Here is a 72,089-nt window from a genome sequence, read left to right as displayed (position 1 = left end):
CTAGATCTGTGCCTCTATTCTTTTTCTGAGATTTTGGATCATCTTTACTATCATTACTCTGAATTCTTTTTCAGGTAGATTGCCTATCTCCTCTTCATTTAGTTGTTCTTGTGGGTTTTTATCTTGTCCCTTCATTTGCAACATATTTCTCTGTTGTCTCACTTTGTCTAACTTTCTGTGTTTGTGGTCTCCTTTCCACAGGCTGCAGGATCTTAGTTCCTCTTGCTTTTGGTATCTGCCCCCTAATGGGTGAGTTTGGTCCAGGGACTTGTGCAGGCTTCATGGTAGGAGGGACTGGTTCCTGCCCTCTGGTTGGTGGAGCTGGTTCTTGTCACTCTGATGGGCAGGGCCATGTCAAGGGAAGTGTGTTTTGAGGCGGCTGTGAACTCAGTATGACTTTAGGCAGAATGTCTTCTGACTGTGTTCCTATCTTGGTAGTTAGTATTATTTTTATTCTTCTTGAAGTGTTTCCTGTTAATTTCAATTACCTCTGTAAAGGCCCTATCTTCAAATACAGTCACACTGGGGGTTAGTACTTCAACATGAATTTTAGGGGATCAGAATTTGGTTTATAACAAACTTACTTGTCTTTTATACCATCATTGCTTTCTTTTAAGACAAGGTATTCTTGGCTCTTCTTGTACATTTTCTAAACAAGACCTGGAATCAACTATTTCTATAAGTCCTTCCTTGTTCTTCTTTATTAGGGTTCTGTGTGTGTGTGTGTGTGTGTGTGTGTGTGTGTGTATAGTTTTGTGAATTTTGATAAAAGTATATATTTATGGAACTAACATCCCAATCAAGATAGAACATTTTCACTATCCCAGGAAGTTCTCTTCTGCCCCTTTCCAGTCAACCGTACATCCCTGCCCACCAAGAAGCAACCATTATATTGATTTCTACCACTATAAATTAATTTTGTTTGTGTTTGCTCTTCATATAATTGGAAGCACATATTATACACCTTTTTGTGTACATGCTGGCTTCTTTCACACCACATAATACTTTTTAGAATCATGTATAGTATTGCATGTATCAGTAATTCATGTTTTTATCCTTTCAATCACCAATAAATAAAACTCTGCCCCAGAGCTCCCCAAGTGCCTTGTCTCAATCATAACTCTCTCCCTCCCTCTAAAAGTTACTACTCTCCTGACTTTCTAGTTATTCCTTACATTTCTTTATGACTCTATCATTCAAATGTACATCCTTATACACTAAAGTTTAATCTTCCCCATTTTTCTTACTTGTCATCTAGTTCTTTAATCTACAGGTTTTTCCTCCATTCCTTTCTTTTCCCTATGATTTTTTAGTTGAAAAAGCAGGCCTATTTGACCTGTTGAGTTTCTCTTGGTCAGGATTTTGATCATGGTGCTTTTCAGCATATTCCTCTGTCCTCTGTATTTTCTGCACATTGGCACCTGGAGCCAGAGGCTTGATCAGACTGAGGTTTGATCCTTTCAGCAAGATCACAGCTAATGCATCTTTTCATCAGGAGGCACATAATATATCCTTGTGTTTCTTTTTGTGATGTTATCAACCATTGATGATCATCATCTAAATCCATTAATTTTTTAGGGGTATAAGGTGATGACATACTAATTGCATCATTTCATTCTCATGAAATGCTTCCCTTACATACTCTTTGATGATCCAGTCATACAGTTCACATATGAAAGGCAGAAATTATGTTGGATTCTTTCTTACTCTTTACTCACAGTTTTCATTATAATAAATTGATTTCCTGTCATTCTCAGAATATGACTGATTATATTTTTAAACATATCACTTGAACCTAAACATAATTTTATGTTCCAAGCTATATTTTTACTAAAGCTCAAATTACTTCATCTTTGGCCAGTGGAACCCTCTTCAAGATGGCTTCTGTCTTTTCGACATGTCGCTTTGAAGCTTCCTTGCTTTCTGGTATATAAGATGTTCCATTTCATGCCCCAGAAATGGAATTAGCCATTTTTCCAAAAAAACCTTAGTTTCTTTTAGTATGAAATGAAATTTCAAGATGACAGTATTGGTGCCAGGGATGCTTATTTTTACTGAGTTGTCAGTGTTTCTAGACTTATTTCATTGACTGCTGCATTACAAACTATCCCCAAATCTAATAGCTTAAAGCAACAATAATTGTTTATTTTCTCACAATTCTGCAATTTGGCTTGGTGTGGACAATGAATGTCTGTTCCACACCATGTCAGTTGGGACATCTCCACCAGGGCTGGTAGATCACTCACATGGATGGCAAGTTGGTGCTGTCAACTGGCAGCTCAACTGGGGCTGTCAGCCAAGGTCTTAGTTTTCTTCCTGCATGGCTTCTCCACATGTTAAGTAGAGCTGCTCACAGAATGGTAGCTGGGTTCTAACAGGGAGTAACCTAAAAGCTAGCATTTCAAGAGGATAAAACTCAGTATGCAAGCACTTATCAAGCGTCTGCTTGCATGTCATTTGCTCATGTCTCATTGACTGGTCATAGTGCCTAGCCCAGAGTCAGTGTGGGTGGTAACTACACAAAGGCAGGGAGGTGTGTTTTTTTTTTTTTTTTTTTTTGCAGTGGGGGACACAGCAGTAACAGTACAACCATAGCCCTTTTCAGTGAACAGAGCTTGTGTTCCTTCCAGTTTATTTCTAATGATTTTTCTTGTATTTCTACCTCTTCCTTGAATTCTATCACATTATTTCTGAGTTTTCCAATTCTACTATGTTCTTCTTTCATGGCCTTTATCATCTTCTTGATGTCTTTTAATTAATTTTAAAAATAGATTACAGTTTTGATCTGTTTTATGGTCACTTTCTGGCATGCTTTTCCTGTTTTTAAGAATGTTATTCAGTTTCTTATTCTCTTTGATTCTTATAATAACTTAATGTTAAATTTAACCTTGGTATTTTTCTTTTGCCCATTTTTATTAGTTTTTGTGTTTTACATGAAATTCCTTTTCCTCTTTTAGAGGGGAAGAAACACTTTTAGAAAGAGTCTAAGTTCACAGAGCTTTTTTTTTTTCTATTGTTTGCATAGTTTTGAAGCATTTGGAATGTAGAGAAACTACATCAATGATACATTGCTGGAGGGAAAATAAAATGACACAGCCATTCTGGGAAACACTTTGGCAGTTTTTTTAACCAAATAAACATGCAACTATAATACAATCCAGTTTTTGCATTCCAGGGCATTGATCCCAGAGAAATAAAGACTTATATTCACACAAAAACCTGTACATTAATGTTTATAGCAGCATCTTGATTTGTGAAAGCTAAAAACAGCCCAGATATCCTTTCACAGGTAAATGGTTAAACAAATTGAAGTACATTCATGCCATGGAATATTATGTAGTGATAAAAATAAGGAACTATTTGCACACATAACAACCTGGATGAATTTACAAGGAGTTATACTGAGTGAAGAAAGTCAATCACAAAAAGTTGTTGCTTACATTGTGTGACTCCATTTATATAATGAGTCCATTTATATGATGACCTTAAAATGGTAAAATCACAGAGATGGAGAATAGATCAATGGTTGCAAGGAAGGTATAGTGGTAAAGAGGGGGAGGTAGGAGAATGTGGTTATAAAAAGGTAACATGAGGGCTTCCCTGGTGGCACAGTGGTTGAGAATCTGCCTGCCGGTGCAGGGGACACGGGTTCGAGCCCTGGTCTGGGAGGATCCCACATGCCACAGAGCAACTAGGCCCGTGAGCCACAACTGCTGAGCCTGCGCGTCTGGAGCCTGTGCTCCGCAACAAGAGAGGCCGCGATAGTGAGAGGCCCGTGCACTGCGATGAAGAGTGGCCCCCACTTGCCGCAACTAGAGAAAGCCCTAGCACAGAAATGAAGACCCAACATAGCAATCAATCAATCAATCAATCAATCTTTAAAAAAAAAAAAAAGGGTAACATGAAAGATCCTTGTGGTGTTGGAACTGTTCAATATCATTGACTGCAGTGGTGGATACATCAACCTACACTTGTGATAAAATTGTATATAACTAACATTGGTGAAGCCACTATGGAAAACAGTAAGTTGTGCCCTTAAAAAACTAAAGATAGAGCTACCATATGATCCTGCAATCCCCTTCCTGGGTATATATCTGGAAAAAATAAAAACTCTAATTCAAAAAGATACGTGCACTCCAATGTTCACAGCAGCACTATTTACAACAGCCAAGACATGGAAACAACCCAAGTGCCCATCAACAGATGATTGGCTTAAGGAGTTGTGATATATTTATACATATATATAAGATAGAATATTACTCAGCCATAAAAAATGAAATATTGCTATTTGCAGTAACATGAATGAACCTAGAGAATATTATACTTAGTGAAGTAAGTCAGACAGAAAGACAAATATTATATGATATTGCTTATATGTGGAATCAAAAAAATAATACAAGTGAATCTATATACAAAACAGAATCAGAGTCACAGACATACAAAACAAACTTATGGTTACCAAAGGGGAAAGGGAGGGGGGGGAGAGATAAGTTAGGAGTATGGGATTAAGAGATACAAACTATTATACACAAGAGAGATAAGCAACAAGGATCTTCTCTGTAACACAGGGAACTATATTCTACATCTTGTAATAAACTATAATGGAAAAGAATCTGAAATATATATATATATATATATATATATATATATATATATATATATATATATATATGACTGAATTACTTTGCTGTATACCTGAAACTAACAGAATATTGTAAATCAATTATAATTCAATAAAAATTATATATAACTAAATATGCACACACCCACAAATGGTATAAGTAAAAGTGGGAAAATTAGGTCAGTGGATTGTATCCATGTCAGCATCTTGGTTCTGATATTATATTTTTGCATTAAGTTACCATTGGGGAAAACTAGGTAAAGTGCACACAGGATTCCTCTGTATTATTTCTTATAACTACATGTGCATCTACAATTATCTCAAAAAATCACACAAAATTTGGTTGCTTATTTCTAAGATTTTCTGGCTCTGATCTTCTCCCCCACTTTTATTTAGATGTTTCTTCCCCTTTTTTCTATTGTTCAGATCACTTTTGCTTCCACACTCAACAATTTTCCCTCATGGTGAGTTCCTATTTTGGAAGATAGCCCTACTGATCTGCTTCAAAAATTCATAGGGCTAAACTGTTCCAGCCCTGCAGACTTTACCATGAACTCCTTATCCTCACTTCTGTTGAAGAGGGCAATGCCTCTGCCTGGTTCAGTTGCTCTTCTCAAACTCATCAGCTGCACTCGCCTTGAATATTATTAGTTATTGTAGGGTCCTCCTATTACAAGTATCCTGAGTTTCCCCATTGTTTTCTCTCTATTTTTTTTTTTCTTTGCACACAGATGCTTACTTAGAATTCTCCTTATAATGAAATTCACAGGGTAGAAAAGAAGCAGGATATGGTTATTCACTCCAGGTCAGAAAGGAGAAGTAAAATCCCTTTTAAAGATAAAAAAAGAAATAGGGACTTCCCTGGTGGTCCAGTGGCTAAGACTCTACGCTCTCAATGCAGGGACCCCAGGTTCGATTCCCTGTCAAGGAACTAGATCTCACATGTCGCAACTAAGTGTTCGCATGCTGCAACTAAGGATCCCTCATGTCGCAACTTAAAAAAAGATCCTGCATGCCACAACTAAGACCCGGCACAGCCAAATAATGAATAAATAAATAAATGAAATAATTGAAAGAGACTCAGCCCCTCTGGTTTGGGCCTTGATCTGGAGTGGTGGAGAGAGGAACAAGAATTTCAGAATGATGTTCAGATGGGTTGAGACAAAAGTCAAAAACAAAGGAAACTGTGCCTCAATTCCTGTTAAGAATTCTGGGAGATGACTTTGTAGGTTGTCCCTGTACTAACATAGGATGGCTTAATAGAATAGTGTTAAGGAGGAAAACTTTTTCTCTACCCTCTTAGGTTTAGTAGCAGGGGTTCTGCCAATTCATTAAAAGATGGATTAACAGGAGAAATGAAACACAATTTTCATTAATATTTACATGCATGGGAGCTCACAGAAAAGAAGTTAAATTCAAAGAAGCAGTTAGACTGTGGGCTTTATAAACCCTTTTAACAAAGGAGAGATGGTTTGGACGTTAAGAGATGATAAACTGTGGGAAAGCGACTAGGAAATATAGAAAGAAACTAATGGAAGATAAAGTTATTTTACTAAAGTCTGTTTATGCAAACTCTTCTTGGTATCAACAGTCTATCTTTGATGAGTCACTCTTATCTCCTGGTCTGGGAGAGGAGGTGATTTTTCTCAAAAGGAAAGTTATTCTGTACTTTTAGGCAAGTAAGGGGAGGGTAAACAACTCTTGCACCTATTGCCTTCAGCTCAAAATAACCCTTATGCCAAAGTGGCATATTTTAGGGTGGCATATTCTGACCTCCAATAAATATAGTATGGTGGTCTCTTGATAAGAAAAAAGGCCAGAGCTAGAACTTGTACACCTCCTGTAGTTACACTGTTGTATGAAAGGTATTAAAAATTCTTTAGGTCTCAGGTGGGAACACAGAAGATAACTAAGAGTTTAAAGGCTGTGTATCTAACTTGGGGTCTCCAATGTGAGGGGACCTTTAGCAGAAACTTAGGGAGGGCAGCCTAGACCAGGAAGACACAGCTGAGACCCAGAGGATGAGCAGCAACTAGGAGAGTTAAGGTAAGGCTAATCCCCCAAAAGAGAATACCCATGACTGACAGTAGGAAGGATCATTGTTGTCAAACCCAAGTTCATGTGCATGATGCATAGTGAGGCCAAACCAACTGAAACATTGGAGTTCAAAGCAGAGAAAGATTTATTGCAATACCCAAGCAAGGAGTATAGGAGATTCATGCTCAAAATACCCAAACTCCCTGATGGTATTGGGAGAAGAGTTTTTAAAGGCAGAATTTGGGGTGAGGGCTGCAGTGTGTGTGACTTTCTTCTGATTGGTTGGTGGTGAGGTAAGAGGGCAGTGTTCCAGAAATCTTGTGCTCAGCCTGAAGTTACCATCCTCCACCTGGGTGGAGGCCTTAGATCCTGTAGAAGTGATCTCGGGTGACCTCAGCCTGCAGCAGCTTGAAGCAGGATTTCGGTTCACGGTCAGAAATTGAAGTTAAGCCACGGCAGTAAGAGCATTGAATCCTAGCCACCAGACTAGTGGCCAGTGACAAGGCCCCTGGCCCATCAGCTTTGTAGACGTGAATTCCCACAAAGAAACAGAAAGCAGTGAAACAAGTAAAGTGTTTATCAGGATGAAAAAGAGTACTTGTGAATAGGCACACATAGGCAGGCTCAGAGAGAGAGTCTCATGTTCATGGTAGCTTAAATCACTTATATGGGGCATTTCTTCTGAGTTTCCTTTGGCCAATCATCTTGCTTTGCCTGGTTCTGGGTATGTATTTGGTATATCTCAGGGTCCTCCCATGTGTGTGTACATCCCTTAGCCAAGATGGATTCCAGTGAAGAGGCCAATGGGTAGGTTGACATCACTCCCTTTTTCACCTCCAAGGAAAAGGAGCCCCTCTGCACATGTAGAGTTGGGAAGGTCTCCTTGACCTCGAGAATGAGACATATGTGGTCTCTATCTTTTATCTGGGCGGGGCTCAGCCTCTCCTATTATCCTCCTGCTATTATCTTCATCTTGGAGTATCTGTCCACAGGGGACAAATTCCAACTGCTCAGATGGGGGCCCATCTATCTCCTGCCTCAGAAGAACTCAAAGATATATATCAGATTGTTTTGTATATCCACTGAGGAGGAACTAGGACTCTGCTTTATCACTGCACTATTGTTTCTTGACTGCTTTTCCTTTGTTTCTGCATTCCCTTACTTCCCTAATTAGTAACTGTTTGAATCTGCCCTTTGGAACTCAGAGAAGGCCTACAAACAAGAAATTGGGGAAAGGAAAGGTTTTTGTACCTGTGAGGACCCCACAGGGTCCTGCTTGGATTCATCATGACTTACACCACTCGTGGACAATTTTTCAGCAGTAAATCCAGTAGGAACAGAGGCAAATGCCCAGAAGCCAGCTGATACATGTAAGGTGTTGGGAGGAAAACTCTCCCTCTTCCAAGTTAAGTCTGGTAGTTGGAGGAAACTGCAAATTAAGTGACAATAAATTAACAGAAGAAAAGATGGGCTTTATGCATACAGGTAGCAGCAAGAGTACTCAGTAATGAGTATGTCACTCAATAGCCACAGATAAGAGGTTTATAGACCAAACTTAACAAAAAAGGAGAAATGGGAAAGTGGGGAAGGTTCTACTGAGCTTTTGATGTTTAATGAAAATGGGCGGTCTGTCTCCATGGTAGCTGAATTTTCAGGAAACCACCTTGGATGGGGTTAATGGCAGCTGTATTTTCTGAATGTTTTGCTTTAGTCAGATAAAGGACAATCAAATAAGATTTTTTTCTTCATTATCTTTAGCTTAAATGTTTTCGCTTTAAAATAATCTTTATACCAACTCTAGGGGTCTGAGTGGGTCTCCACAAAGGTCAGCAGCAGCCATCAGGGAAAGCCAGCTCACAAGCCAGGCACACTCCCCCCACCACCCACCCAATTCCATGAGGATGAACATTCACACTGGGAAGGGGTGCAAAGCTTTGAAGGCTAAATCTACCCTGAGAAGGAGTTAGGAATTTTAATGGACTGGATTACCATTAACTGGCAAATTAACTTTTGTTTTTCTTTAGCTATTGGTAAAAATGGGAGCTTCAGAACAAGCAAGCAACCATGGAAAATAAAGGGATTTATACTTTTTCCTGCAGGGTAAGTGAAATCTTGCAGGTAGCTTCTACCCTCACCTACATCACAGATGTAGTAAACTAACATTGTGTTAGTTTATACTGTACAACAAAGTGAATCAGCTATACGTATTACTTTAACTCTTATATTGGCTATCTCTCCTGAAAACTGATCAAGTCACTTATTATAGACTCAGCATGAAAAATAGTGTTAAAAACAGTAAATTTCCAAGTTGGGGAAGGCTGGGGAATGTTACTTTCAGGCAAATTCGTTCTTGTAATTCCCCGTTGTGATTTGCATGTGACTACAGCTGGCTGTAAAGCAACATGTGGATTTGGCATTAGGGAGTTCCCTGTAGAATTATCTGGCTTATTTTGTTTTTTCACACACGCAAAAAAGGCAAAGAGACAGACAAGACCCCACCAAAATCAATAATTGATATCAGCTTAAGCATGTCCTATATGCTCTACAAAGACAATGAAATCAAGCAAGACCCTGTGGGGCTCTCCAGGGTACAAATCCTTTCCCTCATTTCTTGTTTGTAGAAAATAGGTTTCATTCAGTTTCCTTGACCTTCCCTGAGTTCCGAAGAGCAGCTTCAAAGAGTTTCTAATCAGGGAAGGGAAGGAAATGCAGAAACAAATGAGGAGCAGTCAAGAAACAATAGTGCAGTGATGGGGCAGGGTCCTGGATCCTCCTTAAGGAATATATATAACAATATATCTCTGAGCTTTTCTGTAGTAACTAAGGCCCCCACCCAGGTGAAGGATGGTAACTTCAGGCTAAGTATAAGAGTCCTGGAACACTGCCCTGTTACTTCACCACCAACCAATCAGAAGAAAACCTGCACACAGTGGAAGATAGCAAAGACTCTCACCCCCTCCCCAAATGATTAACTGTGATTAACCCCTCTTTTCTCCCTTTAAAAACTTTCATGATTGAGCAAAACTGTCAGAGTTGGTTCTTGGATACTGAGTCTGCCTTCTCCCCAGGGTGCCAGCCTCCTGAATAAAGCAACCTTTCCTTTCCAACCAACACTTGTCTCTCAAGTATCAGCGTTTGAGCAGCAAGCAGCTGAACCTGAGTTCAATAACAGCAGTCCTCTAACTTTATTGCATATCAGAATCAACTGGGGAGATTTGACAAATGTAAATACCCAGCCACACCCCATATGAACTACATCAAAATCTCTAAGATGAGAACCAGGCATCTGTATTTTTGAAAATTCCCCCAGGTGATTACCATGTGCAGCCAAATCTGAGAACTATTGTACTATGAGGGACCTCTAGGAATGAAGATACTGAATCAAAAACATGGGCTCCTGATGGAATTAAGGGATGGAATTAGAATTAAGGGGTGGAATGGCCTTCTTCCCCAGTTCAGAGAGAAACCACAAATGAGAGGGACAGGACCTTCAGCACAGATTACAACTCTAATTTTATTACTAGACATAGGTACTTATGAGTTGTAGACAATCACCCCCTCCTCCTCCAGGTGTAATTAGGAAGGTCAAAGATCTTTAGCTTCCTAGGCTGTTCCTAGGCTGTCATTCAGACAATCAATCAATAGTTACACAATCCAAGTGTGAAGGGATTATAGCCACAGGATGCTAACAGTTTTTGTTTCACTGAATGCAAAGATAGGAAATGCTCTTTGCCCTCTGGAAGGAGTTGATAAATTGATAAAGGACTTGAGATAAAGGGCTCTTGCAGAGAACTGAACAAACACCACAACTGCTCACTTGAGAAGTGACAGTCAGGGTTAAATGAGGTTAGAGAAGAGACAGGAGAAGTCACTGGGGGCTTTATGGGAAAGGGCCTGAGCTGAGTTGGCATACCTTGGGAAGCAAGGGGGTTTCCTGACCTGGGACTATTATTGATGCCTTGGCTTTCTGATGAGTGGTGGTTATAACCCAGATTATTTCAGCCAACATTTAGTGAACACCTCATATGTGCCAGGCATTGTTCAGGGGCCAGAGGACACAAAGTAAATAAAGCATACACCTCCTCTTTACCTTCAAGGATCTTAGAATCTGACTTCTCCCAATATCACTCTAACATCTTTGGTCTGAATTACTCAAATTATATTTACTCATATTATAGTCAAGTAACTACTCAAATTATCATCATTTTAAGCTAAAAATTAAGTAAAATAAAAAAAAAAGGGTGAATCCTTCCTGACTCTTCTTATATTTTAAACTCATACAGATTTAGGCAAGTTTGTTTAAATAAAGTTTATTTAAACTTTGAATTTCCAGTACTAATTTATAGACTCTTTATGCCCATTGCAAATCCTCCTTGGACAAATCATTTTGAGAGCCCATGTCCTTAATCAAGTCTTTGCCTTGCTGACACCTCTATTTTAGATAGGCAAGAGTCCTGCTTTCAGAAAATCCTCAGGGACTTAGATTAGTGAATAAATAAGAATGCTTTTAATTGACATATCAGGTTCATTTTTGGAAAATTGACCTGAAGAAGTTATAAGTATGGTACTTAGAAATACTTATCTTAGAGGACTACATAAATGGTTCAAACAACTTCCCTGAGATGCTAGTTAAAATCTGAAAAAACTTTTCTTTATATATTTAGATAAGGTACTTTGGCCCATGCCACACCTCTCTGTTGGAAGTGACAAAATCTCAAAACTAGGAAAGTTCAAATTAATGATCTTTTATAGTCCTTTCAATACATGGCTTACATCATACCTGGCATTTTTAAAGAAGCAAAATCGAATATGCCAAGAACTACATATGTTATTGACATTTAATAAATATCAAAGAGGATAAGATCATTTTTCACCAAAGAATGATTTAGATTACAACATTTTATAGAATTGCTCTCTTCCCAAAAGGAACTTATAAAAGTCCAAGATCTTTAGGAGAGCTTATCCTTAAAACTCTTTAAAAAACAAGAAATTCAAATTTTAGTTTATACAGTTTTTATACTTAAAAACAATGGATAAAAAAAACTTTATAAAAACGTGGTCCAAAAAATTAGTATGTCTTGAGCATTGACTATCTACAAAGTACTTTCTTAGGTTAGGCAGAGGGAGAAAGTGAGGCAGGTATGACTGAAACAGAGTTTCTAACTTTAAGAAGCTTGCAATCCACTAGAAGAGATGAGACATAAAGAAATATCCTTAACGCAAAGTAATTGTGATGTGTCAAAAGACAGGCAAAAACACACAGATATGACATTTCAGACATAGGTAATGGGAATGCAGCAGCAAACAAAACAAAATTCCTGTCTTCAGGGAGTTTGTATTCTACTGAGAGAGACGAGTTGTATTACAAATCCATAATCTATATCCACGTCCATATTCATACTTATCTGTAAGTGTACATGATGTCAGGTGCAGAGTAAGGAGAAGAGAGAAGAGTGACACTATTTTAGATACGGTGTTCTGAGAAGGCCTCTTTATGATACTGTGATATTTGAGAGTTGACAGAGGTAAGGAAATAAGCCAACAGAAACATCCTGGGGAGAAAAGCATTCTAGGCAGGTGGGAAACAAGTTCCAGAAGCACTTAAGTGTGGCTAGAGCTCTGTGTTCTGTGGGTGCTGGGAGGGGTCATGAGAGGGTTGGTTAAGAGATGTGGCTGGAAAGGTAGCTGGGACCAGATCATCACTCCCCAGTGCCAAGGGCTTTGAAGGTCCTTGAACAGACCTTGGCTTTTACTCTAAGATGGGAGTCACTGGAGAGCCTTGAGTAAAACAATGGCATGATCTGACTTGGGTTCCAAAAGGATTACTCTGATTGCTGTGGGGGACAAGTGCAGAGAAAGAAAACTCAACAGAGAGATGCATTCGTTTCCTAGGGTGGCATAACAAATTACTGTTACAGGAAGGGGAACCTATTCCAGGGCCCGAGAGTGGGCTCTTGTCTAACACTCAGAAATGAATTGTCCTGGGAGACACAGGTGCTGACAAAGCAAGAGACTTTATTGGGAAGGGGTGTCCGGGTGGAGAGCAGCAAGGTAATGGAACCCAGGAGAACTGCTCTGCCACGTGGCTCACAGTCTCCGGTTTTATGGTAATGGGGTTAGTTTCCGTGTTGTCTCTGGCCAATCATTCTGAATCAAGGTCTTCCTGGTGGTGTGCGCATGGCTCAGCCAAGATGGCTTCCAGTGAGAAGGGTTCTGGGAGGTTGGTAGGACATATGGACTAGCATCTCCTCTCTCCTTTTGACCGTTCCTGAATTCTTCCAGTTGGTGGTAGCTTGTTATTTCTGAGTTCCTTACAAGGACCTCCTGTTGTAAGATAACTCATGCAAGTGGTTACTATTGTGTCTGGCCAGGGCACATGGTTTTGGTCAGTGGTTCCCCTAACATTACCAGGAAAAGTACCAGGCAGCTTAAAACAAGAGAAATTCATTCTCACAGTCCGGGAGACTAGAAGTCTGAAATGAAGGTGACTATAGGGTTGGTTCCTTCTGGAGGTTCTGAGGAAGAATCCATTTCATGCTTTTCTTTTAGCTTACAGTGGTAGCCAGCAATCTTTGATGTTCCTTGGATTGTAGATATATTACTACAATCTCTGTCTCCCACTTCACATGGCCTTCCTCTCTTGTCTATGTCTATTTGTACTTTTCTCCTGTAAGAATACTTCACTCAATGACCAGCAAGCTACAGTGCTGGACAATCTATGCCAAACAACTAACAAGATAAGAACACAACACCACCCATTAGCAGAGACACTGCCTAGAATCATAATAGGGTCACAGTTACCCCAAAGCACACCAGCGGCTCTGGTCCTGCTGACCAGAAAGACAAGATCCAGCCTCACCCAACAGAACACAGGCACCATCCCCCTCCACCAGGAAGCCTACACAACCCACTGAACCAACCATAGCCACTGGGGGCAGACCACAAAAACAATGGGAACTACAAACATGCACCCTGAGAAAAGGAGATGCCAAACACAGTAAGTTAAGCAAAATGAGAAGACAGAGAAACACACAGCAGATGAAGGAGCAAGGTAAAAACCCACCAGGCCAAACAAATGAAGATGAAATAGGCAGTCTATCTGAAAAAGAATTCAGAGTAATGATAGTAAAGCTGGTCCAAAATCTTGGAAATAGAATGGAGAAAATACAAGAAGCGTTTAACAAGGACCTAGAAGAAATAAAGAGCAAACAATCAATGATGAACAACACAATAAATGAAATTAAAAATTCTCTAGAAGGAATCAATAGCAGAAGAACTGAGGCAAAAGAACGGATAAGTGACCTGGAAGATAAAATAGTGGAAATAGCTACTGCAGAGCAGAATAAAGAAAAAAGAATGAAAAGAATTGAGGACAGTCTTAGAGACTTCTGGGACAACATTAAATGCAACAACTTCTGAATTATAGAGGTCCGAGAAGAAGAAGAGAAAAGAAAGGGACTGAGAAGAGATTATAGTTGAAGATTTCCCCAATATGGGAAAGGAAATAGTCAGTCAAGCCCAGAAAGCACAGAGAGTCCCATACAGGATAAATCCAAGGAAAAACACACCAAGACACATTTTAATCAAACTACCAAAAATTAAATACAAAGAAAAAATATTAAAAGCAGTATGGGAAAAACAAAAAATAACATACAAGGGAATCCTCATAAGCTTAACAGCTGATCTTTCAGCAGAAACTCTGCAAGCCAGAAGAGAGTGGCAGGACATATTTAAAGTGATGAAAGGGAAAAACCTACAACCAAGATTAGTCTACCCAGCAAAGATCTCATTCAAATTCAATGGAGAAATTAAAATCTTTACAGGTAAGCAAAAGCTTAGAGAGTTCAGCACCGCCAAACCAGCTTTACAACAAACGCTAAAGGAACTTCTCTAGGTAGGAAACACAAGAGAAGAAAAAGACCTACAATAACAAACCCAAAACAAATAAAAAAATGGTAATAGGAACATACATATGGATAATTACCTTAAATGTAAATGGATTAAATGCTCCAACCAAAAGACATAGACTGGCTGAATGGATACAAAAACAAGACCCATATATATGTTGTCTACAAGAGACCAACTTCAGACCTAGGGACACATACAGACTGAAAGTGAGGAAATGGAAAAAGATATTTCATGCAAATGGAAATCAAAAGAAAGCTGGAGTAGCAATTCTCATATCAGATAAAATAGATTTTAAAATTAAGAATGTTACAAGAGACAAGGAAGGACACTACATAATGATCAAGGGATCAATCAAAGAAGAAGATATAACAATTGTAAATATATATGCACCCAACATAGGAGCATATCAATACATAAGGCAACCGCTAACAGCTATAAAAGAAGAAATCGAGAGTAAGACAATAATAGTGGGCAACTTTAACATATTACTTACACCAATGGACAGATCATTCAAACAGAAAATTAATAAGGAATCACAAGCTTTAAATGATGCAATAGACCAGATAGATTTAATTAATATTTATAGGACTTTCCATCCAAAAACAGCAGATTATACTTTCTTCTCAAGTGTACACAGAACATTCTCCAGGATAGATCACATCTTGGGTCACAAATCAAGCCTCAGTAAATTTAAGAAAATTGAAATCATATCAAGCATCTTTTCTGACCAGAACGTTATGAGATTAGAAATTAATTACTTGGAAAAGAAACGTGAAAATCACAAACTCATGTAGGCTAAACAATATGTTACTAAATAACGAAGAGATCACTGGAGAAATCAAAGAGGAAATCAAAAAATACCTAGAAACAAATGACAATGAAAACACAACAACCCAAAAAATATGTGATGCAGCAAAAGCAGTTCTAAGAGGTTTATAGCAATAAAATCCTACCTCAAGAAACAAGAAACATCTCAAAAAACAACCTAACATTACACCTAAAGCAATTAGAAAAAGAACAACAAAAAAACCCCAAAGTTAGCAGAAGGAAAGAAATCATAAAGATCAGATCAGAAATAAACGAAAAAGAAATGAAGGAAACAATAGCAAAGATCACTAAAATCTGATTCTTTTAGAAGATAAACAAAATTGATAAACCATTAACCAGACTCATCAAGGAAAAAAAAAGAGAAGACTCAAATCCATAGAATTAGATATGAAAAAGGAGAAGTAGCAACTGACACTGCAGAAATATAAAGGATTATGAGAGATTACTATGAGCAGCTATATGCCAATAAAATGGACAACCTGGAAGAAATGAACAAATTCTTAGAAAAATATAACTTTCCAAGACTGAACCAGGAAGAAATAGAAAATATAAACAGACCAATCACAAGCACTGAAATTGAGACTGTGATTAAAAATCTTCTAACAAAGAAAATCCCAGGACCAGATGGCTTCACAGGTGAATTCTATCAAACATTTAGAGAAGAGCTAACACCTATCTTTCTCAAGCTTTTCCAAAACATAGCAGAGAGAGGAACACTCCCAAACTCATTATACAAAGCCAACAGCAGCCTGATACCAAAACCAGACAAAGATGCCACAAAGAAAGAAAACTACAGACCAATATCACTGATAAACATAGATGCAAAAATGCTCAACCAAATACTAGCAAACAGAATCCAACAGCACATTAAAGGGATCGTACACCATGATCAAGTGGGGTTTATCCCAGGAATGCAAGGATTCTTCAATATACACAAATCAATCAATATGATAAGCTATTTTAACAAACTGAAGGAGAAAAATCATATGATCATCTCAATAGATGCAGAAAAAGCTTTTGAAAAAATTCAACACCCATTTATGATAAAAACCCTCCAGAAAGTAAGCATAGAGGGAACTTACCTCAACATAATAAAGGCCATATATGAAAAACCCACAGCCAACATCATTCTCAATCATGAAAAACTGAAACTATTTCCTCTGAGATCAGGAACAAGACAATGTTGTCCACTCTCAAGGTTATTATTCAACATAGTTTTGGAAGTTTTAGCCATGGATATCAGAGAAGAAAAAGAAATAAAAGGAATCTAAATCAGAAAAGAAGAGGTAAAGCTGTCACTGTTTGCAGATGACATGATACTGTACATAGAGAATCCTAATGGTGCTATTAGAAAACTACTAGAACTAATCAATGAATTTGGTAAAGTAGCAGGACACTAAATTAACGCACAGGAATATCTTGCATTCCTATACACTAGTGATGAAAAATCTGAAAGAGAAATTAAGGAAACAGTCCCATTTACCAATGCAAAAAAAAGAATAAAATACCTAGGAATAAACCTACCTAAGGAGACAAAAGACCTGTATGCAGAAAACTATAAGACACTGATGAAAGAAATTAAAGATGATACAAACAGATGGAGAGATATACCATGTTCTTGGATTGGAAGAATCAATATTGTGAAAATGACTATATTACCCGAAGCAATCTACAGATTTAATGCAATTCCTATCAAATTATCATTGGCACTTTTTACAGAACTAGAACAAAAAATCTTAAAATTGGTATGGGGACACAAAAAACCCTGAATAGCCAAAGCAATCTTGAGAAAGAAACATGGAGCTGGAGGAATCAGGCTCCCTGACTTCAGACTATACTACAAAGCTACAGTAATCTAGACAGTATGGTACTGGCGCAAAAACATAAATATAGATCAATGGAACAGGATAGAAAGTCTAGAGATAAACCCACACACATATGGTCACTTTATTTTTTATAAAGGAGGCAAGAATATACAAAGGAGAAAAGACAGCCTCTTCAATAAGTGGTGCTGGGAAAACTGGACAGCTACATGTAAAAAAATGAAATTAGAGCACTCCCTAACACCATACACAAAACTAAATTCTAAATGGATTAAAGACCTAAGTGTAAGGCCAGACACTATAAAACTCTTAAAGGAAAACATAGGCAGAACACTCTATGACATAAATCACAGCAAGATCCTTTTTGACCCAGCTCCTAGAGAAATGGAAATAAAAACAAAAGTAAACAAATGGGACCTAATGAAACTTAAAAGCTTTTGCACAGCAAAGGAAACCATAAACAAGATGAAAAGACAACCCCAAGAATGGGAGAAAATATTTGCAAATGAAGCAACTGACAAAGGATTAACCTCCAAAATTTACCAGCAGCTCATACAGCTCAATATCAAAAAAACAAACAACCCAATCCAGAAATGGGCAAAAGACCTAAATAGACATTTCTCCGAAGCAGATATACAGATTGCCAACAAACACATGAAAGGATGCTCAACATCACTAATCATTAAAGAAATGCAAATCAAAAGTACAATGAGGTATCACCTCACACCAGTCAGAATGGCCATCATCAAAAAATCTACAAACAATAAATGCTGGAGAGGGTGTGGAGAAAAGGGAACCCTTTTGCACTGTTGGTGGGAATGTAAATTGATACAGCCACTATAGAGAACAGTATGGAGGTTCCTTAAAAAAACTAAAAATAGAACTACCATATGACCCAGCAATCCCACTACTGGGCATATACCCTGAGAAAACCATAATTCAAAAAGAGTCATGTACCACAATGTTCATTGCAGCTCTATTTACAATGGAATATTACTCAGCCATAAAAAGAAACGAAATTGAGTTATTTGTAGTAAGCTGGATGGACCTAGGGTCTGTCATACAGAGTGAAGTAAGTCAGAAAGAGAAAAACAAATACTGTATGCTAACACATATATATGGAGTCTAAGTAAATAAATAAACAAATAGATAAATGGTTCTGAAGAACGTAGGGGCAGGACAGGAATAAAGATGCAGACGTAGAGAATGGACTTGAGGACGGGGGAGTGGGAAGGGTAAGCTGGGACGAAGTGAGAGAGTGGCATGGACATATATACACTACCAAATGTAAAATAGATAGCTAGTGGGAAGCAGCTGCATAGCACAGGGAGATCAGCTCGGTGCTTTGTGACCACCTAGAGGGGTGGGATAGGGAGGATGGGAGGGAGACGCAAGAGGGAGGAGATATGGAGATATGTATATGTGTAGCTGATTCACTTTGTTATAAAGCAAAACTAACACACCATTGTAAAACAATTACTCTACAATAAAGATGTTGAGAAAAACAAAAAGGGTGGGAAAACACCTAAGCTGCCTCTCCGGCCCTACTCCTGGACACACCCCTACCCTCACCCCATATTAGGAAAGAGCTTGCTACCCCTCAGGGTGAGAGCAAGAACCTGTTACTTTTTTTCTCTCCCCACTGCTGCAGCAGGGACCCCAATAAAACTTGCCTGAATTTCTTTTCTGGCCTCTAGTCAATTTCTATTTATTGGGGAAGGCCAAGAGCCCTGTCTGGTATCAAAACCACATTATCTTCTCTCGAAATGTTTTGCTGCTCTTCCTGCTATGTTTGATACTTCAGTGGATGGCATCAATGCCCAGCTATTTACCCAACCAGAAACTCGATTGTCACTCTGGGTAGTTCTGGACTCCATCCCTTCATTCACATCTAGTCAAGCTTCATTAATGCAACCTCTATCACATCATTCATATTTCTTCATTCTTTTTTCTATGACTTCAGACTGGAGGGGAAGAAATTTCTCCTCTACGCTCTTAGATTCTCCAGCTGGATGTATGAAATAAACTGACAAGCAACAGAGTAACAGCAAAAAAGGCCTGCACATTTATCTGATGATAAAATTTTTATGTGGCATGGAGCAGGGTGTGGCGGTCTTCATAAAAGAAGAGAATAATTCCAAATAAATGGCTAATCTTGGAGGCTTTGGTGTCATTTGGATGAAGGAGGATACACTTAAAGAGAAAGGACAAGATGAAGAAAAGGAACTTTAAGCTTCTAGGGATGGCTAATTGTAGAAAGGCAAATATATGGGAAGCTAAAAGTGGATAATGACAAGTTAGTAGACTCTCAGTGCCATCTCATCTCTCGTGATAAGATTGCTATTCTCTCTCTGGTATATAAAGGGGAAGGAGGACATCTTCACAAAGGGAATTTGTTATCTTGCTTTCAGGTACATAGTAAGAAGGTAGAGAGCTCGTCCTGTGCTCTTTTTCTCAATTGCTTTCACTTCAAAATAATCATTATGCCAGAGTGGCATATTTTGGGGTGACATATTCTGATCTATAAGATCATGTAATCATCATCCCTCACCTGATATGTAATGATAGCAATGTAACTGGTTTCCCAGGCTCTAATGTCTCCATCCACTTTCTGCATCATAACCAGTGTGGTGTATCTGAGCACATGATTATGACCACGTCACTCTGCTAATTAAAACCCTTTTACCTACAGGATAAAGTCCAAACTCTGTGGTCTGGCATATAAGGTCCTCCATGATTTGGGTCCTACTTACTTCTCCCTTCTCATTCTATACCACAGTTCTACAAACAATCCCTTTCAAACTTCTTGAAATTTCTCTGAGAACATCATACTACATCATACTACTTTGCTTCTCCTGCCTCCTCCTCCTTGCCCACCACTGACCTGATGAGTATTTGCTCATCTTTCAAGATGCAGCTTAAGTATCACCTTCTCTATGAAGTCTTTTCTGTCCGCTATCCAATTAAATAGTCTATTTCCTCTTTGGACTCCAATTCTATTCTGCACATATTTCAACTACAACACTGTATACATCAGTGTATCTTCCCCACTAGACAGGTGTCCTTTAAGAGCAGGGAAAATATCTTACTTATATTTGTATCTTTACCACATAGCTCAGTGCCTGTTTTATAATATTTAATAAAGTATCAATAAATAATTCAATGAGTAAGTTAATGAAAAGATGAATATATTTATTGAAACGAAGGATCAAAACTTGGGATTCAGAGCCCTCAGTCAGACGGATGTGGAGACCCTTCTGGAATTAACATCAGGATGGCTGCCCAAGGAGAACCCCAAGTTCAGTTCAAACATGTATTGGTTGGTGATGGTGGTACTGGAAAAACTACATTTGAGGAATGTCATCTCCCTGGTGAATTTGAGAAGTATATAGCTACCTTGTGTGTTGAGGCCCATCCCATTGTGTTCCATACCAACAGAGGACCTATTAAGTTCAATGTATGGAATACAGCTGGTCAGGAGAAATTTGGTAGACTGAGAGATGGCTATTATATCCAAGCTCAGTGTATCATTATAATGTTTGATGTAACATCAAGAGTTACAAGAATGTGCCTCATGGGCATAGAGATCTGGTACAAGTATGTGAAACTATCCCCATTGTGTTGTGTGACAACAAAATGGATGTTAAGGACAGAAAAGTTAAAGCAAAATCAATTGTCTTCCACCAAAAGAAGAATCCTCATCATTACGACATTTCCGCCAAAAGTAACTACAACTTTGAAAAGCCCTTCTTCTGAAACTGATCAAAGACCCTAACTTGGAGTTCATCACCATGCCTGCTCTTGACCCACCAGAGGTGGTCACGGACCCAGCCTTGGCAGTGCAGTGTGAGCATGAGCTAGAGGTTTTTCAGACAACTGCTCTCTTGGACGAAGATGATGACTTGTGAGAAAATGAAGCTGGAGCCCAGCATCAGAAGTCTAGTTTATAGGCAACTGTCCTGTGATGTCAGTGGTGCAGCATGTTTGCCACTTTATTATATAGCTAAGCAGAACATGTGCTTAATCTTTGGGTTGCTGAAGGAGATGAATGGGCTTTGGAGTGAATGTAGCAGTTAAACAAAATGCCTTCATTTTTTCGGACCTACATACTTAGCTGTTTGGGAACACAGATGTTTCCTTCTTGAGTTTCAAATATAAGACTGCTACAGTCACATCACAACATTCAGTGGTGAAATCTTGTTTGTTACTGTCATTTCCATTCTTTTTCATTTAAAATCAGAATCAAGTTGTATCTGAAATATCTAAAAACAAACAAGCAAACAAACTTGGGATTCAGTAGAGGCTGTCATTACTTTACAAATACAAATGAGATAACTGACCTAAAAGACTAGACAGAGAAAAATCATGGAAGAGAAATTATCAAAGAAATAACATATGAAAAATTTTGTAGCTGAAAGAAAACACAAGACTTCAAACTGAAATAGACTGTTGCATGCCAAGTAAGATAAAGGAAAAAGAACCACACTCTAAAACATCATTGTAAAACCCCCAAACCTAAAAAGCCATCCTTTTAAAAATGTATGGTTAGTTGCCTACCCAGAATTCACAAATCCCTCTATTTTCCCAAGAGAAACCTGATATTCAAGTTTCTAGATTTCCATTTAGCTGATATGATTTAGAAGGCACTGGCCTCACCTCCAGCATTAGGAACAGACTCTTATTGGCATATGCCAATCAGAGTAAATCTCCTCCTGAGTGACAGACTCAAAAATGATCATTGAAGCAGCAGGAAAGATTTGTGAGGGTGATCTGAGAATGTTTCTTCTTATTATACTGGAAAGGTTTCTGGTAGTAACTCTCTGTCTCCACTAGTCATGAATGAGGAAGTAGGTACCCCTAAGTGAAGGTAGCTACCCTCCATTCATGAGGCAACCAGATCAACCAACTCTGAAAGCCATCCTATCTTGGATTTTCAGTTATTATTTAGTCCAGTTTGAGTTGTGTTTTTTGTTCTATGAGGCTGAAAGCACTGAATAGATATATCCATAGCAATAGAAAAATCAGACTGGGAATTCCCTGGCAGTCCAGGCAGGCCAGTGGTTAAGGCTCTGTGCTTTCACTGCTGAGGGCACAGGTTCAACCCATGGTTGGGGAAATAAGATCCCACAAGCTGCAGGGTGTGGTCAAATTAAAAAAAAAAAAATCAGACTGACTTTTAGTAGATAATTAATAGATAGAAAAGATAAGGACTAGGATGTATTTAGAAGGCATAGGTTTCTTCTACCAATGATAAAAAAACATGGACCATCAAACTCCAGGGAAATAAAAATTGCACAGAAGGATGTGGTTTAAATAGAAAAGAAATTTAAAATGGCATAATAAATAAATTTGAGCAACTGTTGAATTAGAAGGAAATGGAATTAATTTAAATATTATTCTTTATATGGCATAGGAATTTGACTTTGGAACAAAAAGGAAAGAAACAATATCATTGCTCACTACTTGGCTCTTTACATTATTTATAAAGCTATAAGAATATAAATGCTATTTACTGATTTTAGTTTCTAGAATTAACTGAGACAAAACACAGATATGAACTATGGTTTCAGAATAGAATGTAAATTTTTTTTGGGGGGGTTGTTTTGTTCAAGTTATTTATGCATGGTGAGCCCAAAGCCAGAATTCCGCCGTCAGTCAGGAGGAGTTAGGAAGGTACAAAGATACCTGATAAAGAGAAGATGTGAATGGACAATCATTCCTACCGTAACCCCCAGCCCACATACCTGGTGTTGATGATGGTTGTGCATTCATGGGAAATGTGGATGCTGAGGAAGTTGTTATTTCCATCTGGGAGCACTTTATCCTATCTTTTTGATGTAGCTCAAAGTTACAATGTTTTTTTTTTTTTTTAATGGTTGTTAGTTTATTTAGGTTTTTTTTTTTTTACAAGAGATAAATAGACTGACACCAAGCATAGTACATGGATGACCACAACAAAAGCAACAATGATTGCAATTACCAAACACGAAACACACTCATATTATGTCATAATATTGACATTCAGTCCAGTAATCTTCCACTGTAAGAGCTCCTTTACTTTGCAGTGAAAATTGATTTCTATATTCTTTGCCTCTGAGTCCTTGTGGGATTTTTTTTTTTAATTCAAACAGAAAGTCACAAAAATTATAATCATCCTCATCAGTTCACTCAGTCCCATGTAATTAATTTTTTTTCCATCTTGATCTTTTGCTAGCACTTTTATGAGTTCATCAGTTTTTCATTAGAGTTCTGAAAATGCTTACTCATTCAGTTCAGCAGTACAGTCAGTTACCAGAAACATGTACTTGTCAGAGTCTTTTCTATGAATTCCTTGAAGATGAAACCCTTTTATAAGAACATATTTGCAAAAGCATCAGAGTACACCCAGAACTGTCTGTAAATGACAAAAGACTTAAAAATGACCACAGTTAAAGATTTGATGAAAGTTCATAATAGTGCAATTGACAAGAAAATTTAGTTTTTTCTGAGATATACATTTTAAAGTAATAACTAGAATTATGACTTATAACATTATACCAGAACATATAAGATTTTCAGAAATTTCACGTAATGTCTGAAACATTTATATTAACATATTTCCATACAGATAACCCAATGAAAGTTTAGTATTAGTTGTTTTGTTTGTTTGTTTGTTTATACTGTAGGTTCTTATTAGTCATCAATTTTATAGAAATCATTGTATACATGTCAATCCCAATCACCCAATTCAGCACATCACCATCCCAACCCCACCACAGTTTTCCCCCCATTGTGTCCATATGTCTGTTCTCTACATCTGTGTCTCAACTTCTACCCTGCAAACCGGCTCATCTGTACCATTTTTCTAGGTTCTACATACATGCGTTAATATACGATATTTGTTTTTCTCTTTCTGACTTACTTCACTCTGTATGACAGTCTCTAGATCCATCCACATCTCAACAAATGACTCAATTTCGTTCCGTTTTATGGCTGAGTAATATTCTATTGTATATATGTACCACAACTTCTTTATACATTCGTCTGTCGATGGGCATTTAGGTTGTTTCCATGACCTGGCTATTCTAAGTAGTGCTGCAATGAACATTGGGGTGCATGAGTCTTTTAGAATTATGGTTTTCTCTGGGTATATGACCAGTAGTGGGATTGCTGGATCATATGGTAAATCTATTTTTAGTTTCTTAAGGAAACTCCATACTGTTCTCCATAGTGGCTGTATCAATTTACATTCCCACCAACAGTGCAAGAGGCTTCCCTTTTCTCCACACCCTCTCCAGCATTTCTTGTTTGTAGATTTTCTGATGATGCCCATTCTAACTGGTGTGAGGTGATACCTCATTGTAGTTTTGATTTGCATTTCCCTAATAATTAGTGATGTTGAGCAGCTTTTCATGTGCTTCTTGGCCATCTGTATGTCTTCTTTGAAGAAATGTCTATTTAGGTCTTCTGCCCATTTTTGGATTGGGTTGTTTGTTTCTTTAATATTGCGCTGAATGAGCTGTTTATATATTTTGGAGATTAATCCTTTGTCCGTTGATTCCTTTGCAAATATTTTCTCCCATTCTGAGGGTTGCCTTTTCATCTTGTTTATGGTTTCCTTTGCTGTGCAAAAGCTTAGAAGTTTCATTAGGTCCCATTTGTTTATTTTTGTTTTTATTTCCATTACTCTAGGAGGTGGATCAAAAAAGATCTTGCTGTGATTTATGTCAAAGAGTGTTCTTCCTATGTTTTCCTCTAAGAGTTTTATAGTGTCTGGTCTTACATTTAGGTCTCAAATCCATTTTGAGTTTATTTTTGTGTATGGTGTTAGGGAGTGTTCTAATTTCATTCTTTTACATGTAGCTGTCCAGTTTTCCCAGCACCACTTATTGAAGAGACTGTCTTTTCTCCATTGTATATCTTTGCCTCCTTTGTCATAGATTAGTTGACCATAGGTGTGTGGGTTTATCTGTGGGCTTTCTATCTTGTTCCTTTGATCTATGTTTCTGTTTTTGTGCCAGTACCATATTGTCTTGATTACTGTAGCTTTGTAGTATAGTCTGAAGTCAGGGAGTCTGATTCCTCCAGCTCCGTTTTTTTCCCTCAATACTGCTTTGGCTATTCGGGGTCTTTTGTGTCTCCATACAAAATTTAAGATAATTTGTTCTAGTTCCGTAAAGAATGCCATTGGTAATTTGATAGGGATTGCATTGAATCTGTAGATTGCTTTGGGTAGTATAGTCATTTTCACAATGTTGATTCTTCCAATCCAAGAACATGGTATATCTCTCCATCTGTTTGTATCATCTTTAATTTCTTTCATCAGTGTCTTATAGTTTTCTGCATACAGGTCTTTTGTCTCCCTAGGTAGGTTTATTCCTAGGTATTTTATTATTTTTGTTGCAATGGTAAATGGGAGTGTTTTCTTAATTTCTCTTTCAGATTTTTCATCATTAGTATATAGGAATGCAAGAGATTTCTGTGCATTCATTTTGTATCCTGCAACTTTACCAAATTCATTCATTAGCTCTAGCAGTTTTCTGGTGGCAGTTTTAGGATTCTCTATGTATAGTATCATGTCATCTGCAAACAGTGACAGTTTTACTTCTTCTTTTCCAATTTGTATTCCTTTTATTTCTTTTTCTTCTCTGATTGCCGTGGCTAGAACTTCCAGAACTATGTTGAATAATCGTGGTGAGAGTGGACATCCTTGTCTCATTCCTGATCTTAGAGGAAATGCTTTCAGTTTTTCACCGTTGAGAATGATGTTTGCTGTGGGTTTGTCATATATGGCCTTTATTATGTTGAGGTAGGTTCCCTCTATGCCCACTTTCTGGAGAGTTTTTATCATAAATGGGTGTTGAATTTTGTCAAAAGCTTTTTCTGCATCTATTGAGATGATCATATGGTTTTTATTCTTCCATTTGTTAGTATGGTGTATCACATTGATTGATTTGCGTATATTGAAGAATCCTTGCATCCCTGGGATAAATCCCACTTGATCGTGGTGTATGATCCTTTTAATGTGTTGTTGGATTCTGTTTGCTAGTATTTTGTTCAGGAATTTTGCATCTATATTCATCAGTGATATTGGTCTGTAATTTTCTTTTTTTTGTAGTGTCTTTGTCTGGTTTTGGTATCAGGGTGATGGTGGCATCATAGAATGAGTTTGGGAGTGTTCCTTCCTCTGCAATTTTTTGGAAGAGTTTGAGAAGGATAGGTGTTAGCTCTTCTCTAAATGTTTGATAGAATTCACCTGTGAAGCCATCTGGTCCTTGGCTTTTGTTTGTTGGAAGATTTTTAATCACAGTTTCAATTTCATTACTTGTGATTGGTCTGTTCATATTTTCTGTTTCTTCCTGGTTCAGTCTTGGAAGGTTATACCTTTCTAAGAAGTTGTCTGTTTCTTCCAGGTTGTCCATTTTATTGGCCTAGAGTTGCTTGTAGTAGTCTCTTAGGATGCTTTGTATTTCTGCGGTGTCTGTTGTAACTTCTCCTTTTTCATTTCTAATTTTATTGATTTGAGTCCTCTCCCTCTTTTTCTTGATGAGTCTGGCTAATGGCCAGAATGTAAATATTCTTAACTTTAGCAATAAATAAATAAGTAAATAACAGCTGGCAACAGTTGGATGGTGGAAAGAGTTGGTAGTGGTAGAGATACGAGGGGCAAGTATACTAGAGGAGCTAGTATCTTTATTTACTAACTGGCAATCTAAGAGATGCAGCCTGTGCATGATGAGTAAGAAAGAGAGGCGCAGTACCCAGCCTCCACACTGGCAGCCAATGATCCCTGACACTTGGTACTCATGCCCTTGTATGGTCCTTTCCTATATTTAGTATGAATGATATAAATGTATGACCAGGAAGATCTTGCAGAAATGATGGTGTGTGATTCCAAAGCTAGTTCTTATGAGACACTGTAGTTTCCATGTGGCTTTCTCTCTTGGATCACTTGCTCCTGGTGTATGCCTGGTAATGAGAACACTGGTATAGTCTTGTGGATGTCTATGTGATGAGGATCTGAGGCTTCCTGCCCACTGCTAATACCAACTTGCAATCCATGTGAGTGAGCCGTTCTTGGAAGTGGACGCCTTTGGATGACTACAGCCCTGGTTAGCATCTCATCCGCAACTTCATGAGAGAACCTATATCAGAACCACCTAGCTAATCCTCTCCTAAATTCTTTTTTTTTTTTTTAAGTATTTGTTTATTTATTTATTTATGGCTGTGTTGGGTCTTCGTTCTGTGCGAGGGCTTTCTCTAGTTGTGGCAAGCGGGGGCCACTCTTCATCGCGGTGCGCGGGCCTCTCACTGTCACGGCCTCTCTTGTTGCGGAGCACAGGCTCCAGACACGCAGGCTCAGTAATTGTGGCTCACGGGCCCAGCTGCTCCGCGGCATGTGGGATCTTCCCAGACCAGGGCTCGAACCCGTGTCCCCTGCATTGGCAGGCAGATTCTCAACAACCGCGCCACCAGGTAAGCCCCTCCTCTCCTAAATTCTGATCCAAAGAAACTGTCTAAGATACAAAATGTTTATCACTATTTTAAACAGCTAAGTTTTAGAGTGATTATTTAGGCAACAATAGATAACTGACACAGATTTTAGTACTAGAAGTGAAGTGATGTTATAACAAAAACTGAAGTGTGGGAGTAGCTTTGGAACTGAGCAGTGGGTGGAAGCTGAAAAAAAAAAAGGTAAGTGAAAATCTAAAGTGCCTTGAAGTGACTTTTGGTGGAACCTGCATGGCCTTAGAGGAGGCTGCTGGTGAGAGGTTAAATAAAACTAAGAAAAATGTAACTGAATACCAGACAAAGGGAATCCTTGTTATGTAGAGAGAGAACATAGCAATACCGCTGCCTGAAGTAACATGGAAAATAAAAAATGTACCTAATGAACTGGGTGATCTAGTGAAGATCTCCACACAGGCAGGTGGATGGTGCCACCTGGTTTCTTCTTGCAGCTTATATTGAAACACAAGAGGAAAGAGATAAGCTGGAGAAAGAATTTTTATACAGTAAGAAGCCAGGACTTGATGAAGCCAGCTGTAAAAATTTTTCCAGTCTCTCCAGGTAGGAAACAACACTAAAATTAAGATATGGCTTTTAGTAGAATATAAAATCCTGGGCACTGTCTGGAAAAAGTGCCAGGAAAAAGGTGAAGTCAAGGGTGTGGCTATAAAATCCTTTGCTAATACCTCAAAAGGATCTAAGAACAATAGAGCTTTCTAAGAAGCTTAAGGGTGCTCTTTCTCAACAGTCTTAGTTGAAGATCAAGATGAAAGGGTTATCATAAAGAAACCCTATGTGTGCATTTCTGTTTTATGGAATAAATCCCCCCAAAGAAAATTATACTGGAAGAAATATTGCTAGCTTGGATTGAAAGGGACAGAAACATATGAATAGAAAGAAGCACTGGACCCACAAACTTACAGGCAGGAAGCAAGCAAACACAGGCAACTGTTCATTGAAAAGGTAGGGTAACTCAAAGGATGGCAACAGTAGCCCAGAAGGCAGAGCAATGAGAACTATTCCAGGAAAGGAGTAAGACTGAGTCAAGAAACTTTCCAATCAAGAAAATTCCAACTGGATTTCAGAATTGGTATGGACAAGTGATCACTTTTACTCCACTTTTAAATGGGACTGTCTATAATGTTTTATCCTGTGTCTGTCCCACTACTGTATGTTGAATGTGTGGAGCAGATAACAGGTTAACAGGATCTGTACAATACGTATACTCAAGTAATCACACCTACACTTACACTAGTTTAGATGGCAAGATCCCAGACTTCCAGTAGATGCTATGAAGTATCCTTCATAGCATATCCTTCTCTTGTGACATCTTGAGAAGAGGTAAGTGTATTTTGGGGGGGGGGGGGCGTGGTTAGTTGTGAATCATGCAAGCCAGAGGGAAGAAGATGACCCCATTTCTGTTATCCTTGACCTTGTGTAGTCCCCTCACGCAAGCTGTATAATCCAGAGGCTATTACAGAAATGGTGGTGTGTGACTTTTGAGGCTAGGCCATAAAGCACATGGAAGCTTTCACCTGGCTCCTTCTCGGAACAGTTGCTCTGGGGGCAGCTAATGTCTGGTAGTGAAGAACTTAAGTTGCCCTGTGGAGAAGTGCAGATGGCAAGGAAAAAAGTCAACACCAACAGTCAGCACCAACTCAACAACCATGTGAGTGAGCCATTTGGGAAGCAAATTCTTCAACCCCAGTCAAGTCCTCAGATGACTGCAGCTCCAGCTGATGACTTGACTACAGTCTCATGAGCCAGGACCATACACACAGTTAATTTGCTTCCAAATTCCTGACCCACAGAAACTGTGAGGTAATAAGCATTTATTGCTGTTGTAAGTCACTAACTTTTAGTGTAATTTGTTGTACAGTAATAAACAACTAAGTCAAGAGATTTAAGTACTTTAATAAGAGTAAGAAAAGTAACCAGTAGAAAGAATAAATACAGTGGAATAATGGTATTGGGAGTAAAGAGTGGGACTAATGATGTGTGTGTAAATGAACAAAACCCTCACCTGTCACATTATGGATTGATAATGTCTAAAATTAGTAAAGAAATAGTTGAGTAAAGTTATTGTTTAGAAATTTGAAAATTTTTAAAAACTAAAGATAGAAATGATTCAGGCCTCTCACCTTCTGAGATGGCCCATACTCTCTGGAGTGTGTTTCTCTCTAAATAAAACCACTTCTTAACCTAAAAAAAAAGAAAAAAAAAGAAATGATTCAAAGTGATTGCCTCTGGGACAGAGAATTGGGTTTTAAGCCAAATTCATGTTATATTTTGATTTTTAAAAAAAGAATATTGGGGAATTTTAAATACCTCAAAAATTAAATCTATCAATATAAATATATATGCTAACAAATATGTCTATGTCATATATTTTCACAGCTCATTTAAGAGATGCTTTAAACATTTAGCTTTGTTCTAAACATGAGAAAACTGAACAGGAATATGCCTCAGAATTCTTGTATTCAAATACACCAATATTGTTCTTTAATACTCTTGGGTAAAAATTTTAGAACTGATGTGTCATACTTTCCACACTGTAAAAGTTTGAATATTTTTACAGAAACATTTGTTTAACTAACTAGAAGTCTATCTTTGTGTTGTAACTTCAGGAAATGCAAATATTTGATACAAACTCACCTATTAAAAGCAAATGACTCAGGGACTTCCCTGGTGGCACAGTGGTTAAGAATCCACCTGCCAGGCTTCCCTGGTGGCGCAGCGGTTGAGAGTCTGCCTGCCAGTGCAGGGGACACGGGTTCAAGCCCTGGTCTGGGAAGATCCCACATGCCGTGGAGCAACTGGGCCCGTGAGCCACAATTGCTGAGCCTGCGCGTCTGGAGCCTGTGCTCCACAGCAAGAGAGGCCGCGATGGTGAGAGGCCCGTGCATCGCGATGAAGAGAGGCCCCCGCTTGCCACAACTAGAGAAAGCCCTCGCACAGAAACGAAGACCCAACACAGCAAAAATAAATAAATAAATAAAATTAAGGATCCACCTGCCAATCCAGGGGGCATGGGTTCAAGCTCTGGTCCGGGAAGATCCCACAGGCCGCGGAGCAACTAAGCCCGTGTGCCACAACTACTGAGCCTGTGCTCTAGAGCCCCTGCTCTGCAACAGGAGAAGCCACCACAGTGAGAAGCCCACACACCGCAACAAAGAGTAGCCCCCACTCGCCACAACTAGAGAAAGCCCACACAGCAACGAAGAGCCAACGCAGCCAAAAAATAAATAATAAAAAAATTTTTTTAAAAACCAAAACAAAACAAAACAGAAAAACAAAAAAACAAATGAATCAGTACTTTTCTTTCTCTGTCTGGCTTACTTCAATAAGCATAATACCCTCCAGGTATGTTTTCACTTATATGTGGTATCTAAAAATATAAAACAAATGAATGAATATCACAAAACAGAAACAGACTCATAGAGAACAAGCTAGTGGTTAGCAGTGGGGAGAGGAGTAGGGGAAGGGAAAAAATAAGGGAAGGGGATTAAAAGGTACAAACTAATGTGTATAAAATAAATAAGATATAAGGATGTAATATACAGCACAGAGAATATAGTCAACATTTTATAATAACTTTAAATAGAGTATAAACTATAAAAATATTGAATCACTATGTTGTACACCTGAAACTAACACAATATTGTAAATAAAAAAAGCAGGACTTCCCTGGTGGCACAGTGGTTAAGAATCCGCCTGCCAATGCAGGGGACATGGGTTCAATCCCTGGTACAGGAAGGTCCCACATGCTGCAGAGCAACTAAGCCCGTGCGCCACAACTACGGAGCCTGTGCTCTAGAGCCCGCAAGCCACAACTACTGAGCCTATGTGCCACAACTACCAAAGCCTGTGCACCCAGAGCCCATGCTCCGCAACAAGAGAAACCACTACAATGAGAAGCCCGCGCACTGCAACGAAGAGTGGCCTCCGCTCGCCGCAACTAGAGAAAGCCCGCGTGCAGCAACAGAGACCCAACACACCCAAAAATAAATAAATAAATAAATAAATAAAGCAAATGACTCAGCTATGATCACAAAGTAAAATACAACTTTCCACAGTAAGCTCAAGAAATGTTTAAAACAAAGGGACTCAAAAATGTTGAGAATAAAAGAGTTAGCAAAGGCATACCATGCAACTAAAAGCAAAAAGCAGGAGTCATAATCTTAATAGCAGACCAAGTTATTTTCAGATCCAAAAGCATTAAGTGAGACAAAGATACCATTTTTTTTTAAGCTTATGTATTTATTTATTTGGCTGCGTTGGGTCTTTTGTTGCTGCGCAGGGACTTTCTCTAGTTGCGGTGAGCAGGGGCTACTCTTTTTTGTGGTACATAGGCTTCTCATTGTGGTGGCTTCTTTTGTTGCAGAGCACTGGCTCTAGGTGCGCGGGCTTCAGTAGTTGCGGCACGCGGGCTCAGAGTTGTGGCTCGTGGACTCTACAGTGCCTGCTCAGTAGTTGTGGTGCACAGGCTTTGTTACTCCATGGCATGTAGGATCTCCCCAGACCAGGGCTCAAACCCATGTCCCCTGCATTGGCAGGTGGATTCGTAACCACTGAAACACCAGGGAAGTCCAGACAAAGATACACTTTAATAATAAAATGCACAACCTAAAATAAAAATCCAACAGTTGTTAATGTATCAAATCATATAGCATCAAGATTCACAAAGAAACTTCACAGGAAATAAATAATACACATAATCAAAACTTTAAATCACTTTCTCAGCCTATGAATACTCAAGTGGTCAAACATTAGGTAATAGAATAAAGGCCCAAATAACAATGAGATGAGGTTATTCTTATTGTTATCTCTGTAATTTTCTCCTTGAAATAAGGAAAATATCGTCTTTTCAAGTACCCATGGAACGCCATAAATAATCGACCATAAATGCTGTGCCATTAATTAAATCTTGATAAATTCCAAAAAGTAGACATGGTACAGACAACCATGATCACAGTACAATAAAACTAATAGTGAATGACAAAACTAGAAAAGAAAGAGAGAAACAAAACCGACAATAAGGAGGTGAAAACAAAAACAAAAACTTTCTTACCGAATTCATCTAAAACATTGTTCATACTTATGTTAATAAATAAGAAATAATGAAAATAAATGAAACATTTATTCAAGAGATTAGAAAAATAATAACAAAATAAATCTAAGGGCACAGAAACAAGGAAACCATAGAGATAAGAACAGAAAATGAGGGACTTTCCTGGTGGTGCAGTGGTTAAGAATCTGCCTGCCAATGCAGGGTACACAGGTTTGAGCCCTGGTCCGGGAAGATCCCACATGCCATGAAGCAACTAAGCCCATGCACCACAACTACTGAGCCTTCACTCTAGAGCCCGTGAGCCATAACTACTGAGCCCATGTTCCACAACTGCTGAAGCCCATGTGCCTAGAGCCTGTGCTCCACAGCAAGAGAAGCCACCAAAATGAGAAGCCCATGCACCACAATGAAGAGTAGCCCCCACTCGCTGCAACTAGAGAAAGCCCGCATGCAGCAATGAAGACCCAACACAGCCAAAAATAAATAAATAAATAAAAAGTTTTTAAAAACCTACTTAAAAAAAAAAAAAGAACAGAAAATGAGTAGGAAACAGGAAAAAAATAGAACTAATAAATAAATCTAAACATTTGGTTGTTAAAAGATTAAATGATTATGTGATTAGCTAACTTAATCATGAAAAAATGAAAACTCATAAATTCAGAAGATAAGAAAGGATATTAGAGAAGTAACCATAGATCTAGAGGAAACTTAAATTATCATAAAAAATCATGAGACTATTTTGCTGAACTCTATATAAATAAATTTGAGAACCTTGTTAAAAAACAAAGTTATATAAACATTAGAAAGGAAGAGAAAATCATGATTACATGAAGATGAGAAGATTATGTATCTGAAAACCCTAATATAAGCAACTGAAATTTTATTATACTTGATGCAAAAATCAGTGATTGGGGATAAAATTAATATACAAATGTCTGTAGTCTTCATATCTATAAATAACAAATTGAAATATAAAATGAAATAAACCACTGTATTTACAACAGCAACAAGAATAATCAAATATCTAGGAATCTTTTTAACAAAGAATAAGAGTATACCTTATTTTTATTGTTATTATTTATTAATATCATTAAATTATTATTTTGGACACAAAAGAAGATGAACAATGTAATGACATACCACTGTCTTGATTAGGATTGTTGATATAAAATCATCGTAAAAATATATTTTATCCCTAAATTAACCAATAAATTTTATGTGAAGCCAGTAAATATATCAATAAGATTTTTTTTTAACAAGAAAACAATTCATAGGTTTCTAAACATCACATGAAAAATAAATAAGGACTCTGAATAAGAATAGTGTCTGAGGACAAACTGTGCCAGATATTAAGATATAAAGCTACAAGTAATTTTTTTTTAACTTACATCTGCTTAGTTTTTTATTGAGTTAAGTATAAAGGCCCAGTTAATCAACTAATTAAATTCATCAAGGCAGGAAACTTGAACCATGTTACCAGGATTTAAAAAGCGGCTGGTCTTCTGAATAGCCAAAGCAGTCTTGAGGGAAAAAAATGGAGCTGGAGGAATTAGACTCCTTGGCTTCAGATTATACTACAAAGGTACAGTAATCAAGACAATATGGTACTGGCACAAAAACAGAAATATAGATCAAGGGAACAGGATAGAAAGACCAGAGATAAACCCAGGCAACTATGGTCAACTAATCTATGACAAAGGAGACAAGGATATACAATGGAGAAAAGACAGTCTCTTCAATAAGTGGTGCTGGGAAAACTGGACAGCTACATGTAAAAGAATGAAATTAGAACACTCCCTAACACCATACACAAAAATGAACTCAAAATGGATTATAGACCTAAATGTAAGACTGAACACTATGAAGCTCTTAGAGGAAAACATAGGAAGAACACTTTTTGACATAAATCACAGCAAGATCTTTTTTGATCCACCTCCTAGAGTAATGGAAATAAAAACAAAAATAAACAAATGGGACCTAATGAAACTTAAAGCTTTTGCAAAACAAAGGAAACTACAAACAAGATGAAAAGACAACCCTCAGAATGGGAAAAATATTTGCAAACAAATCAACGGACAAAGGATTAATCTCCAAAATATATAAACAGCTCATTCAGCTCAATATTAAGAAAACAAACAGCCCAATCAAAAACTGGGCAGAAGACCTAAGTAGACATTTCTCCAAAGAAGACATACAGATGGCCAACAAACACATGAAAATATGCTCAACATCACTAATTATTAAGGAAATGCAAATCAAAATTACAATGAGGTATCACCTCACACCAGTTAGAATGGGCATCATGAGAACATCTACAAACAACAAATGCTGGAGAGGATATGGAGAAAAGGGAACCCTCTTGCACTGTTGGTGGGAATGTAAATTGATACAGCCAATATGGAGAACAGTATGGAGGTTCCTTAAAAACTAAAAATAGAATGACCATATGACCCAGCAATCCCACTACTGGGCGTATACCCAGAGAAAACCATAATTCAAAAAGACACATGTACCTCAATGTTCATTGCAGCACTATTTACAATAGCCAGGACACGGAAGCAACCTAAGTGTCCATCGACAGACGAATGGATAAAGAAGATGTGGTACTTATATACAATGGAATATTACTCAGCCATAAAAAGGAACGAAATTGGGTCATTTGTAGAGACGTGGATGGATCTAGAGACTGTCATACAGAGTGAAGTAAGTCAGAAAGAGAAAAACAAATATCATATATTAACGCATATATGTGGAACCTAAAAAAATGGTACAGATGAACCAGTTTGCAGAGCAGAAATAGAGACACAGATGTAGAGAACAAATGTATGGACACCAAGGGGGGAAAGTGGCAGGGGTTGGGGTGGTAGTGTGATGGATTGGGAGATTGGGATTGATGTATATACACTAATATGTATAAAATAGATAACTAATAAGAACCTGCTGTATAAAAAAATAAATAAAATAAAATTCAAAAATTCAAAAAAATAATAAAAATAAAAAGTGGTTGGTCTTTTAGTAGTTCTCTGGTAATTACCCGTGCACACACACATATATACAAATTGGCAGAGTAATTTGGATATAGAATTTCCCCCCATAATCTTATATAATGTGCTGTTCACAATATACAGTATTTTGAAAACTATATAAATTGGAATGACCAAATTAGACATGTCTGATAAACTCATATAAAGTATTTGGGAACTTCAACTCTAGTCCCGAAAAGATCAGTTTTAAATTATAAAAAAGGAAAATTCATATAATATATAAAATCACAACAGACTCAACAGACATCTTTGAAAACAAATCATATTGTAAGTCAATTTTCTACTTTTTCAAATATGGCCAGGAAAAAGAGAAGTACAAGTAGTAATGTCTGCATTTTTTTAAAAAAACTATTAACTGAGTGGACTGGGGAAGAAAAAAAAAAACTGTGTTGCTCTCCATGAATGTGCAGAATTTCAAAATGTGCCAGCACTGAAAAACTGCCTTGCATTGAGGTTTTCCAAGAGGTACAACGAGCCTGCCAAGAAAACATCTGGTCTGTACTAAGAGCTTGCTGTCTTCAGTACAGGTCTTCATAATGTCGCTCATGCTGCTCTTGCAAAAATCCCTTAATGTAAAAGAGTTTTCAGCACTGATAGGTGGGACTATGATTGATGGTGTGGGATTGAATCCATATGCACACTGAGTTTCATTTCACTGTCAAGAATTTGAACAAGCTGTTGCATGGATGGAAGGTGACCAGATTCCAGCTTAGACCACACAGATACATCATTCAAAGTTATCTCAAATGCACCAGTTGACATATATTGGTTCTCAATCATGTTGCTCAAGAAGAAGACCATCATACATGCATAGACCTTATTTTCTTGGCCCCACTACCAGATGCTAGGAGCTTGCATGCCAAAGAAAGCAAAAGGATCCTTGCCAACAATTATTAAGCTTAATTAATAAGCTAGCTTGAAGACTGACAGGAAATCTTGACTGAAGGCTAGCTTGAAGACTGATAGGAAAGATGTTATGTGTCTATATGTTGGTTGAGGGAGGTAATTCTCTCCTTCAATGTGGATGTCTGGGTACCACTGGATAATAACCCGCCTGTACTCCTCCAACACCCGCCTATAACCTCAGGAAACACAAATCTGGAACTTGAGCAGCGGCCCCGTGGCGTACTGCATCTTTAATCTCTTGCCAGGCAGGCCGCCCAGGTTGGCCGAGGCATCACTGCGGACCGGTCCACCACATACGCTGCCACCAGGAGAAGTAGCAGAACCCTCATCTTAAAGGAGCCAACCACTTCGGCTGCCCTCAGATGGAGACTGCAGCCAGCTCAAGGCAAAGCCGGAGCCGAGCTCAAAGCTACAACTAATTAAAATAGTGTTGTCTGGTGCATGAAAAGAGATGTCAGTAAAGAAAAAATAGACCCAATACGTATGTAACTTTAGTGCAGATGCATGTATATGTGTGTTTAATACGTATAATACATATCTGATAAATTAACATTAAAATCATTGGAAAATAATTGAATTGTTTAACCTGGCAATGAAAAATTAATCAGTCGATCTAAGAAAGAATTGGAAAATTTTATTTGAGCCAAATTGGTGGATTATAACCTGGGAAGAGCATCTCAGAATGCTCTGAGAACTGTTCCGCCCATTAGAGTCAAGACACAGTTTATATAAGTTTTTTGAGACAGAGGGCTGTACATTAAACAACGTATTATTGACAGTTTACATAATCCAGACCTAAGCACCATCATGGTGGGTCATGTGACCCTTTACACGATCAGGAAGGAATGTTATCTTTTAAGGAGTTGTCTTGTTGATGTTACAAGAATGTTGTTGTTTATGGTTGAGCAGGTATTCCTGCCAATGGGGGAGGTTTGGGCAATGCATAATGCAGATGCCCAATGCACAGTAGGGGGAGAGGGAAAGCCAAAGGGCAGAGAAGAATTTTTATGTCTAAATTTTTCTTGTCTTGCCATAGATATGAATTTTATTTCACAATTCAGTGGTATTGGAACAGCTGAGTATCCATCTGGGAAAATAAATTGATCACTATTTCACACCTTAGAACAAAATACATTCCATATGGTTTAGAAATGTAAACATAAAACAAATTAAACCATAAAAATGCTAAGAGGAAATTTGGGAGTTTTTCTGTATATATTCTTGGAATTGGTAAGACATTTTTGAGTAATGCCTACAGAATCCAGGAGCCATTTTTAAAAAAAGAATTGAAAAATGCAATCATATCAGATTAAAGCATTTCTTTGTGGCAAGAAAACATCAAGACAAAAATCACACAGTTAATTTTCATAGCGTCATAAATCAATAGAGGAGAGTGTAGTGAATTATTAGTAAAGTGGGCAAAGATATGACCAGATAGTCACAGGTTAAGAAATATAAATGGTTTTAAAATTTATATAAAGGTGTTCAACCTTAGACTCAGTCATAAAAATAGAAATGCAACTAAAACTACATGAGGTGACTTAAAAAAATAGTTCAATAAAAAAGGTGCCAGTGAGAGTGTGGGGGGCTGACTCTTAGCTGCAGGTGTGAAGATGTATTGATACAATTGCCCTGGAGGGAAATTAAGCAAAACAATGTATCTTTCAGAATTAAAAACTGATATAAGCTTTAGCCCAGCAATACTTCTAAATTTTTATCCTACATATAAATTCTTACATGTGCAAAGTGATAAATGCACACAAATATTAATTATAACATTGTCTGTAATAAAATTTTAAAAACAAATTTAATAAGAGTTAAATTATGCTATATCGCTACATTGTTATATGCTGCTATTTCAAAAAGAAGTAACTTCATATGTTTATGTATTGATTTAGGAGGAACTCCTAAAAATATATTGTGAAATGATTACAGAACTGTATGTATTTGTTACTACGTGAGGGTGAGGAATATATAGAATCACATATTTGTAAATGCATTGACAATTTCTAGTAGGATCCTTAGGAACTAGTAACAGTAATTGCTTCTGTGTCGGGGAGCTGGGTTGCTGAAGGATAGAGGTAGTGTTACCCAAAAACTGGGTTCACCTCTTAGTGGGTGTTGAGCCAAAAGACACAACCAAGGCAAAGAGCTAGAAAAGGAAGGATTTATTACTTGCAGCAAGTAAGGAGAACACAGGGGATCTTTCCCAAAGCAGTGTCTCCCCAAACAACAAAATAGGGGAAGTTCTATGCTAAGGGTACATGCATATTCATGAAGGGGCTTGAGCAGAGGAGAATTCAGCATAGACTTGGGGCAAAGGTCAACAGAGTCCAAGCTTTAGTTGATTGAAGTCATGAGGGTCAGAAAAGGTCAGCATCATCATTCCATCCTCCACCTGGGTGGGGGCCTTAGTTCCTGCAGAACTCAAAGATACATATCTCACTGTTATGTACATTCTTTGAGGAGGAACTAGGACACTGTTTTACTGCTGGACTATTGTTTCTTGACTACTTTTCCTTTGTTCCTGCATTCCCTCACTTGCCTTAAGATCATTAATTACTGAGACCTGTTCAAGGGCAAGCATTGTGGCCAGGCTTTGATCACAAAATGGCTTAGACACAAAATGGCCTCTCTTATGTCAAGAAAGCCATGCCTGGTTCTCTTTTTTTGGGGACTGCTTACCCTATCTACTTACAGTAAGAGGGAGACTGCCTTTGCACTGTATTTCTTTATGCACGGTTTACATTTTATACGTGTGCATAAATTAAGAATAAATAAAAATAATAATATGCATGTAAATCAACGAAGTTGGAACTCTAACTCAAAAATAAACTCAAAATGGCTTAAAGACTTGAATATAAGACATGACACCATGAAACTCCTAGAAGAGAACATAGGCAAAAGATTCTCTGACATGTAGCAATGTTTTCTTAGGTCAGTCTCCCAAAGCAATAGAAATAAAAGCAAAAACAAACAAATAGGACCTAATCAAACTTACAAACTTTTGCACAGCAAAGCATAAACAAAATGAAAAGACAACATATGAACTAAGAGAAAATATTTGCAAACAATGCAACCAAAAAGGGCTTAATTTCCAGAAAACACAAACAGCTCATACAACTCAATAACAAAAACAAACAAACAAAAAAACCCAACCCAATCAAAAAGTGGGCAGAAGACCTAAATATACATTCCTCCAAAGAAGACATACAGATGGCCAACAGGCACATGAAAAGATGCTCAACATCGCTAATTATTAGAGAAATGCAAATCAAAACTACAATGAGGTATCATCTCACACCAATCAGAATGGCCAATGGCAAAAGGTCTACAAATAATAAGAGAGGGTGTGGAGAAAATGGAACCCTACTACACTGTTGGTGGGAATGTAAATTGGTGCAGCCATGATGGAAAACAGTATGGGGGTGACTTAAAAAACTAAAAATAGAGTTACCATATGATCCAGCAATCCCACTCCTGGGCACATATCCAGAAAAGATGAAAACTCTAATTCAAAAAGATACATGCACCCAGATGTTTATCTTGGCAGTATTTAAAATAGCCAAGACATGGAAGCAACCTAAGTGTCCATCAACAGATGAATGGATAAAGAAGATGTGGTATATATATATGTGTGTGTGTGTGTGTGTGTATATATATATATATATATATATATATATATATATATATATATATATATATATATATATAATGGAATATTACTCAGCCACAAAAAAGAATGAAATAATGCCATTTGAAGCAACATGGATGGACGTAGAGATGATCATACTAAGTGAAGTAAGTCAGACAGCAAAAGATAAATATTATATGATATAACTTATATGTGGAATCTAAAAAATAGTACAAATGAACTTATTTATAAAATGGACTCACAGACATAGAAAACAAACTATGGTTACCAGAGGAGAAGGAGGAGGGTGGGGGTAGGGATAAATTGGGAGTATGGGATTAACAGATGCACACTACCAAATGTGAAATGAATAAACAACAAGGATTTACTGTATAACACAGGGAAATATATCCATTGTCTTGTAATAAACTATAATGAAAAAGAGTGAAAGAAAAGGATAACAGAATTGCTTTGCTGTACACCTGAAACTAACACAATATTGTAAATCAACTATACTTCAATAAAAAATAATAATAATTTAACATTATCTAACCTGTATATTTGCCCCTGAAGAAGTAAGTCAAGTCCATAAATGAGATGTTTGCATTGAAAATGATTAGGGATGTAAATTGGAACATGGAGATTGGTTCAAGATGGCAGAGTAGAAGGACATGCTCTCACTCTCTCTTTCGAGAACACCGGAATCACAACTAACTGCTGAACAATGATCGACAGGAAGACACTGGAACTCACCAAAAAAGATACGCCACATCCAAAGACAAAGGAGAAGTCGCAATGAGACGGTAGGAGGGGCGCTATCACAATAAAATTAAATCCCATAACTGCTGGGTGGGTGACTCACAAACTGGAGAACACTTATACCACAGAAGTCCACCCACTGGAATGAAGGTTCTGAGCCACACATCAGGCTTCCCAACCTGGGGGCCTGGCAACAGGAGGAGGAAATCCTAGAGAATCAGACTTTGAAGGCTAGTGGGATTTGATTGCAGGACTTTGACAGGACTGGGGGAAACAGAGACTCCACTCTTGGAGGGCACACACAAAGTCGTGTGCACATCGGAACCCAGGGGAAGGAGCAGTGACCTCACTGGAGACTGAACCAGACCTACCTGCTAGTGTTGGAGGGACTCCTGCAGAGGCAGCGGGCAGCTTTGGCTCACCAAGGGACAAGGACACTGGCAACAGAAGTTCTGGGAAGTGCTCCTTGGCGTGAGCCCTCCCAGAGTCCGCCATTAGCCCCACCAAAGAGCCCCGGTAGGCTCCAGTGTTGGGTCGCCTCAGGCCAAACAACCAACAGGGAGGGAACGCAGCCATGCCCATCAGCAGACAAGCAGATTAAAGTTTTACTGAGCTCTGCCCACCAGACCAACAGCCAGCTCTACCATCAACCAGTCCCTCCCATCAGGAAACTTCCACAAGCCTCTTAGATAGCCTGATCCACCAGAGGGCAGACAGCAGAAACAAGAAGAACTACAATCCTGCAGCCTGTGGAACAAAAACTACATTCACAGAAAGATAGACAAGATGAAAAAGCAGAGGGCTATGTACCAGATGAAGGAACAAGATAAAACCCCAGAAAAACAAGTAAATGAAAGGGAGATAGCCAATCTTCCAGAAAAAGAATTCAGAATAATGATAGTGAAGATGATCCAGGACCTCGGAAAAAGAATGGAGGCAAAGATCGAAAAGATGTAAGAAATGTATGACAAAGATCTGGAAGAATTAAAGAACAAACAGAGATGAACAATACAATAACTGAAATGAAAAATGCACTAGAAGGAATCAATAGCAGAATAACTGAGGCAGAAGAACGGATAAGTGACCTGGAAGACAGAATGGTGGAATTCACTATCACTGAACAGAATAAAGAAAAAAGAATGAAAAGAAATGAAGACAGCCTCAGAGACCTCTGGGAAAACATTAAACGCAACAACATTAGATTATAGGGGTCCCAGAAGGAGAAAAGAGAGAGAAAGGACCCAAGAAAATATTTGAAGAGATTACAGTCTAAAACTTCCTTAACATGGGCAAGGAAAGAGCCACCCAAGTCCAGGAAACACACAGAGTCCCATACAGGGTAAACCCAAGGAGAAACATACTGAGACACATAGTAATCAAATTGGCAAAAGTTAAAGACAAAGAAAAATTATTGAAAGCAGCAAGGGAAAAATGACAAATAACATACAAGGGAACTCCCATAAGGTTAACAACTGATTTTTCAGCAGAAACTCTACAAGCCAGAAGGGAGTGACATGATATACTTAAAGTGATGAAAGGGAAGAACCTACAACCAAGATTACTCTACCCGGCAAGGATCTCACTCAGATTTGATGGAGAAATCAAAAGCTTTACAGACAAGCAAAAGCTATGAGAATTCAGCACCACCAAACCAGCTCTACAACAAATACTAAAGGAACTTCTCTAAGTGGGAAACATGAGAGAAGGAAAGGACCTATAAAAACAAACCCACCAAAATTAAGAAAATGGTAATAGGAACATACATATCGATAATTACCTTAAATGTGAATGGATTAAATGCTCCAACCAAAAGACACAGGCTTTCTGAATGGATACAAAAACAAGACCCATCTATATGCTGTCTACAAGAGACCCACTTCAGACCTGGGACACATACAGACTGAAAGTGAGGGTATGGAAAAAGATATTCCATGCAAATGGAAATCAAAAGAAAGCTGGAGTGGCAATACTCATATCAGATAAAATAGACTTTAAAATAAAGAATGTTACAAGAGACAAGGAAGGACATTACATAATGATCAAGGGATCAATCCAAGAAGAAGATATAACAATTATAAATATGTATGCACCCAACATAGGAGCACCTCAATATAAAAGAAAACTGCTAACAGCTCTAAAAGAGGAAATCGACAGTAACACAATAATAGTGGAGGACTTTAACATCTCACTTACACCAATGGACAGATCATCCAAACAGAAAATTAATAAGGAAACAGAAGCTTTAAATGACACAACAGACCAGATAGATTTAATTGATATTTATAGGACATTCCATCCAAAAGCAGCAGATTACACTTTCTTCTCAAGTACACACGGAACATTCTCCAGGATAGACAATATCCTGGGTCACAAATCAAGCCTCAGTAAATTTAAGAAAATTGAAATCATACCAAGCATCTTTTCTGACCACAATGCTGTGAGATTAGAAATCAATTACAGCAAAAAAAAAAGTAAAAACCACAAACACATGGAGGCTAAACAATACGTTACTAAATAACCAAGAGATCACTGAAGAAATCAAAGAGGAAATTAAAAAATACCTAGAGACAAATGACAATGAAAACACGACAATCGAAAACCTATGGGATGCAGCAAAAGCAGATCTAAGAGGGAAGTTTATAGCTATACAAGCCTACCTCAAGAAACAAGAAAAATCTCAAATAAACAACCTAACGTTACACCTAAAGGAACTAGAGAAAGAAAAACAAACAAAACCCAAAGTTAGCAGAAGGAAAGAAATCATAAAGATCAGAGCAGAAATAAATGAAATAGAAACAAAGAAACCAATAGCATAGATCAATGAAACTAAAAGCTTGTTCTTTGAGAAGATAAACAAAATTGATAAACCATTAGCCAGACTCATCAAGAAAAAGAGGGAGAGGACTCAAATCAATAAAATCAGAAATGAAAAAGGAGAAGATACAACAGACACCGCAGAAATACAAAGCATCCTAAGAGACTACTACAAGCAACTCTATGCCGATAAAATGGAGAACCTGGAAGAAATGGACAAATTCTTAGAAAAGTATAACCTTCCAAGACTGAACCAGGAAGAAACAGGAAATATGAACAGACCAATCACAAGTCATGAAACTGAAACTGTGATTAAAAATCTTCCAACAAACAAAAGTCCAGGACCAGATAGCTTAACAGGCAAATTATATCAAACATTTAGAGAAGAGCTAAGACCCATCCTTCTCAAATTCTTCCAAAATATTGCAGAGGAAGGAACACTCCCAAACTCATTCTATGAGGCCACCATCACCCTGATACCAAAACTAGACAAAGATACTACAAAAAAAGAAAATTACAGGCCAATATCACTAATGAATAGAGATGCAAAAATCCTCAACAAAATACTAACAAAGAGAATCTAACAACACATTAAATGGATCATACATCATGATCAAGTGGGATTTATCCCAGATGCAAGGTTTCTTCAACATACGCACATCAATCAATGTGATACACCATATTAACAAATTGAAGAATACAAACCATATGATCATCTCAATAGATGCAGAGAAAGCTTCTGACAAAATTCAACACCCATTTATGATAAAAATTCTCCAGAAAGTGGGCATAGATGGAACCTACTTCAACGTAATAAAGGCCATATATGAAACCCACAGCAACATCATTCTCAATGGTGAAAAACTGAAACCATTTCCTCTAAGATCAGGAACAAGACAACGATGTCCACTCTCACCACTATTATTCAACATAGTTTTGGAAGTACTAGCCACGGCCATCAGAGAAGAAAAAGAAATAAAAGGAACACAAATTGGAAAAGAAGAAGTAAAACTGTTACTGTTTGCAGATGACATGATACTATACATAGAGAATCCTAAAACTGCCACCAGAAAACTGCTAGAGCTAATTAATGAATATGGTAAAGTTGCAGGATACAAAATTAATGCACAGAAATCTCTTGCATTCCTATACACTAATGATGAAAAATCTGAAAGAGAAATTATGGAAACACTCCCATTTACCATTGCAACAAAAATAATAAAATACCTAGGAATAAACCTACCTAGGGAGACAAAAGACCTGTAAGCAGAAAACTATAAGACACTGATGAAAGAAATTAAAGATGATACCAACAGATGGAGAGATATACCATGTTCTTGGATTGGAAGAATGAACAATGTGAAAATGAGTATACTACCCAAAGCAATCTACAGATTCAATGCAATCCCTATCAAATTACCAATCACATTTTTTACGGAGCTAGAACAAATCATCTTAAAATTTGTATGGAGACACAAAAGACCCCGAATAGCCAAAGCAGTCTTGAGGGAAAAAAATGGAGCTGGAGGAATCAGACTGCCTGACTTCAGAATATACTACAAAGCTACAGTAATCAAGACAATATGGTACTGGCACAAAAACAGAAACACAGATCAATGGAACAAGATAGAAAGCCCAGAGATTAACCCACACACCTATGGTCAACTAATCTATGACAAAGGAGGCAAAGATATACAATGTAGAAAAGACAGTCTCTTCAATAAGTGGTGCTGGGAAAACTGGACAGCTACATGTAAAAGAATGAAATTAGAATGCTCCCTAACACCATACACAAAAATAAACTCAAAATGGATTAGAGACCTAAATATAAGACTGGACACTATAAAACTCTTAGAGGAAAACATAGGAAGAACACTCTTTGACATAAATCACAGCAAGATCTTTTTTGATCCACCTCCTAGAGTAATGGAAATAAAAACAAAAATAAACAAGTGGGACCTAATGAAACTTCAAAGCTTTTGCACAGCAAAGGAAACCATAAACAAGACGAAAAGACAACCCTCAGAATGGGAGAAAATATTTGCAAAGGAATCAACGGACAAAGGATTAATCTCCAAAATATATAAACAGCTCATTCAGCTCAATATTAAAGAAACAAACACCCCAATACAAAAATAGGCAGAAGACCTAAATAGACATTTCTCCATAGAAGACATACAGATGGCCACGAAGCACATGAAAAGATGCTCAACATCACTAATTATTAGAGAAATGCAAATCAAAACTACAATGAGGTATCACCTCACACCAGTTAGAATGGGCATCATCAGAAAATCTACAAACCACAAATGCTGGAGAGGGTGTGGAGAAAAGGGAACCCTCTTGCACTGTTGGTGGGAATGTAAATTGATACAGCCACTATGGAGAACAATATGGAGGTTCCTTAAAAAACTAAAAATAGAATTAACATATGACCCAGCAATCCCACTACTGGGCATATACCCAGAGAAAACCGTAATTCAAAAAGACACATGCACCCCACTGTTCATTGCAGCACTATTTACAATAGCCAGGTCATGGAAGCAACCTAAATGCCCATCAACAGACGAATGGATAAAGAAGTTGTGGTACATATATACAATGGAATATTACTCAGCCATATAAAGGAACGAAATTGAGTCATTTGTTGAGACGTGGATGGATCTAGAGACTGTCATACAGAGTGAAGTAAGTCAGAAAGAGAAAAACAAATATCGTATATTAATGCATGTATGTGGAACCTAGAAAAATGGTACAGATGAGCCAGTTTGCAGGGCAGAAGCTGAGACACAGATGTAGAGAATGGACATATGGACACCAAGGGGGGAAAACTGCTGTGGGGTGGGGATGGTGGTGTGCTGAATTGGGTGATTGGTGTTGACATGTATACACTGATGTGTATAAAATTGATGCCTAATAAGAACCTGCAGTATAAAAAAACAAACAAAACAACTAATACTAAACTTTCATTGGGTTATTTGTATGGAAATATGTTAATATAAACGTTTCAGACATTACATGAAATTTCTAAAAATCTTATATTTGTATTTGTATGGAAATATGTATGGAAATATGTTAATGTAAATGTTTCAGACATTACATGAAATTTCGAAAAATCTTATATGTTCTGGTATAATGTTATAAGTAATAATCCTAGTTATTACTTTAAAATGTATATCTCAGAAATAACTAATTTTCTTGTCAACTGCATTATTATGAACTTTCATCAAATCTTTAACAGTGGTCATTTTTAAGTCTTTTGTCATTTACAGACAGTTCTGGGTGTACTCTGATGACTTTGCAAATATGTTCCTATAAAAGGGTTTCATCTTCAAGAAATTCATGGAAAAGACTCTGACAAGTACATGTTTCTGGTAACTGACTGTACTGCTGAACTGAATGAATAAGCATTTGCAGAACTCTAATGAAAAACTGATGAACTCATAAAAGTGCTAACAAAAGATTAAAATGAAAAAAAAAATTAATTACATGGGACTCAGTGAACTGATGAGGATGAATATAATTTTTGTGACTTTCTGTCTGAACTAAAAAAAAAAAATCCCACAAAGACTCAGAGGCAAAGAATATACAACTCAATTTTCACTGCAAAGTAAAGGAGCTGTTACAGTGGAGGATTACTGGACTGAATGTCAATATTATGACATAGTATGAGTGTGTTTCATGTTTGGTAATTGCAATCATTGTTGCTTTTGTTGTGGTCATCCATGTACTAAAAAAAAAAAAATTCAACACCCATTTATGATAAAAATTCTCCAGAAAGTGGGCATAGATGGAACCTACTTTAACGTAATAAAGGCCATATATGAAACCCACAGCAAACATCATTCTCAATGGTGGAAAACTGAAACCATTTCCTCTAAGATCAGGAACAAGACAAGGATGTCCACTCTCACCACTATTATTCAACATAGTTTTGGAAGTACTAGCCATGGCCATCAGAGAAGAAAAAGAAATAAAAGGAATACAAATTGGAAAAGAAGAAGTAAAACTGTTACTGTTTGCAGATGACATGATACTATACATAGAGAATCCTAAAGATGCCACCAGAAAACTATTAGAGCTAATGAATGAATCTGGTAAAGTTGCAGGATACAAAATTAATGCACAGAAATCTCTTGCGTTCCTATACACTAATGATGAAAAATCTGAAAGAGAAATTAAGGACACAGTCCCATTTACCATTGCAACAAAAAGAATAAAATACCTAGGAATAAACCTACCTAGGGAGACAAAAGACCTGTATGCAGAAAACTATAAGACACTGATGAAAGAAATTAAAGATGATACCAACAGTTGGAGAGATATACTATGCTCTTGGATTGGAAGAATCAATATTGTGAAAATGACTATACTACCCAAAGCAATCTACCGAGTCAATGCAATCCCTGTAAAATTACCGATGGAAGTTTTTACAGAACTAGAACAAAAAATCTGAAAATTTGTATAGAGACACAAAAGACCCCGAATAGCCAAAGCAGTCTTGAGGGGAAAAAACGGAGCTGGAGGAATCAGACTCCCTGACTTCAGACTATACTACAAAGCTACAGTAATCAAGACAATATGGTACTGGCACAAAAACAGAAATATAGATCAATGGAACAGGATAGAAAGCCCAGAGATAAACCCACGCACGTATGGTCAACTAATCTGTGACAAAGGAGGCAAGCCTATACAATGGAGAAAAGACAGTCTCTTCAATAAGTGGTGCTGGGAAAACTGGACAGCTACATGTAAAAGAATGAAATTAGAATACTCCCTAACATCATACACAAAAATAAACTCAAAATGGGTTAGAGACCTAAATGTAAGACCAGGCACTATAAAACTCTTAGAGGAAAGTATAGGAAAAACACTCTTTGACATAATTCATAGCAAGATCTTTTTTGATCCACCTCCTAGAGTAAAGGAAATAAAAACAAAAAGAAACAAATGGGACCTAATGAAACTTAAAAGCTTTTGCACAGCAAAGGAAACCATAAACAAGATGAAAAGGCAACCCTCAGAATGGGAGAAAATGTTTGCAAATGAATCATGGGACAAAGGATTAATCTCCAAAATATATAAACAGCTCATACAGCTCAATATTAAAAAAAAACCCAATCCAAAAATGGGCAGAAGACCTAAATAGACATTTCTCCATAGAAGATATACAGATGGCCAAGAAACACTTGAAAAGCTGCTCAACATCACTAATTATTAGAGAAATGCAAGTCAAAATTCCAATGAGGTATCACCTCACACCAGTTAGAATGGGCATCATCAGATAATCTACAAACCACAAATGCTGGAGAGGGTGTGGAGAAAAGGGAACCCTCTTGCACTGTTGGTGGGTATGTAAATTGATACAGCCACTATGGAGAACAGTATGGAGGTTCCTTAAAGAACTAAGAATAGAATTACCATATGACCCAGCAATCCCACTACTGGGCATATGCCCAGAGAAAACCATGATTCAAAAAGACACATGCACCCCAATGTTCATTGCAACACTATTTACAATAGCCAGGTCATGGAAGCAACCTAAATGCCCATCGACAGATGAAAGGATAAAGAAGATGTGGTACTTATATACAATGGAATATTACTCAGCCATAAAAAGGAACGAAATTGGTTCATTTGTAGAGAGGTGGATGGATCTAGAGACTGTCATACAGAATGAAGTAAGTCAGAAAGAGAAAACCAAATATCGTATATTAACGCATATATGCGGAACCTAGAAAATGGTACAGATGAACCTGTTTGCAGAACAGAAATTGAGACACAGAAGTAGAGAACAAACGTATGGACACCAAGGGGGGAAAGTGGCGTGGGGGTGGTGGTGGTGGTGGGATGAATTGGGAGATTGGGATGACATGTATATACTGATGTCTATAGAATGGATGACTAATGAGAAAATTAAAAAAAAAAAAGACTGTACTGTTTAAAGTGCTTCTCTGACTTATCTCTGATTCCATGATAAACATCAAACTACTCAGTCCATCATTCTTACCAAGCTCACTTAATACAAGCTCACCTTCACATTTCCCAGAGATATATTTCTAATTGATTTGTTCAGAATTTGCTCAGTCTCTCTCTCTCTCTCTCTCACACACACACATACACACACACACACACACAAAAAGAAAAGGGAACATGGAGGAAATACTTATGGATTTGGCATTATTTCATCTGAGAAAGGGAAGTCTGAAGTAGTTGTTTTCAATTACGTGAAGAGTACTGGTGCAGAAAATAATGACAACCAGCTGTGTTTCTTCTCAGCTAAGTCTGAAGCAAGGAGGAAATACGTCAGAAGAGACTAGAGTGACAAACAATCAGATTTTTAAAGAGGTCCACGCTCTTCCATAAGAGTTGCTTAATGGTCTCTTCATTATCCTATTCGCATATCATCTTCACCAAGCACACAACAAATGACAGTTTCCTGACAGCTCTGGTTTCTGTCTGATGCAAGCGTGTTGGATGGGACTATTGCAGGGCAGTGAAGGATTGGAAGACTTACAGGTTACTGTGGGGCAAAAGGAATTGGTAGGCCTGCTCTCCTGACTGGGAAGAACTCAGCACTTATGATCCAGTCACGATGGCCTCCAGATGGAAGGCACACTCAAGACAGAGAGTCACACGGTTAAGCTTAGGGAGCCACTCTGGATGCTCTTCCAGTGTACTAGAGAGGATCTCCTGCAGGAGTGTGTGTGAGTTGGCGCCACGACCTTTACTGGTTGGGTGGGGAAACTAAAGGGACACTCCCAACAGGAAGTAGGGAGTAAAGAGAGCGTGGAACCATCATTGAATTAACATGAAGGCAAAATAAATCAACTTTTTTCTAACTTCTTTCAAATATTTGGGATTATTTCACTTTTCCCTGTCAAAATATTGAAAGGGAGACTTTTTTTACCTTTAAACTCTTTGAAGGGTTATTTTTATTCTGCTGCTTCTTGGCTTGATTTTCTCTATGTTTCCAAGCATATAGACCACATGGGTGTTTTGTCCCTTGCTTAGCGCTCCAGAAAAGTCTCTCCATGGGTGAGGGGCTTCTGCAACCTCTTTGGGGGTAGTGAGGGCAAGACGGGCTCCCTTCTGTTAGGGGATAGGCCAGGGCTATATGACTAAATGGTGTGATTTAAGAGGTGAAAGTGCCTTAGGGAAAATAAACTTTTCTCAGTTGCTGGGGGCATAATTATTTTTCAACTTAATAAATTATAATCTTTCTAGCAACAAAGGTTCTGATGTACCTTAAAATAGAAATGTTTTCACAATAAAGCATATGATGGAAAGGAAAATTAAGGCCAAATGTCAACATGAAAGCCGAGGACTGCGAGTAAATAGAAAGACACAACATGAAGTCCTACATGATTAGCAAAAGTGAGCTAAAATTCAGTTCTATTTCTTGCAGCCAAAATAAGACAGCTGAAATGCAATGCCTCTTGAGGTCATTTACTGACTTGGATTGTGTAAGTGACCAAGAGCAGATGGTTTTCTTGGAACTGTGTTTGATTGGAAGGGAGAAAAAACACTAGTTTCCCAAAGACAATCAAGTCTGTCTCTAATATTCTGTCCTTCTTGTCTCCTACTCCCAGGATCCAATCACAGAAAACTACTCTGGCTCCTACACTCCAGCCTCTGCCCTGAACCACATCTAAGATGTATGGTAGCAGGAGACCTGGCCCAAGACAACATTATGAAATAGTTTTGGTTTTGGTTTTTTGTTAGTATTTGTGCTTCTTTACTCAAACTCTTCCTTTCTCCCTTCTCTGTGTAGCCTTTCTTATTCTTCTTCATTTTTTTCCCAAAGCACAGTCCTAGGAGTGATTCCTTGGTCAACTGGTGTAGAATCATGTCCCAGAAGAATGGGACAATTGCATGGTGTATCTTTCCTGACACCAACAATGGTTTTCAGCGTGTGAGTAAAATGAATGTTACAAGGAGCTTTGAAGGGAAAAAAAGAATGCTGAAGTCAGGAGACATGAGTTCCAGTCTTCGACCCTTTTCTGTTTACTAGCTGTGAATCGTTTGGGCAAATCATTTCATTTGCCTGTGACTTATTTCTGAAAATGGCAGTAATACATTAATTGCCTAGGGGCAGGATCATTTACGATCTATTTCTGTAAGAGACATAGTGAAAGAATAGCGTACAACCAAGGAGAGTTGAGCAGGCTGGAAGGATAGTTACTGTATGTGTAAAATTCACGTGAGTTGTTTTTCACGCAAACTGACCAGTTCCCCAAGACCATGTTATGACCTAGGAGAGACTTCATACTCCTATTTGTGGAATCATGATAATATCACAGTGTACCCTTAATCTGCATTAAATACAGTTTTTTATTTAAAATATATTTATATTTTTACTTTTGATTTTTTGTGTATGAGTAATTTATTTTATGATGGACTGATGTTTTGGCCCTCAGGAATTCTTGTAAAGTGAAAAAAGTCTGAGTTAATGAAATTGTGTTTAAATGTAATGAAATTTCTATAAGTACCAAATTTAGCATTTAATGAAGTTAACATGTATTTGTGAATATTTTGTTAAATATTTTTGCATTTTCGCTTTCTCAGAATATTTTGAAGCCAATAATGTATTCTGTAGGTTTCAAACCTTAACAAGCTTAAAGTCTTTAAGCACTTTTGGCTCTAGCACCCTTTGAGCAAAGCAGCCCTCCAGCTGCCTGGTCTCTTGGCAGCAATGAGTGGGATTTTAGATGCTATCTACCTCAGGGAAGTAGTATCTGCCCTGAGCTGCTCACTTAGGGGATTCTATACACTGTCAGAGGCACAGGTCTCCTTTTCACTAGCCTGACCTTAATGCTGTTGCTTGGAGCCTGACAAAGAAAGAGATGCAGAATCCAACCAGATGTCATTTAATTTCTTTGAAAATTTTGTCCGTAATAAGAAAGAGAAAATAAACAAATAAATAAAAAGCAAGGTCCAACCAAGATGTGAAGAAAGTTGCTATAACCTTCAGGCTGGGCACCAATTGACTCAAATCAAATTTGAAAATTTAAGAGCTAGTATAAGTCAGGATAATGCAATCCTAGTCGAAAGAGATAAACCTGGAATCCTATGTTATAAAAACCATAAAAAGGAGCTCAGCATGTGCTAGTGGCCCAGTCATCTTGTTCCAGTTATCTATTGCAGTGTAACAAATTATCCTAAGATTTAGTGGCTTTAAAAGAAACTTGTTAAAAAAATAAAAAAATAAAAGACACTTGTTATTTTTATATTCCACAGTTTTGTAGGTCAGGTATTCAGATGGTTTCCCCAGGGATGGTTCGATTCAGAGGCACAATATCTGGGGCCCCAACTGGAATGACATGAATGGTTGTGGACTGGGACAGCTGGAGCTGGCCAGACAGCTCTCTCTATCCACATATGGCATCTGCATGTGGCTAGTTCGGGCTTTCTTATAGCATGGTAGACTCAAGGTTGTGAAACTTTTTACATAACAGCTGGTTTCCTTCAGAATGAGCATTCGTTTTTTGTTTTTTTTTTTAATTTTTCTTGTGCTGAGAACTTTTTTTTTTTTTTTTTTGGTTGCACTGGGTCTTAGCTGTGGCAGGTGGGCTCCTTAGTTGTGGCATGTGAACTCTTTGTTGCAGCATGCATGTGGGATCTAGTTTCCTGACCAGGGATCGAACCCGGGTGCCTTGCATTGGGAGCATGGAATCCTATCTACTGGACCACCGGGGAAGTCCCCAGACTGAACATTCTGAAGGAATGTTCAGAGGGGAGGAACAAGACTTCCTTTCCATCACATTCTGTTGGTTACAAGCAAGACACAGATTCTGAGGGGAGGGACTACACAAGACTGTGGATTCCAACAGGCATGGTTCACTGAGGGAGCCATCTTTGAAGACTGCCCACCACACCAAGTTTCTTATCCTGACTGAAAGTCTATTGTTGGTAAATATCTCAGGTTCTGGTGAGGGCAACTCCAATTTACCTGGAATAGGAAAACTCTTGGGAAGGCTTAGAATTAAGTATACAGAGATAAAAATATCAAATATTAAGTAATAATTTGGGGCTAAATTTAGAAATCATTTATATATATGGAGAATTTGTTATATGTGTGTATATGACAGAATAGCTCTGTGATTCCAATTTAAAAAGTGTAATTAAATAATTTATTTTGGGCTTGAGTTTTGGGGCAAAAGAGAGATAAGAACAAGTTTGTAAACAATATTGCAATGTTTAAGGGAATTTGGAATTCACTACATTTTTAAAATTAACTTATTTAGATTAGGAGAGTAGCTAGATAAAAGAGATTTTGCTTTTTAGGTTAGGCATTCCAAGTGCTTTAAATGGAATCAAGTATATTACACTTACAAAAGTAATTTAAAATGTTTGTAAAAATGTAATTAAGTTGTCAATAGGGTTGCTTATTTAGGATATTTTGTTCAGTACAAACTGATTAAATGGTAATCAAAAGCTTCCTTAAAATGATTGTTAAATGCACTGTATTTATAGATAGAATAATGAAAATGAACTTAAAGCTTATGTTCAACTAGGCTTAAAGAGAACTAGGATTTTTACATTAATAAATTAAAACTTAATTTTTAAAAAATAGACACAGTCTTTGATGTGCAGAAAACCATCCATGCACAGGAGGCACACAAATTGATATTTTTGATTCCATCCTATTCTTTCCCACTCTACTGAATGCAGCATTCTCTGCCTTACTCTGTCAGAATTATTAACTCTAGTGCTAAATACCTGTTAGTCTATTAAAAGTCTCAACCCCTTATTTAACACTCTTTGAGTAAGGAAGCAGCCTTAGAGGTGATCAGAGAACGTATCTGAGGGACTGCACATTCCCCCACAGATCCAGTTTGGGGTGCCTGAGCTTATAAGATTGGGCAAAGGGTGCTCTTTTAAAAAAATAATATAAACTCCAAATATAAAATAAGTGATGGAATTAAACATATTCAGATGAAAAAAATCATAGTAAATTACAAATTTAAAAACTATGACAAAATCCAAAGAAATAACATAATTTTATCAACCAACTGCCTGATCCATTCTATAATATTGTTTTTCTACCTTTTTAAACTTTTTTGGCTACATACTTTGATTGCCTATTCACACGGTGGTTTTGTAATAGAGAAAAGAAATAGAATAGAAAAGGTTATACATTTTCTTCCTCTAGTATAAGTGAACAGTTCTTCATTATTATTACAAAAGTTTCATTCAGCTTCACAATTTTTGTTGATAATATGATGTGAATTTTTTAAACTTTTGTTAAATTTTAGTCATCCTCTAACAATTCTCTTTTATACGTGGGCTTTAAGATTTGGAGCACTTTTCCATAGGCTAGCATCTGGATCCGTACATTTTAAACTTCTTCTTACTCTATGACCTCCTAAGTTAGATCACAGATATGTTCATGTCTCAGTACAATCGCTAACTTTCACTTTTATGTACAAATGCTGGATGGTTGGCACAGCAGGTAGTAGGGGTTTTCTTAGAAGCCATGTTTATGCCATAATAGGTAGCAGTAGCAAGATTACATTAGAATGAGCCATGAAATATAGCCCATTAAACCAAAATTAAATGTATTGCTAAATCAGCTTCCACTCAGGAAGATCTCAATAACTGTGCTGTCTCCCCAACACTACCATGTGACAGAGACGTCCAAGTCATAAAAGAAAGTGGTCCTAACCAGTTGTGGAATAAATATTATTTTATATAGGATATATATTATTTTATAAGGATAAATAAATATCCTACTTTTGAAATTTTACAAAAATGTGTAACCATGTGATCATATAGCATATGTATAGTTGTGTTGAAATTTTAAAAAATAATTTAGGTTTGATTATATATGCAAAATACCCTATCGTAAATCATTTGAAAATTACTTAAAGGTATAAGGAAAAAAACAGAAGCCGCCCATCATTCTCTGACCAAGACGTAATTGCTCTGAATGTTTTTGAAGGTTCCTTGTGAAATTTTAAAAAACATAGTTGCAGTCTAAGCTGCAACATTTTGATAAGGCCAAGCTGAAATAATTGCTTTGGCCACTTGGACCATTCCCCTCCCCAACCCCCCACTAAGATTGTATACATTGTTTAAAAATGGCTTCACAAAAATGTAAAAGAACAATGTAAACAGTTCACCAAGTAACATATGCGAAATCCTCTGTTCTGCACCTGTCTGACAACAACCCACTCCTCATCCTACACTTGAACTTCATTTTAACCACCCAGAGTGATTTTTTTTCTCTTTTAGCTTTTATTTTGATATAATACTTATATTTTTTTGGCTGCATCACATGGAATCCAGGATCTTAGTTCCCCAGCCAGGGATCAAACCCATGCCCCCCTGCAGCGGAAGCGCGGAGTCCTAACCACCGGACTGCCAGGGAAGTCCTTGATATAATTTTAGACTTACAGAAAAGTTGCAAAAATAGTACAGGGAGTTTCCAAATACTCTTCACCCAGTTTTTCCTAATGTTAAAGTCTTCTCTAACCGTAGTACTATTGTCAAAATCAGGAAATTAACATTGATATGATGCTATTAACTAATCTACAGACTTTATTTGCATTTCACTAGTTTTCCCACCAATGTTCTTTTCCTGTTCTGGGAATCAACCCAGGATTCCACATTATATCTAATTGCCATGTCTCTGTCACCTTCTTTATGACAATTCCTTAGTCTTTCTTTCTTTTTTTTTTTTTTTTTTTTTTTAATCAAGGAAGTTTAATAGTACATTGAGTGTCTCAATATTTCCTTCTGGCTTTTGAGTACATACATGCAGATTTTCTCATCACACATGAAACTCTACATTTTATTTTATTTTTTTAAAATTTTATTTATTTATTTATTTATGGCTGTGTTGGGTCTTCGTTTCTGTGCGAGGGCTTTCTCCAGTTGTGGCAAGCGGGGGCCACTCTTCATCGCGGTGCGCGGGCCTCTCACTATCACGGCCTCTCTTGTTGCGGAGCACAGGCTCCAGACGCGCAGGCTCAGTAATTGTGGCTCACGGGCCCAGTTGCTCCGCGGCACGTGGGATCCTCCCAGACCAGGGCTCGAACCCGCGTCCTCTGCATTAGCAGGCAGACTCTCAACCACTGCGCCACCAGGGAAGCCCCCTTAGTCTTTCTTTGTCTTTTATGACTTTGGTACTTGCAGGGTACTGGCCAGTTATTTTGTAGAATATACTTCAGTTTGGATTAGTCTGATGTGTTCTCCTGATTTGATTGAGTTTATGCATATTTGGCAAGAATACTACTACAGAAGTGATGGGCTTTTCTCAGTGCATCACATTAGGAGATACATAACGTCTGTATGTTTTATTACTGGTGATGATAACTGATCCCTCAGTTATGTTGGCCTCTGCCAGGTTTCTGTTCTGTAAAGTTACTATTTTTCCCCTTGTAATTAATATCTATTTTGTGGGTTGATGCTTTGAGGCTTTGTGAACATACTGTTTTTCACCATACTTTCACTAATTTTAGCATTCATTGATGATTCTTGCCTGCACTAAAGGACTTTTAAAAACTAGAGTACAGAATTTGGGACCCAAGACAATAAGGCAAGATTACAACCTATCCATCCTTGAATTTAAAATTTTTATTAATCTTTCAGTTCATGGAATGTCTTTTAAATACTTTTTTCAAGAAAGGTAATATGAAAATGTTTCTTAAGCCCTATTACAACGAACATTTATTTTTGTTGCCGTCACTCATGTGGTCTAACCCAATTGAGCTACAGTCTTCACATTAAAAGCTTGATGGATGTTGCTCCATTATCTGTTACTGTCAAACTTTCATTTTTTAATAGAAGTAGCTGCCCTTTTTATTTTCCTGAATTCCTGGAGAATAGTTTTTTCCTTACAATTTGAAAGTCCAGTCAAGAATAGATATAGTGATGTCTTTTAGTGATTTTTGTTTGGAAGATGGCACTTTTAGTCTGCATATTCACTTATATATACATACATTCAGATATTTCTGATTTAGAAAAGGTTTACTTTGCTAAGTCTCTCATCAGTGCTTTCATTCTTGGTGTCCTGATTTCTCCCTGAAGATCATGCATATGCATGAGGTAGGATCTTGCTTCTTTAATTGTCTATACTTATTGTCACCTTCACTGTTTTATCTATTTGACCTTTCCTTTACATTGTAAAATGACTTCTCAAATTTCTCACCTATATCAATCATTCAGTTTTCTGTAATATTATTTTATTCCTTATTCCCTTCAAGTGGTATTTATTCTGTCGAATTTCTAATTTGAGGGGAAATCTTCACTTGATATAGCTCCCTTTTTATCTCATCTTCTTGCCTTTTCATATCAGCCTGTTCTTTATTATTTTTTCTTCCTAGTTAATACAGATTATAGCTTCTCACATATTACTGAGAGTAGTAAATGATTTTCTAAAAGTTTCATCTTTTAGAAGTTTCTGTAACTTCAGGATGATGTTTGCATTCCTCAATCTTGAAGTTTGGTTTTGGTTTATTTTTTTTTTTTTTATTTTAAACAAAGTCCATATATTTTTGTTTCCTCTGTATTCACCCTCAGATGAGGAAAACCCCATCAGACCTATATTTTTACAGCAGGCAGAGTGTGTGGTTTTCCCTGGCCCCCCTGTCTAGCTTAGTGCAGTTGTAGGTCCTGCTTCTTACAGAAGGGTGGCAATTAGAGCCTTTAAGCCTAAAACCTAACAAATATTCCTCTACTGTGGCTGCTTTGGACTAAAGTGGAATATTTTCCTGTGACTTCCTGGCTCTCTGATAATTCAAACAGATGGCATATATTCAAAAATCTACTGCTTTCAGATTGCACTGTTTCCAGGGCTGTTTCTGTCTTGTTCACTGGTTATATTGATTTAATTGTGGGGACTGCAGATGGTCCTTATCTTTCATACGATAAAACTTTTTACAACCTGTGTTTTTGAACATTATTCCCTAATTCCTTCGAGTACTCAAAATTTTTGATTATGTGATGGTTGATATATACCATACTACTCAGGATGCACTAGCTTATGTTATAATAACAGATGACTCTCAACAGGGCTGGGATTCATAATTCTATTATAGAGATGTGCTAATTTTGGTGAGCACTAATACAAACTACACATGGGATACACATATAAATACAAACTACACATATGATATACTGTTGACCCTTGAACAACATGGGGGTTAGGGGTGTCAACCCTCCCCACAGCCAAAAATCCACATGTAATTTACAGTTGGTCCTCTGTATCCACATGTTCTCCACATCTGTGTATTCCACCAACCATGGATCATATAGCATTGTAGTAATTATTATTGAAAAAAATCCTCCTATTAGTGAACCCACACAGTTCAAATTCATGTTGTACAAGGGTCTACTGTGTGTGTTTATATATACACACATACATATATATATATATATATATATATATATATATATATACACACATATAAATATTTTATATATATACAAAATGTACATATGAAACAGATGTACATTATGAAGTATAATTAGAAACTACCACCCAAAATAAGATCTACATATTACCAATAACATTAAATTTACCTGTGTATTTATCCCTAATCCCTCTCTCCCAGACAAAACTTTATAGAATTTTGTATTTATAATTTCCTCTCTTTTAAAAAACATGGTTAACAGCACATATAAATATGTTTTTAGTTATTTAGTTTTGCCTTTTATCCACCATATTCAGACTTTTATATATACATCAACATACACAATTTTTGAGGTGTTGCTTACTGGTCCTATCTTCCAGCCAACAAGTTATATTTTAGTACTATCATCATCTTTGTATGTTTAATAGTGTTTGTGGAATTATTTGAATATCTTAGTTCATCCTTAGTTCATAAATGAAGTAGAAAATGGGAAAAATAAAAGTGTTGTTGCTAGTAATAAGAAATAAACTTATAAACTTCATATAAGAATAGAAATAATTAGGAATGTCAAAATTTGTTATTTTAGCCTTGATGAGATGTTCATTGGGTTTAATCCATATCACTATAGGTTCACTTGTAAAGAAAATGAAAAAAGAGAATAAATGAATTCTAGAAGTACATTTGAAAGATGGAGTGTAATTAAATAATATAATATATTACTTGACTTTTCTATCTATTTATAAACATGAATTATGCTCAAAGTTAAAAGACTATGTATTCATTCTTTCCAAGACCCAGTTAACCAGGGCTCTTTCACTTCCCTCACTTCCCTAGTTGGATTCTCAGAACTACAAGCTTCATATGGATATAGGAAGGGGGACACCAATGTGGAGGCAGAGTAGCCGAGTAAACTGGGTGGGACTTAAACTTAGCTGCCTAGTCTTCTGGATGGTAGAGACTTTGTTTTCCTGACCTAGGGAAAGTGTAATGGAGGGATGGGGCATGAGGTGGTCTTTTTTTCCTATTTTTGTATAAGCAATCTCAAAGTCTTAATGGTGGCAGAGCAATGAGTTTTATCTCCATATTCAGTTTTCAATTATTCAAACAGCTTTACCATTTGTGGAAATTCATTAAAGAATTTAGCATTATTTTGATTATCAGTTTTTATGTATCAGGATTTCTTATTTTTGTTTTGTTTTTTTTTTTTACTTCTTTTCAGGTATTTTAGTTGAGATAGAAGAGAGGTTGAAGGGATGGCTAGCCAGATGCTATTTTTAACCAAAAGTCAACAATTAATATTTGTAAGGAGAACAAATATAGGATCAAATACAGCAGTTCAAATCACTTCAAAAACTCTTGTTTCAATTCAGCTTCCCATCAATGCTCTGAAAGGGAAAGGTCAATATGGGAGAGAAGTCTTGAGTTTTGTGTTATGGCCTTCACAATCACTGGTCATGAAGCTTTCTGGAGAAGGGTTAGTACTGAGTATTATATTACAAACTGTAACAGGGAAGAGCAAAATCTGACTCCATGTTGGATCTGTTCCTTTTACTTTAACCTTTGCTTTTCATTGCTTTCGTTATTATAATCACTAAAAGGATGCTGTCTATAGCTGTAAGCATACGTAAAGGCCTGCCACAGGGAACCCTGCCCACCTGTGAATGGCTGCAGAAAAGAAGTTACATCCCCTCCCTGATGCAGGCCAAGCAAAGAGATATCTTGCAAAACTAATGGCCTTTTTACTTTACTTCCTCACCTCCTCCCCCTCTCTGTTCTATAAGAGAAACTGGCATCCAGACCCTGATAAGAGGTTTTTGGGGACACTAGTCCGCCATCTTCTTGGTCTGCTGGCTTTCCAAATAAACTTGTTATTCCTTGCCTCAGCACCTCATCTCCCAATTTATTGGCCTGTCGTGCAGCAAGCAGAGAGAGCTTGGAGTCAGTAACAAAACCAGTGAGTAAAATAGGAAATCATGTGTTTTAACTGATATAAATGAGTAGATAAATAGATGTGTGTGTGGGGGGTGGGGGGGTAAGAGCTATTCTTTATAGTAGACTATTATTTAATAAATGTGTAAGTGATGGTAGAAATAGAAAATCCCTCTTTGTAAACCATCATAGTTGTAGTTGGGATAGGCAGGAGTCATCCATGGATGTTGAAGTTTCTGCATAGAGGAGAAAAAATAATTTTTCTTCTACCCTTCTAGGTTCTCAACTGAGACTCCCCTATAATAAGACAAATTAATAAGAGGAAAACAAACATAAGTTTAATAACATGTATACCTCCTGTATACATGGGAAATACACAGAAAAACTGAGAAACTCCCTGAAATGGCCTAAGACACAACCTTAAATACCATCTTTGATTAAAGACAAAAGAAATGTTAGGCGGTGGGTAGGGAGGAGAGGCAGTTATAGGAGGTTATCAGGAAAAGCACAGTAAATAAGGGTAAGACTGTTATGCAGATTTAAGTAAGTGACTTTTCCATTGATAAGAGTTTCTTCTGATTTATAGCCTTCTTTCATCTTTCTGGTACAGAGACAGATACACTCTTACAAATGGAGATTGCCTGTATAGATGCAAATGTTCTTTACAAAATGGTAATTTCTACTCTGTTTTCACAGCTTCTCTTGTGTCTACTGTTTCTTAAAAATAACCAACAAGATAACCCTTTTGCCAAAGAGGTATATTTTGGTATTCTACTCCCCCTCAGTGGGTAGAGGTTTAGTGAGGAAAAGAATATGAGTGTAATATTGGACTATCTCCTTACAAAGTTCTGATCAAGCACATAGTGTCCCTCCTGATGTGCAAACTGAGAAGGGAGCAGCAGCCATTCTGTGGGATTCCTGCCAAGCATGCATGGCCTGAGTCTGGCAAGGGGAAATGTTGGATGGACCCAAATTGAGGGGCAGCTTACAGAAGGAAAAGCCTGAACTTTTTAATACTGTCAAGGACTATGAGTGCAGGACTGAGAACTGTTCCAGACTGAAGGAAACTTATGCAACATGATGCTATGGTGTAAATGATTGTGCCTTCTCAAATTTGTATGTTGAAATCCTAGCTCCCAGTGTTATGGTATTAGGAAGCAGGGCCTTTGGGAGGTGATTAGGTCATGAAATTACTGCCCTTATAAAAGAAGCCAGAGAGAGCTCCCTTGCCCTTCCACCACATGAGTGAAAGATAGAACATGACACCCCAAAATAAGCCTTTTTGGCATAAAGATTATTTTGAGCTGATTATTTTGAGAAACTGCAGACACAAGAGAAGCTCTGAAAATAGAGTAGAAGTTACCCTTTGTCAAAAGAAGTCTAAATTTATAAAGGAAATTTGCATTAGAAAGAAGTCTTCTTTCAGGAACAGAGCTATTACCAGAGATAACTTTTTCACCTGAGAGACTTATCCGCATGGCAGGGCAGCCTTTTTTTTTTTTTTTTTTTTTTTTTAACAAACATCTCCTCTTCTTGTCTTCCTATGAATTGCCTTCCCCGCTTTGCAGTCTCAGACTCCTACCCCTTTCCTTAGCTCAGGATGCTACATAAGCCTCAAAGGTCTGGCTGCCTTTTGAGTCTCTTATCATTGTGGACCTCCCATAGGTATGTACATAATTAAATATTTTTCCCCTGTTAATCTGTCTTATATTACACAGGGGTCTCAGCCAAGAACTCAGAAGGGTGGAGGGAAAATTATTTTTCCTCCCCTACAGGAGGATACAATGAATAACTTGTGACCAAAAAGAGGGCCCTCACCCAACCATGCTAGCATTCTGATCTTGGACTGCCAGCTTCTAGAACTATGAGGAATAAATGTTTGTTGTTTATAAACTACCCAGTCTGCCGTATTTTGTTATAGCAGCATAAACAGACTAAGACCCATAACAACTAAATACAGCACCGGTTTCTGTGTAGGATTCTGAACCAGAAAGGAAAAAGAAAGGTTGTTAGGACAACTAGAAAATTTGAATGGAGCCCACAGATTGGATGCTTATGTTGTTGCAATGTTGATTTTCCTGTTTGGGAGGGTTATAGAGTGGTAATGTAAAAAGTAACCTTGTTTTTAGGAGATAGATACACACTCTAATATTTAGGGGTGATGCAGAACCATGTCAGAAAGAGAGAGAGAGAGATAGAGAGAGGGAGGATACACACATACCTATACATAAAAGGAAAAGGGGGAGGAGGAGAATACATATGATGTAGTGTTAAAAAACAAAATTCAACTGAATATATTTAAAGATCAAATTGGATTTATTCAACAATTCATGAATTCGGCAGTATCCCATCTAACAAATAGAGAGGCACTCCTCTGAGCTGCAGAAAAAAGAAAGTTTTTAAAGACAGAAAGGGTACAAGAAAGGAAACTTTCTAGCAAAAAGTGGGTAGTTTCAGGCTTATGTCACCCTCCTCTGGGGGACAGAAGGAGTCTTTGAGAATTATCTCACTACTGCTGATCAGGAAATTCCACACTGACCTGTTAATATTACATTCCTGGGGGAAGTTGAGACTGCAATTAGGTTAGGTGTTAAGTCTCAGTTTGCTCATGTGGGGCTTAGCACAAGTGACTCCATTTGGGACCTGTTGCTTCTTTTTTTTTTTTTTTTTTTAACAATTTCCCCCTTTTCATCAGACTCTTAGCTTAACTGGGAGGTGAAATTGAAATTTAAGCCATTAGTGCCCCTCCCAATTACTGCTCTGAAGTTATCATACATCTTGTTAATCCTCTGTGTAGTATTCACAGTTTATGTATTTTGTTGAATCTCTGGCATTCACAGGTCATGACTTCAGGTTCACATTTTTTTAGTTGGTCATTCTCTTCATTTCTTTTCTGGCATTCTAGTGTTATGGAAATCATTTTCTTGGTGGTCAGTGGCTGTAAACATACATTTAAAGCTTTTGAGAGGATACAGCATGCCAGGGAGACTACTATGATGATTATAAACAGAATAACTCCCAATGTCTGAAGTTCACTTCAAAGCCATGGTCCCCAAGACCCTGATTGGTTAATCAGAAGCAAATAAGTCAAGGAAAGACCCTTTTGAAGGAGTTACATTTTTAAGCCAAGTGTCTTGCTCAGTGATCTTATATAAATGAGTTTCAACTTCCCCAAAAGTATTAATGCAGGTACAATAGGTGATGTTGGCCACAGCACAGACAACTCTTCGCTCCATTAAAAGATAATCAAGGACCATCTTAAGAATAACCTGGGCCAGAGAGTCTAAAGATTTTTGTAGGGCTGCTATTGTCTTAACAGTGGATTCTGCAATATTTTCAAGCATTAAAGAGAGATTCCTGATCATATTTTCATTCACTCCTAACTTGGGAAGTAGGGCCCTGCTAAAGGAAGAAAATCCTGAGTCATGAATTCCTCCTGGTAGGGTCTTTCTAACTAGGTGATATAAATTCAGGGGAGTCAGCTAGTGAGTGGTCTTAGTTCATTTGTGAGAAGTTAGGAGCACAGTCAGATAACCTAAGAGGCATTGCCCAGTTATGTACCAGCTATCAGGGCATTCATGGGCCCAAGGAGAATGACAGCCACCACAGACAAAAACAAACTATGTTGGGACAAAACTATAATTCAAAAAGATACATGCACCTCTATGTTCATAGCAGCACTATTCACAGTAGCCAAGATATGGAAATAACCTAAATGTTCATTGACAGATGAATGGATAAAAATGTGGTACATATGTACAATGTAATACTACTTTGCCATAAAAAAAAGAATGAAATGATGCCATTTTCAGCAACATGAATGGACCTAGAGATTATCATATTAAACGAAGTAAGTCAGAAAGAGAAAGACAAATACCATATGATATCATTTATGTGTGGAATCTAAAATATAACACAAATGAACTTATCTATGAAACAGACACAAACTCACAGACATAGAGAACAGAAATGTGGTTGCTGTGGGGGAGGAATGTATTGTGAGTTTGGGATTAGCAGATGCAAACATATATAGAGTGGATAAGCAGAAAGGTCCTACTGTATAGCACAGGGAACTACATTTAATATCCTGTAATAAACCATAATGGAAAAGAATATGAAAAAGAAGGTACATATATGTATAATTGAATCACTTTGCTGTATGGCAGAAATTAACACAACATTGTAAATCAACTATACTTCAATAAAAAAAATTAAAAATAAAAACCTTGTCGGGGCATAAATGATTCTCATTAAGGTGGCACTGTTATTGGATTCATTTGCAGGGATTGTTGCATTTGCCAGGGGTCAGTAAGGTTTTCAATGCACTTGGAAAGTAAATCTCTTAGCCTGAAATAAAAAGTTATTCTAAATACCTTGCAAAGAAGGGTGCTGCTGGTGAGATCATTTTGTGATTGGGGAAAGATCTGATTTAGATAATTATGAGAATGTGGGTGTGCATGTGTACTAAGATTTATGTACATATTTATGTCTAATTAGGCAAGTACAGTTATAATCAGAGAAAAGTAAAAACAAGGCTTTGGATGTTCTGGTCGTAAAAGTTGATCTCAGGGGACTTCCCTAGCGGTCCGGTGGTTAAGACTCCATGTTTCCACTGCAGGGGGCATGGGTTCGATCCCTGGTTGGGGAACTAAACTAAGATCCCACATACTGTGTGGCGCAGCCAAAGGAAAAAAAAAAGTTGAACTCGATAAAAGATTTCCAAGAGGGGTCAGTCATATTTGTGATGACATTGGAAGTAAAAGATAAATTGATCAAGGGAGGACCAGGGGGTTCCTAGCATCATAGATAAATTTGAATCTTTGATGACAGATCTAGCAGCCTGAAAGTTTACCCCACTTAGCAATGGCCTGTGAGATGTAGATGATGGTATTATCTTTCCAGGCCAATGCCAGAGTAAAGGAAAGAAAGAGAAGAAGAAAAGTTTCCATGTTTCAATAGAGTATGAGTCTTGATCTGGCATCTTGGGCAGAAGTAGTCCACCTCAGTGTCAGCTACATCTTCTCCTTATCAATTTGATCCAGTGTCTGCACAGGACCAGATGTCAGATGCACCCTTTTTCAGCTGTGAGATGTGTACTCAAGACTCAATACCTTTTAGTTTCCCATCAGTGTCAGTGGTCAGGAGCACTGGATAAGGTCCCTTCCAAAAGGGTTTGAGGGCTGTCCTCCTCTGCTAACATTTCCAGAATACCAGACACCAGACTCTAGACTGTGACCAACAGGATCTTTTGAATTTGGATCCAGGAAAGTTTTTTTAACCTGTTGATAATAGGCTTTAACATAAGACATTAAAGACATATACTAGCTAGTCATACTAGCATGAGATAACAAAGGATCAGCAGAAAAGTGTATACCAATGGACATTGGTCTGCCAGTGACTATCTCCTGTAGAGTGAGTTTACGTTTCCCAAAGAGTGTACAGCAAATAGCAAAACCAAAGGCAATGCATCAGGCCAAGGGATTCTAGTAGTTTCAGCAAGTTTTGAGATTTTAAGTTTGCGAATCCTGATCATCCTTGCCTGATGATCGAGGGTGATAGGGACAATGATAATTCTGAGCAGTTTACAACATTTTTGTTAAGGCTTGTGTGATTTGCCCAGTGCAGTGGGTGCTTCAATTACTGGAGATTGTGGAAGGTATACCCCGAGCAGGAAACATTTTCTAAAATTTTCTGTGCCACTGTGAGGGCACTGGCTTAGCAGCAGAGGAAGGCTTCAACCCATTCAGAAAACATAAATACAATGACAAGAATATATTGATAAGCCATACTAAGTGACAGCTGAATGAAATCCAGCTGCAGATGTTCAAAGGGTTCAGAAGGAGGAGGTCTCAGGCCTCTGGGAACAAAAACAATTTTTCCAGGCACGTGGACCTGTCAGGTCAAACATTGGTGGCTAACTGTTTTTGTAACTTTATAGAAGTCTCCCGACCAATGTTATTCAAAATTTGAGCCATTTTGAATGCACCATGGTGGAAAAAGGAATGCAAAAAACATAAAATGAGGTTTGCCAGGGATCTGAGAAGAACCAAGCAGCTGTCTTGGGCTTCCCATTGCCCAGACTGTTCATTGAAGTTACAACCACTGTTTGCCCATCTTAATTTCTCTGATTCAGAAGTAGGCTGCTGCCATGTTGCAAGGACATCAGGATGGCAAAAGTCTGGGAAATAGGGGTCATGGACTTCATTCACATGTGCCACAACTTTAAAGATTCTGCTATTGCCTTTGCATGAAAGACAGCTAGGGTATCTCAGGTGCAGTCTTCTTAGTGTGAGCCTCAATTTTTATAACAGCAAATTCAGAAAACAAAAGAATAGCACTAATAAGATTGTTTGCTTGTTGTTCATTTTTGACTGGCATCCCAGTGAACATAAGAAAACTCCTTTGTTTCCATAGCACTCTCAAATCATGGATGACCCCAAAGGCACGCTGATTATCAGTATAAATATTAGCAGTTTGTCCTTCTGATAACTGGCATTCTCTGGTAAGAACATGGAGCTCTGCTTGTTGGGCTGATTTAGCTTGTGAGAGATTTTTCCACTCAAGTAATTCCTTTTGGGTAGTAACAGCATAACAAGCTTAGACATTTCCTTTTTAATTTTTGCAGTATGACCCATCAACAAAGATTAGATCAGGATTAATCAAAGGGGTGTCTCATAAATCAGGATGCAGTGTCCCTAAATGGGACGTTATTACCTTGCAGTCCTGGGGTTTACCTTTGTCAGGCAGGCGTAGTAGAGTAGCAGGATTAAGAACGTTGCAATGTTTAAGATGAAGATTAGGTGGTGAAAACAGAAGGATCTCATAGGAGCTTAGTCTGTTTGTGGAGAAATGTTGAGTCAATTCAGAATTAAGGAGGTTTTGGACAGCATGTGGAGTTTATTAATAAATGTCATTCCTAGATTAAATCTGCTGAGGCTTCTACTAACCTTGTGAATGCAGCTATACCCTTAAGGCACTTGGGATAAGCACGAGGAACAGAATCAACTGCATGCTATAATAAACAGTAAGCCTATGTTTATTGCCATGTGCTGCATAAGCATTCCCAGGGCTTGGTTCTTTCTCTCATGCACAAATAAAAAGTTTAGAATAGTTAGGTAGCCCTAAGGCAGGTTTTTTTTTTGCAGTACCTGTTTTAGCTTTATAGAGTCTGCTCATGTTTATCTTCCCAAGGAAGGGGTTCAGGGAGCAAAATTTTAGGAAGTTCATAAAGTAGGAAAGCCCATAGAAACAAATTAGGAATCCATAGCCTATAATAACAGCCAGGCCCAGAAATCCACAAAGATGTCACTTAGTTATGGGCCTAGGAAATACTTGGGTTTGCTTAATGCTTTTTGGAAATAACTGGATTCCTCCAGTGCTTAGATTATGACCTAGATAATAAAGTGTCTAGAGATCATTGTAATTGTTTTTTAGAGACTTTATGTCCCTTTTCAGTTAACTGTAGTAGCAAATAAGTAGAATCTTTATGGATGTCTCTTTTGTAACATGCACAGCAAGAGGCTTGTCTACATATTGTAAAAGAGTCAATTTCCTGGGGAACTAGAGGGTACATAAATCTCGGTGGAGCGATTGGGAAAATTACAAAGGGCCTCAGTGAACCCTTGAGGCTTGACTGTCCAGGTATATTGCTGATTGTTCCAAGCAAAGGCAAATAGGTATCTACAGGGATGCTGAAAAAGGCCAAACAAAGGTACACAACAGTGAACCATTTTGAGTCTGGTGGAACCTGTGAGAAAAAGGTGTTTGGGTTTGGAACAACTAGGAAACAGGGAGAGAGCTATCTTGTTAATAACTCTCAAGTCCTGGACAAATCACCATCCCCACCCATTAGGTTTCCAGACAGGAAAAATTGGCATGTTACAGGGGGACAGGTACAGGAAATGATTAGCCCTTGGGCGATTAGGTCTTCTGCTGTTGGTATGTGGCCTTGCATGGCCTCAGGCTTTAATGGATGTTGAGGCAATTTAGGAAGAGGTTTAGTCATATCTATTTGAATTTTTATAGACTCTGCACTTTTTATTCTCCCAAAATCAGTATTAGAAGTAGCCCAGAGATTTTCAGGCACCTCCATTAAATTAGGGGATTTTTGTTGGAGTTCTTCCTCTTCTATGTCAAAGACAGATTGTAAAGAACATAAAAGATAAGATTCAGGTTGGTCAGGAAATTCTAAGATGAGGTCTCCATTGGTTGCTAAATGTATTAGCCCTTTTAGTTTAGAAAGGAGAGCTCTGCATAATAGATGATTGGGCTGTGTCACGTAGGAAAAGGAATGCTTTTCAGTAAAAGGTCCCAGAGCCATTTGTACTGGTTGAGATAGAAGTCCTCTCTGAATTTTATTAGATACCCCCAATATGGAAAGTTCTTTTTCACTCTTGAAGGGTTTGTTGTCCTATGAGAGTGGGGTTTAAAGTAGAAAGTGTGGCTCTGGTGTCTACCAGAATTTGGCAAAATTTCCCATTAATTTTAGTTTTAGCTTCCCCTTGGCTGTTTAAGGGAATTACTAGAGGCAGTTTACTGGAGAACTTCTCAGAGTCCTGTCAATTCTGGGAGGGGACCATATAGGGATCCTCCTTTGGGGAAAGATATGAGAGCATTTGAGTTGATTCTGTGGAATTTGCATAGGGCCTTTGAGGACAATCTCTTTTCTTTTTTTAAAAAAAATATTTATTTATTTACTTAGGCTGTGCCAGGTCTTTGTTGCAGCATGCGGACTCTTAGCTGCGGCATGCATGAGGGATATAGTTCCCTGAGCAGGGATCAAACCTGGGCCCCCTGCATTGGGAGCGTGGAGACTTGCCCACCAGGGAAGTCCCAAGGACAATCTCTTTTCCAGTGTCCCAGTTGATGACAATTGAGACATCAATCCTTGGACCAGTGTTTTGATGATGAACCCCTAGAAGCGTGCAATTCAAGGAACCCAGATGTTATATAGGTCTCTGGCCTTGGAGCTGTTGTAGCTGTAAGGCTAATAGTTCGGTTATTTTCTGTTTATTCTGTTTCTGGATCTTGTTCCAAACTGCTTTCAAAGTTCTCAGCTATGGTCGCAAGTTCAGTCAGACTCATGGCCTCCCATCCTGTTTTCTAACTTTTTATCAATACACTGATCTCAGGACATAATCCATTTACAGATAGTGCAGCTAGAGCAGGTTGAATGACCTCATTTACTGTATGGAACTCAGAATGCCACAGGAAGAGGACTTTCAGATGGGCTTAAAATCTGCCACATCTTTCTTTCGTTTGCAAGTCTGAATAAGAGGCCAATCAGTGTGGGCAAGGAAGACTCTAGGAATGGCTTTTCAAAGATTAGTCTCTATTTTGTGAGCTTTTTCTGGTCCATTCAGAGACCATGTTGAAGATTGAGAAGACATTTTGCTTCCTGCATTCATTTTTGGGCTTTACCACCTGCTACCAGCATGTGCACAAGCTGATAAAGATCTGGCAGCCCAGGGTCATAGGCCCTGACAGTGACTCTAAATTCTTCAGAAAGCTTTTGGGGATCCTCCTTGGTTTAGGAAAGTCTTTACCTATGGTCCTTAGTTCAGTCTTTGACCAAGGAGTGAAAGTTATCTGAGGAAGATCACCTGCAATTTGAGGTGGTTTTATTTTTAAAAGTAACTGTGTAACGGTCTCTTCAGAGTGCAAAGGCAATTCAGATAGAGAATCAGTAGAATGTAAGCACTCAGACAAAGGAGGACAGGGGAGGTAGTAGAAGTCACATCAGTCTTACTGTCTTCGGTTGCAGGAACCTCTTGTGTCTTAAATTTTTCATTAGCCTTCTACAACAAATTTTTTTTAATTGAGCTATTTTGGACTCTTGAAGCCTTTTAGAAGCTTCTGCATACCAATTAAATTAGGTATCCCATTCTGTTTATTTGATTCAGAAACACCTATTTTCAAGTACACTCCTTAAATAAATAATCTTATCTAATTGGAATATTTCCCATAATGGCCATTGTAATTCTAGGTGGTTTTTAGTAAGATTTTGACATTTTTGTAGATATCTACAGCTTCCAAGACTATAATTCTTAGATGTAAAATAAGCAGGTGTGCTGAAATGTCGCAAAGTTAATTCTATAAATTTTAGGGAACCTCTTTCTTTCCAGCTGAGCCTTTGGGTCCCTCAGAGACAAACTAGTACCTAAAAGGGATGTGCTGATGTGTTGGGGTAGCACAGTGTTTTATAGTGTACCTCAATGCACATAAATTTTTAAGGTTTGTGGGTGACTTTGAATCAATCTAACCCATTCCATGACCAACTTATCTCAACATGAGAGTCTTTGACTTAGGTGGCAAGTGCTCTAACAGCTCTTAAATGCTTGTCTAATACCCATTAGTTTTGCTGGTTTTGTCTTTTGTTTGTTCGTTTTTTGGTTTTTGGGCTTTCGGGGTTTTGTTGTTGTTTTTCTTTCTTTTTTTTTTTGTTTTTTTTTTTTGGCTTCGGAGATTCCCATTAGCAACAGCTTTCACTTATTGGAATCAGAACAGCTCAAGTTAGACCCAGTCTGATCTCAGACCAAGTCCATGTTTTTTTCAGGTTTTAAAACTTTTTATTTGCATATTAAAAATTATGCATTCTGATAATTAAAATCATTTGAAGAAAACAATGGCATTCCGATTAAACTGCATTTTATAGCCTGCAAGACACCTTGGACCAGCTTGCTTTTTACTCTAGGTTTCACTGTTGTCCCACTCAGCTTTTTCTTTCACCAACATGCAAGTTCCTTTCCTTCCCTGCCAACCAGACAGGCAGATGGGAGAGGCTGGTGTGGATTTTGTTGCCAGTAATTCTCCATTCTTTAGTGTGAAAAGGGGCAGCGCTGTCACTTGAACTTGATCCAACCTCTTTG

General features: G+C 37.7%; 2 pseudogenes across 2 annotated transcripts; one reads left to right on the top strand and one right to left on the bottom strand.

Moving 5' to 3' along the window:
• Window positions 1-20,056: 20,056 nt before the first annotated feature.
• On the top strand, window positions 20,057-24,221 carry LOC309664453 (GTP-binding nuclear protein Ran pseudogene; annotated as a pseudogene). The gene has a single exon. The product of its transcript is annotated as a GTP-binding nuclear protein Ran pseudogene (transcript).
• A 3,466-nt stretch (window positions 24,222-27,687) lies between these two features.
• Window positions 27,688-44,077, bottom strand: LOC309664454 (thioredoxin reductase-like selenoprotein T pseudogene; annotated as a pseudogene). The gene has a single exon. The product of its transcript is annotated as a thioredoxin reductase-like selenoprotein T pseudogene (transcript).
• Window positions 44,078-72,089: the final 28,012 nt, after the last annotated feature.

This window comes from Balaenoptera physalus, assembly GCF_965194825.1.
Source record: "Balaenoptera physalus genome assembly, chromosome: 7".
NCBI classification, from domain to species: domain Eukaryota; kingdom Metazoa; phylum Chordata; class Mammalia; order Artiodactyla; family Balaenopteridae; genus Balaenoptera; species Balaenoptera physalus.
Note: the sequence above shows the minus strand (reverse complement) of the source record. Positions and strands in the feature narration are given on the sequence as shown.